This window comes from Beta vulgaris, chromosome 6, assembly GCF_026745355.1.
Source record: "Beta vulgaris subsp. vulgaris cultivar EL10 chromosome 6, EL10.2, whole genome shotgun sequence".
NCBI classification, from domain to species: domain Eukaryota; kingdom Viridiplantae; phylum Streptophyta; class Magnoliopsida; order Caryophyllales; family Amaranthaceae; genus Beta; species Beta vulgaris.
The window spans coordinates 38687600-38754379 of NC_079207.1; the positions used below are offsets into that span (position 1 = coordinate 38687600).

The 66780-nt window shown below is 35.8% G+C and overlaps 1 protein-coding gene and 1 long non-coding RNA gene across 5 annotated transcripts; one reads left to right on the plus strand and one right to left on the minus strand.

The window, feature by feature from the left end:
- Positions 1 to 940: 940 nt before the first annotated feature.
- On the plus strand, positions 941 to 3037 carry LOC130591947 (uncharacterized). Its single transcript, XR_008969932.1, has 3 exons — positions 941 to 1410; positions 1855 to 1911; positions 2810 to 3037. It is a non-coding gene; the product is annotated as an uncharacterized LOC130591947 (long non-coding RNA).
- Positions 3038 to 32774: 29737 nt separating this feature from the next.
- LOC104896875 (2-methoxy-6-polyprenyl-1,4-benzoquinol methylase, mitochondrial) lies at positions 32775 to 52214 on the minus strand. Of its 4 annotated transcripts, none has more exons than XM_010683664.4 (10): positions 51709 to 52214; positions 51468 to 51611; positions 50490 to 50616; positions 50092 to 50153; positions 48417 to 48566; positions 46190 to 46334; positions 45990 to 46061; positions 41786 to 41894; positions 37192 to 37293; positions 32775 to 32922 (listed from the first exon to the last, which is right to left on the minus strand). In XM_010683664.4, the coding sequence occupies exons 1-9, from the start codon at positions 51755 to 51757 to the stop codon at positions 37192 to 37194; spliced, it is 960 nt and encodes a 319-aa protein (XP_010681966.3). In that variant the 5' UTR covers positions 51758 to 52214; the 3' UTR covers positions 32775 to 32922. The 4 variants fall into 4 exon arrangements, with proteins under 4 accessions (XP_010681966.3, XP_010681965.3, XP_010681963.3 ...); XM_010683663.4 differs by lacking the exon at positions 32775 to 32922 and adding an exon at positions 36293 to 36752; XM_010683661.4 differs by lacking the exon at positions 32775 to 32922 and adding an exon at positions 36293 to 36791 and having other exon boundaries at positions 51709 to 52212.
- Positions 52215 to 66780: the final 14566 nt, after the last annotated feature.

Genomic DNA, 66780 nt, shown 5'->3' on the forward strand with positions numbered 1-66780 from the left:
AATTACGAAGTCGGGGAAAAAGTATTGCTTAAGGTGTCTCCAATGAAAGGAGTGATGCGATTCGGGAAAAAGGGGAAGCTAAGCCCTAAATTCATAGGACCATATGAGATTCTGGCGAGAGTAGGCAAAGTCGCTTATCGCCTAGATTTGCCCAATAACTTAGAAAGGGTCCATAATGTGTTTCACGTATCCCAACTCCGGAGATACGTACCGGATGAGTCACATGTACTTGAACCGGAAAATGTCGAAATAGACGAAACCTTATCCTATGAGGAGAAACCTGTCCAATCTAGACCGCAAAGTGCGTAGTACGAGGAATAAGGACATCAGAATTGTCAAAGTGTTGTGGAGAAATCAAAATACTGAAGAAGCAACCTGGGAAGCCGAAGATGCAATGCGTCTGAAGTACCCTGAGCTTTTTCAAGAGGTACGTGAGTTACGGGGACGTAACTTTTCTTTTAAGGGGGGAAGAATGCGATAGAATTTCGCGCTTTCACCCTAAAGTATGTTAATTATGATAGTTTTATTGTAGTATTGCTGATCTGTTGTGCGAACGTTAGAAAACGCTTATGAAATTTTGGGACTTAGAAGTGCAAAAGATCGTCGTTAAGACTGGCTACCTCCAAGTTTCGGGACGAAACTTCTTTTAAGGGGGAAAGCCTGTAATACTCCGTATTTTTGATAATTTATTCGTATTAATTAAGAAATACCAAGAAAATAATAAAAAGGTATTTTATTATTATTTACAGAATAATAAGAATATAATAATATTAATACGAGTCGGTTGTGTTAATTTCGGATTTATAAAGGCTAAACCGAGTTCACCCGATCTAGAGTTACCACTTTTAGAAGGCTATAAAAAGGAAAAGAAGAGGAGAAAATTTTGAGAAACCCGTCCGTCATTCTTCTTCTCCCTCAAACCCTTCTCCTCTCTGCTGGTCTTCTCTCTCGCGGGTCTCCTCTCTCTCTCTTGCTGACCTCTTTCGTTCTCCATCTCTCCTTTACCAAGAGGCTCGTCGAGAGTCGTGAGGGTGCTGGGCAAACCTTCGGCGAGGCTCGAGAGGGTCATTGCGCGAAGCTCGGGTGCCAGCGAGTGCGCGAGGTCGAGCGAGCGATTTTGTGAGATTGTGCGAAGGGAGTGTGAAGGGCGGACGCTGCGAGGTTCGAGTGCTGAGCGAGACGAGCAAAGGAGCGAGCAGGAGGGCGTTGTGCGACGAAGCTCGAAGTGCGAGTCGAGTGGTTCGAGTGTGTGAGCGAGGGACGACGAAGGCTTGTGCGAGGCTGCTGCTGTGCGAGCTGTGCGACGAAGCTCGAAGCGTGCGTTGCTGCTGCTGTGCGAGTGGTGCGACGAAGTTGTTGCACCGTGGCCGGAAATCGGTCGCCGGAACTTGATTTCCGGCGAGCTTAACGGTATAAAACATTTTTGTATATATTGAATATTATTATAAGTTTAATTATAAATTATGTTTTCATAATTATGTTAAATTATAATTAGTTAATTAATAATTCAAGATTAATGAGTTTATTTTATTATTCTGACTAAAGTTGCGGATCTAACTTTTGGACATAATACTGGATCGGACCTAAGACTTTTGGGACATAAGATTTGGACATAAAACATGGTTGGACTCATTTAATTGGTTTAGTAAAGATAGTGGACTAATATGAGTATGTTCACTAGCTTTGACTCCTTAAAAGACGTTAAACACTCTATAAGAGAAAAGTAACGAAAATTCATAAACAAGGGGTTTAGTTATCGCTTACTTCGAATTATTAAACCGTATAGTCTTAATTACGTAGTAGTTATTAACGTTACCAACGACGTAGCACTAAAGCTTTTATTTAACGATTTAGGTCCCAATTTCATAAGCGGAACGTTCGATTAAGACAGCGAAAATTCTCCGTTACAAGGTACGTACGCGTACCAAGTTTAATCCCAAGTATTAGTATCATGATTAGGTTGCAATCTATGTTATTGGAACCTAGAAGCATGATAGGGAATGTTTGATTGATTGAGATTGTCTGGTTAGACATTTGTAATTGAAATTGATATGTTGCATGGGAATGCGTAATTCTATCGTAGTATTTCAAAGAGCATTTTTAATCTATCCATAGTGTAACAAGGTTGTTACAAGAGATATGATTTGAGCATAAGAGGACAGGTAAATGATTCCTATGTATCCATAGTGTAACAAGGTTGTTACAAGAGATACGATTTGAGCATTTTAATGAAGAGAACAGGTAATTGATTCTATGTATCCATAGTGTAACAAGAGTGTTACAAGAGATACGATATGTGGTTATGAAATGAATAATGGTTAATATTAAAATGAATTATGGCAATATCTTGTAGCTGGACTCCCTACAAGTGATGAACAATGGGGGGAGTGTGGGACTTGTCCTACGCTCCTACGCAGGCCTACTGTGACGACAGTAGTGTCCTTATATTTTTGACACTCAAGTAGGCGGAAGGTTCCGTTCGATCTTGGGGGTATGCATACTAAGGTGATGGGTGTGAGACGGCTCGAAACCGTATTTGCATTTCATCTAACAGACCTAGTGTCTGTTAAGGATTCAGTAGCCCGTATGATTCTAGTAAGATGACGGTGCCCGTTCGATGCCAATTAAAGATTAAAGATTAAAGGTTAAAGGATGTAACATAGTGTAGCATCATGCTTAAGATTGTTCATGTGTGCATCATTTATGTTTACATGTATTCAATGGTTCATTACGTACTCAGCATAGCTGATTGTGTGTTATTATGTGTTTGATGAACTGCGATGAACCATTGTGCTACAATGGGGAGCAGACTAGGTGTGCTGGTGCTGCTGCATAAACTCGAGCATACGGGGACTAGGCTTGGGTATTTAAATTTAAAGCATTTTGAAATAAGTATTATTGGTTTTTCTAAGACTTATATATGGTTTGTGGTTTGAATGAAAGGGGTCATTGATGATTCCCGAGTTGTATTTATATTTTAATTCCGCTGCATTTTAGTTTTCAAGTTAATGTTTTAAGTTATCGTTAACCCTTATTATGCCTTGCGTTCCATCGCGGCGGTAACACGCCCGAGGTCGACGCGACGCAGCAGGGATGGGCGCGAGTGGATTTCGGGGGTGTTACAGTTGTGACCAAACTCATGACAACTGGTGCATCAAATAGTTGTGGACCTTTTGCCCTTTTCTTCCTCACCAATTTCCCTTCTCCCGTTTCTTGGCGGCCTACCTACACCCCTTCTAAATGTTAGTGGCAAATTCTCTAGCTGGTCAATCTCTGGCCAATTATCTTAATCTGGAATTGACTTAATGGTTTGACCATAAGTCTGTCTGTAGACTCCCCCATAGTACAGGTGTTAGTGTATATGTACGGATCTTCTTGAGCATATAATAATGCTCTTATTGCATGCTCACAAGGCAAGCCTGGTATTTGCCACAAACCACAAATGCAAGTTCTCTTGTTCAAACTCACTGGCAACATGGACTTCGCATCTCTGATCTCAAACTCCCTTGGAGCACTCTCATATGCTTTGCACATTCTTAAGTCTAACACTAACTTTTGGATTCTTCTACTATGTTAGGGGTTGGTTCATTATCATTCCAATTGGCACAAGCTTGTCTTCTTTTAGAAATTGTCACCATACACACCCTCTTAATACCTACACATAAAAACACAAAATTGTTATGCATAAAATAAAGACACACACAGACACACATAAATCAAGGTAAATAATTGAATACCACTACCTTCTAACAAAGTCAATGCAGGCCTTGCTCTATCAACTCCTAGAGTAGCATTAAAACTCTCCACGAAGTTGGTCTTGTTCTTTTCAGAGCATATATTGGGATCAAATTAAACTGGTGTCGAGATCACCTTGCTTGATCTCCAATTTTAGACAACCACACCAAAGCTAAGGGATTAGTGCTCTGTATTTCTTCCGTGGCTTTCTTGAAGGGAAATGGACTTGCTGCACTACAAGCCTTCCAAAACAGTGAGTACATGAGGGGCCCAGTGAATGCACCCTTCTAGTTCTTAGCAAGATGTTTACAACATTATCTCCTCCTTGTTGTAGGCCATAAAGCAGTAAGGGCATCATCAATTCCCTACATTGAACAATTGTTACAAGCAAAGGAAACATATTAGTGAAATAGAAATGCAATTGTTATGATCAAATGTCAAATTGATAGCAAAATAGCTAGAGTGAATACCTTTTATCTATCAGATATAATGCACCACTCATCCCCATCACCCCTGTTGCAAGATTGCAGCACTCTTTTCAAATGCCAAACAAAGAATCTCCAGTTCTCGTCATCTTCAGTAGCGCTGACTATGGCCCAAGCAAAAAGGAAAAGCTCATTATTGACATCAATGGCAACTGCAGATAACAAGACTCCCCCCAAGTTAACCTTCAAATGAGCTCTATCCACTCCAACCAAGCTCCTACGTCCGGTAGCTAATCCATCAATTGCTCCCTTGAAGCTAATGAATATACTGGAGAAGATTAGAGCCCTACGTGGTCCTTGACTAGTTTTCCATGCACAGTTGGCTATAGAACCAGGATTTGTGCTCCTAATCACCTCACAGTACTTGGGCAACGTTGCGTAAGACTCATCATAGCCACCATTAATTTCCCTCAAAGCCACAGTTCTCATCTTGTATAGTGTGCTAGTAGCCATTTGAACTCCATACCTCTGGAAAAGAAGCTCATTCAAAGTCCTCCCAAGAATGTCATTATTTGCCCTAATGTCATCCGTTAACTTCTCAGCTGCCCAAGCCACATTGACCAATGGATTCCTATCATCTAAGCCTCTACAAGTGTGCTCACAGTTCTTGATACTCTTGATGGCCCGAGTCTTGCCATTAGGGAGTATGCTACTATGCAGCCTCCAATAACAGTTGAAGTCCTAACAAGTTACAATCAATCTCCTAGGTGTTGACCTCTCAACAACCATCCCAAACCCACATTGAATGCAGTAGTCCCTTAATACCCCCTTAAAATGTTGTTTGTCACTAAACAACATCCAAGGTTTCAATACAATGCTGCCCCATTCTTCATCACCTCTGGAATACTCTCTATTATGTTAAATTCTCTTCAAGTACGACTCGTCATTGTCCACATCATTTTGCCATAATTCATCTTCATACGGATCATAGCTATCATCAATTCTCATATGTTCATCATCACCATAATCCTCATCATCATCTGTCTCTAGAGCGTCATGCTCATCATCACCTAAAGGGTCTCCCTTTCCTTTCTTCTTATTCCTGCCACCATCAGTCATCACCAAGGTATAATCATCATTATCTTTTTCCAAGTCTTCTAAACTTTTCGCTTCATCGGGTTATGTGAGGTGAAGAGTAGGTTGGATGACGATTCCCTTCCTAATAGCTGTCGTTTTAGGTATCTTTTTCAAAAAAAAAAGGTTGAAGTGTTGGACTTATTTGACTATGGAGGGATCATAGGTTGAAGGATAGGTGGCGCATTTGAGAAAGATGTTATTTGAGATATCACACGTGGTTCTGATTGACCAACAGTTTGTCTTGTACTGGTTTGCTTATTCCTCCAAGGTTGAAGTTTCTTTGGTTTTTTGCTCAAAGCTTTTTTCAGTTTAGGGTGTTCATCCAAGTAATTTTGGATACCTTCCCAAGTTTCATCAATGGCATGGTTTATCCTGTCCATATCATCATTGTTCACAATAGGTAAGGGATTAGAGGAAGGAATTGGATCAGGGGAAGGAACTGGATTACTATGATAAGTGTTTGTTGCCCCGAAGACATTCTTACCCTTTTCCTAACCCCTGATCAAACTTCAATTTCCTAGTAGCTTGAACACAATCACTTAGCTTATCTACGTAATCAACATATATTTATATATCACTTTACTTTTACTAAATCTCTGCAACATGGTCATCAAATCATTATCATTATGAACTCCATCTTGCTTATAATAGTAGTAAAAGGTAGGAAATTCAAGCATCTCATAGTTTTTCTTCCTAAACTCATCCTCATAGTCATTTATTAGATCAATCCACATCACTTTATCAATGTCGTCAATCATCAAATCAACAGTGTTACCCATACAACTGAATTTCAACACAATTTCATCCATTATGCGGAACACAATAGCAGCATTAGCAATAGCATGACTATTTTAATTGCATCAGAAATTAGTTTCAAAATCAGCAAATTTAATTTCCTCAAATTAGTTTTAAACTCGGCAAATTACTACTTTTGCCATAGTCAAACCTTAAAATCTGTGGACATTGATAGGTAAACACCAATAAACAACCTTTAACACCACCATACCCACCAAATTATGAATTTTTTTTACAAGTGTACAGTAGCATACTTCTATCATATTTCTATATCTTAATATACAAAGTGTACAGTAGCATGGAAGATACCATAAGTAAATTATCATAAGGCATATTAGAAGGCTTTGAGGGAAAGGAAGCATAAGGCAAATTCTGATTTTTTTTTTTTTACAAGTGTACTGTAGCACACTTCTTTGTATCATAATTTTGGGAGATGCATATACAGAAAAATGTCCACAATCACGCATTATGATAGTTTGATAGATTCCACCATACACACATAAAAATGATAGTTTTATCTCATCAAAATGTCCAAGTATCAAATCATACAATTTGATTCATTCATAATCAGTAAAGTACTTTAAGTATTAGGCCATGTCTATTGTTGTAATTAGTTGGGCTCATTAATATTTGTAGTTATGGGATTAATAGTCGAAGCCTAATGACAATGTATATATGCTTGTGCTAAGTAAACACAACGCAATATTAAACCTAAACATTTTGTCATTAAGGAAAAATCAGAGTTGTACATGACGTCTCTGGAAGCCATATAACATTAACAATTACAATATAATTTTCAAGCATCAACCACAAATTACAAGTTTCAAAGATGGCGTAAAACATTCAAGAAAAACTATAAAAGAGATCTTGAAAACTTAGGGCATTGAAAATCATTGAATCATAATCATTCATGAAATTACAACTTCAAAACATGGCGCAAAACGTTGAAAAAGCATTAGCAAATTTACGGCAGCAATGAATTTCAGATTGATATAGTAACAGACAACGATTTTACCTCAATTCACTTGGAACCTCGGATTGATAATAATGTTATAGAGTTTGCATCGAAAAAAAAGGAGAGAACAGAGGGACCAGAGCAGCCAGGGGAAGTTGAAGAAATTAAGATGATAAAAAAACACAAGGGATAAAAGGGTTTTGGGTTAGAAATTAGGATAATTAACTTAGGGATATATTAGTAAATCACCTTTGATTGGATGGTTAAACTAGGTTTTAAGTGGATTAGGGTTACTATGTATAATTGTTTAAAGTATGATGTCACTTTGTATAATTTTTTTTTTCGCTTGTCACCAAATAGAAAAACTCAAAGTAAGAGGCCGCCATATAGAATTTCGCTATTATTTTTCTTATCTTATTAAAAAAATGATACTAGTAGTATATTTGAATATTGGATGATGACTCCAGGAATTTCTTAACATTGTTTTCCTCTCTTCATATGGTCATCTGGTATGAATTTATTAAGATTTAACCTGATCTAGTCTGAATCTTTCTAATCTAGTATAGTCATCTGTTCTAACTGAAATTTTGACTATATTTTGACGTTAATTTATACTTCCTCCGTATAGAATTAAATGGAACAATTCTTTTGACACGGAATCCTAGGCAAAATTTCTTTGGGAAAATAATGCAAATTTTAGCATGTGGGTATGTTAATAAGGAGAGAGAAAGTGGGGCCAACAAAATCAAAAAGGAGGGGGAATGGGGCACTAGATTTGGGGGGGGGGGGGGACTGTGGGGACCGCAAAAATTGGTGAGAGTCCTTGTTGGCTCCAAATGCTATGCTCCAAAATTTCAGATTTTTGGAGCCAAAAGTTTGAAATTACAATTCATAGGTCTTACTTTATAAAAGCACCGCCTATATAACCATTTACAAACTAGAGAAATTTTTCTCTCTTCTCTTCTTCTCTTCTTCTCCTACCTTTGATTGTTCCATTGTTCACAAAAAAAAACACCACTTATACATGGCACTTGCAGACACACAACATCATACTAAATTAAGAGATACACATCTCTTTGCACAGCAAAAAAAAAACCAAAAAAAACATATTAGGGGACGTTGCAGTCAGCGTGGAGGATGGAGAAGTTGATGATCCTGGATTATTCTTCTCCATTGAGCAACTATTGTGGGAGATTTTCAGCTACAAGAAGACATAGAAATGAGGTAAAAGAAATAGTTGAGGAAGAAGCACAACTTGAAGCAATTATTACACGGTACAAAAGTAATCTAACACTAGCACAAAAAAGATTAATCGTAGAAAACCTACTTCTAAATGAGAATAATGGAGTAACGAAATGGGGGTTTTAAAACAAACTTGCAAGGAAAGTAGGTGTGCATAAGAGCACTATAAACAGAATCTACAAAGATGCAATGAAACAAAAAGCACAAGGTCATGCAATAGATGTTATGCACAAGAGATATGGTAGATGTGGGAGGAAACCAAAGCACTCTGTTGGGCGCTTTTTTATAATTTGTGCCCCTTCATCTTAGAACCACATTTAGGATCTTTGCATGAGCACTGAAAATCCCTCATTGCACTATTTACAGGTTGCTCAAAAAGGGTAAATTAAGGTCACACACATCAAGTACCCATCCAAGAGTGATAGAGACACACAATTTGACAATAATGAAGTGGATTTTAGGCCATATTTATCCTCCTACACCAACAACAAAACCAATCTTCATGGACATGAAAATGTGATACATACTGATAAAAAATGGTTCTATTCATTCCCTGAAATGAGGAGATTTTATCTCCTACCTTTTGAAGATAACCCATATAGGTATTGTCAATCAAAGCGATTTAGGATTTAAATCATGTTCATGGGAGTTATTGGGAGGCCAATTTATGACACCAATGGAATTGAAATCCATGATGGCAAGTATGGAATCTACCCTTTTGTTCATTATGTGAGAGCAAAGAAAAGAAGTTGCAACAGGGAAGTTGGGACTACAGAGACAAAGCCGGTTGAGTCAGTCACAAAAGAAGTCATTAGAAGAATGCTAATTGACAATGTCATACCAAGCATTATGCATGAGTAGCCTGCTCATTTACCAAGAAACATTCAAGTACAGCAAGATAATGCTAGACCGCACATATCAGATGATGATGTAGATTTCAAAGAAGTTCTAACACATAATGGGTTCAACATACAACTAGTAAATCAACTACCCCATTCCCCTGATCTCAACTTGTTGGATTTATGTTTATTTAGGGCTCTTTAATCACTTAAAATATCATGCATTTCCACATAATGTAGATGATCTTATAACAAGAGTTCACGATGCTTATGACTGCTATGATACACAAAAGATTTAGTTTGTATGGTTACAATTACAATATGTGATGACTGAGATTTGGAAAGACAAAGGGGTTAACAATTATAAGAATCCTCATCATGGGAAAGCACAACTACAGAGAATTGGGAAATTACCAGAGAACATTGAGTTGGAATAATCACTACTTGATGAGGAGGTTAAGTACCTTAATGAAAGGGAGGGTTCCTATATTTTCTAATGTGAAATACTTCAACGAAGTGGAGGAAGTGGATGCAGATTAGGTTAGAATGGTATACATGTTTTGGCATAGGTAACTTACCAATGCAATTGTCTTTTCACATTGATGCAAGTAATGATGACTGTTACACCTAACAAGAGACTAAGTATTAGGAGGAACATGATGACATTTTTTTTACTATAGACAACTTTTTGTGTCAAAGGATCATGAAGAAGTTCTGGTTATGTGTCTTTTGTGTAAATATCTAAGTGATGAGGCAGTCATGTAATGTAATGCATCTTTTTAAGTTAATGGTAATTAAGTTTCCTTGTTATGCTTATTTTAATTTTAAGTTTAAATGAGATCAGGGTAATGAGAACTCTCCAGACCAGTTGTATATGGCAGATAAAACATTCAAATATTAACTCAACATCATTTGACTTTTTTAATGTATCAGGGATTAACATAATCATCATCACATGACCCATGCTTGATTCCTCGACAAGATGAAGCACAAAGTGCATTCAAACTTGTAGCCCAGAGCATGGGTCATGTGATATGTTGAGTCCCTTCACTATTTACATTATTTGTGACTATTATCTCTTATATATGCTCATTGAGATGTAAAATAACTCATTTCAACATGGCAATAATTTCCAATAACAGACGGACAATTTTGGCCAACCAACCAAGAAACAAGCCGAAGTTGGGGAACTAACCTTGGAATCAACCAACACAATAGGCAAGCAACACCAACATAAATTAACCATGAATCCAATTTTGGGGAACCAACCGAGCAACCAACCAACACAAATTCCAACCAACACCAATACAAATTCTAAACAACACCAACACAAACCAACCATGAAACCAAATTTGAATTCCAACCAAGCAACCAACCAACAAAAATTCCAATTACACAAATCATCACAGTGAAACAAGAGTCCAATGAGGGGGAATGCAACAATTGTAGGGACTCAATGGGACTCATAACAATTTCATTACGCAGCATGACATGGAAGTCATAACAGAGCTGTGCACAAAACATCACCACAATTTAATGTTGACAAAATAGGCACAACTCATCATAGGCCACCAACACATCATAATCACAAAATATCATAACAATTCTATGTTGACAGAATATACAGAAATCATCAAAAGCCACCAACACATCATAATCACAGAGTGAATTAAAAGAGAAGAGAGAAGATGACAAAACTTTAGGAACTCTTTTGAGTTCCTTTGCGTAACAATAGGATTGCATGCTTAGTTGGATCCAAATCCTCCCCTTCATGATAGGGACTCATAGGGATTTCAAGACCTTTATCATTGAAGTCCTTCTCATAGTCCTCATAATCTTTAAAAGACACAGGGTCGCATCATCATCCTCCATGAACATATCATTGTAATCCCCCCCTCTGGCAAATCATTTTCCCTTACATACAACCCAACCCAATAGGCAGGCCCTGTTTTTCTTCCGAATAACTGTCAACCTCCATCTTCACCTCTTGAATCTTCTCTTTTCCTTTCCTTTGGGGTGCAGAACGTCCATTAAAACCCACCGCCATTAATGCGCAAACTATCGGTGGTCCGTTGATGGGGGTTGCCCTAATTTTCTCTCTATCCTTCTTAGAATTAGGATTAACAATTTTTACCCCCTTTCCCTTAGATCTTAGAATAACAACCCTAGATCTAGGTTTAGGGTTAGGGGACTTACCAGTGGGGTATTATAAAATAACGTTTTACTTGCCAATTTCTTTCCTCCTCTTACTCTGTCGTTTTCATCACCTTCTCCATCGCTTTGAGTCATTTTTGCTCAGACAAGTTGAAGCTTCGCTAGAGTAAAACATTTTCCATGCATAAGGACTTCCGTCGGAAATTGAATTCGCAAGATCTCTGCAAATAATCATCTCCTCTTTCGTTTTCGCAGCAAAGGCTGCTTTTGTTAGTGGTTGAGTGTTTACCATTGCTCAATTATGGTGAGAAGATGAGGAGAGAGAATATTTGTAAGAGAATGAAGAAGATGCACACACCGAGAGAAGAAGATGAGGAGAGAGAAGAGGAAGAATGAGATTCGGCCGATGATAATTGTGCATTATAATATATTTATATCCCCTTATTTCATTATAATATGTGTGTTTATATTATTATTTTAATGCATTTTATATACTTATGATACTATTAGATATAATTTGCTATGTTTTATTTATTTATTACTAATGTTAATTATTAGGGGTGAGCACAACCAGGTACATGTAGAATTTCATAGACCCGGACCCAGACCCGGACCTAGTTGGTACTAAAAACCTGAAATTTAAATTGAAATTGAAACTGGTCCAACCGGGTCCTAAATTTTTGGACCTAGACCCGAAATCGCTGGGTACTGATGGGTTTTAAAATATATACCGCAAGTGCACGGTGTCTGTTTAGCATAAACTGACAAATACGGGTCGATCTATAGGGAGAGGAGTTCTACAGATTTATACTCAATTATTTAACTACTTCAAGAAAAAAAATTGATTGAAGAATTAATAACCAAACTACAATAAACTAGAACACAAAAGATGGAAGTTTATCAAATAATTAAAAACCTAGGGAAATTGATCGGTCTACCATGCTTATATCAATTTCATCACTACAATATAGTTTAACAATACTTGGATTGAGGTTCGAATAAATAGAGTATTTCGTTAATTGTTGGTCAGGCATTAGCAACTCTTAGATTAACATATGCCAGTACGGTCGCTCAACATAATCAAACCTACCTATTGTAACAAGCCTCTAATGAATACGATCTTTCGATTCTAATTCTTATTAGCTAAACATAACTCATGATATTGCGCAATTACATGAATTAAACAAGAATAACAAATCAATAGGAATTATTCTAATTCAATCCAAATAACGAAGAACTTTAAACCACAACACAAAAAAAAAGGTATAAGCATGGCTTCCCTCTCTATGCCCTAGAAATAGACTACTCCCTCATGATAATAATAAACTCACTAAACATAAAGTAAAATAATTCATTAAATTAAACAAAGTAAAGAGGAATACCAAATGATTGAAGAACAATGGAAACAAAATCAACGATCTCTATAATCTTCAAAGGTAAAAGTTCATACAAAGCTATAGAGAGAAAAACTAAGTGTTTAGTCCTAAAAACGTAGAAAAATAAGATAGTATAATCGAAAATACTAAAACCCTATTTATACTTTTTACAAAACTAGCTAAATAGACAAATTAACCCGTCCCGAAAAACCGCCCAGTTAACCGGGCGACTCCGTCCGATCGGGCGCACAAGCGATTTTGGCTCCTTTCTTTCCTGGTTGACGGGCTAACATGTCTTGCATCCTGGTGAAAATTTCATTTTTCCCGGTCGGGCGAAACCGCCCGATCGACTAGGCGGGAAAACTGCGATTTTACGTCAGCTTGTGAAGGTTGTATCCCTCAAACCATAAGTCGTATTGGGGAGTGTGACCTATCATTGGAATTTCCTTGAAGTATAGTTTCCATCCCGACTTGAATTTCTTGATTATCAAGTTTCTATCAAAAGTTATGATCAAAATAGTGAACATGTTTCAGTTTTGACACTTCTTTTACTAACTCTTTGCTTCATTCTAACTCGAAATTGTCCCAAACGAATGCATTGTGATCCTTGTGCAAGATATATTCATCTTCAATGATTAATAGGCATGATCTTAGATAATCATAATTAATTTGCATCAAAATAACCTAAAAATCATCGAAACACGCAAACGGGGAGTAGTAGAGCACAAATTACGTAATTCACTAGTAGAATAATTACTTATTGTTGCGGTTTTCCCCATACGCAACAATATATCACATAAAAAAAATCATATTGCTGCGGTTTCGGCCGAAAACCGCAGCAATATAGTTTCAATAGAAATTTTTTGACTATTTGTCGAGATATATTGCAGCAATATATTAAAAAAATATAAAAAAAATTATATGAACCTATTGCTGCGGTTCCTCAGAAAATTACAGCAATAGACGTTTAAAATTAATAATAAAATGGTCCACATTTAGGGTTTCCTTGTTCAAGTTTCACTGTTCTCACTCTCTCTCCTCCTCTATCAATTTCACACCTCTCCTCCGTCCCCTCATCTTCTCTCTCTTTATCTCATCAGTGCCTCTCCTCCCTCATCTCCTCTCTCTCTCTCTTTTCCTCTCTTTTTTCCCTCCTCGTTTCCGCCCAGATTCCACTGGAAAAGCCGCAGCGTCTCGAGTTCTTCGTGGACTGTTCTTCGTCTGAAACCGTTGTTCTTTGTGGGCCGTTTTCAAGACTCGATCTGAAAACAGATCTGAAACTCGTTCTTCTTCGTCGGCTGTTTTATCGTTCTTCGTCGTCTCGTTTTGTCGTTGTTCATCGGTTGTTCGTCGGTTATTCTTCGTCGCTGTTCTTCGGCGTCTCGAGTTCTTTGTCTAAGATCGAAGACATGAAGATATAGTCTTGAAGATTAAAGACTCGAAGATCGGAGTCCTCTGAATTTTTTTTTATCTTTTCTGTTCTTTTTTTCATTTTGTTTCTTTTTCAGATTTATTTTTCCGTTTTTCAATTGGTACATATTTGTTTATTTTTTCGTTTTTTATTATTTCATATCTGTTTTTTTTTTTTTTTTTTTTTAATTATTTCAGATCTGTTTTTTTTTTCCTTTTTTTCTGATGTAGTATAAGTTTGTCTCTTTATTTTTTTGTTTATGTGTTAGAATCAATGTTAAGCTTTAATTATGATGTAATGTTAACTTTGTCTTCATTTTTTTTTTCAATTTTTATGTTTTGTAGTTAGATTTTGTTGAAAGTCTATATGAATTTTTGCTATTTTTTTGAATTTCGTTCATCTTTCGAATTTAATGGCAGAATAAAAAAAAAAAAAATTTTTGACCTACACCTCTACCTATTGCTGCGGTTTTGGCTAGGAACCGCAGCAATATGCTTATTATTTATTATAAAATAGAGTATATTGCTGCGATTTTCCTTAGAAACCGCAACAATATACTCAATTTTGCTAAAATAAAATAGGAAAAATTGATTTTATCAGTCCCAACTATGGGCGCCCTGATAAAAACAGTCCCAACTTCAATTTATTATTGTTCAGTCCCAACTTTTGGGGGTATTTTACAATAATGGTCCAGGTTAACCAGTAACCGGCTTAAGAGGTTACCTCCCCTTCCCCCTCCCTTGCCACCTCCCCTCCCCTCCCCTGCTCTAACCCCCCCTTCCCACCTCCCCTTCCCCCTCCCTTGCCACCTCCCCTCCCCTCCCCAGCTCTAACCCCCTCTCCCCTAACCCACCACCCACCAACCACCCCAGCCCAACACCCAGCCCCCCCCCCCTCCCGCCAGTCGCACCGCCCCCTCCCCTTCCACTCTAGTCGCGCAACCCCCCTCCCCTTCCCCGCTAGTCGCGCAAACCCCCTCCCCTTCCCGTCCCTTCGCGCACAGTCCTCATCGCCTCTTCTCGGTCGTCGGTCTTCATCTCCTCTCACTCAGCCCTCGTCGAGTCGTCACGCCTCCTCTCAGTGTTCGCCTCGTCGTCGCTTCGCCGCCTCGTCGCCGTTGCAGCGGCGTTTGCGGGGGAAGAGGAGGGGAGGTGGGTTGTGCGGCGGTTGCAGAAGAAGGGGAGGGGTGTTGCGGCAGTTGCAGGGGAAGGGGAGGGGCTGTGGGGGTGGGGAAAGGGGGAGGGGGCGCGGCAGTTGCAGGGGAGGGGTGGTGGCTGCGGGGAGGGAGCTGGTGGGCTGGTGTTGGTGATTTCAGGGGAGGGGCTGGGTGGCAGGGGAGGGGTTGGGTGGTAGGGGAGAGGAGGAGGAGGAGGGAGCAGTGAAGAGAGGAGGGAGGAAAGAGGAAGAAGAAGAGTTTACCTGCTACAGCAAGTTAGAAACCTGCTGGGACCGTTATTGTAAAATACCGCTAAAAGTTGGGACTGAACAATAATAAATTGAAGTTGGGACTGTTTTTATTAGGGCGCCCATAGTTGGGACTGATAAAATCAATTTTTCCAATAAAATAAATATATTGCTGCGGTTTTACCCAAAAATCGCAGTAATATGTTCACATTTTGCTGCGGTTTAAAACTGCAGCAATATATTTATTACCTATTGCTGCCTCCTTAATTTCTGCGCGGTCAAAACCGCTGCAATAGGCCACTCAATGACCGCAGCAATAAGCATTTATTCTACTAGTGATTCATGACATTATGTACCTAAATGCTCTAAAGGAGTCTAAATGCAATCAAAATGCATCAAAAAACTATAAATAACTGTGAGATATTAGATACCAGGTCCAGAACTGGGTACCCAGTTGTAAGTTTAACAACATACTAAGATGGGCCAATTGAGCTATAATCGTTTTTAAAAAAATTAAATGGGCCTAAAGGTCTACTAAGTACTAACTTTTTACTTAACAACTATTATCCTATTACAAGCATATTCTTATGCTATCAAATATCATTCATCTCCATTCTCGCTATTCAGCACCTCACTATTCAGATATGACAAAAACCCAATTCTAAGTATGGGTGCCCGGACCCAAACCTGCTTCCATCGGGTACCCAGATCCGGAACTGGTCAAACTAGGTACCCACCAGGTACCGGGTCGGACAAAATTCTACCAAGAATTAGAACCAGATGCAACCGAGTCCTTTTTTTTGGACCCAGATCCGGACCCATTTGGATTGGGTCCGGGTTTGGGTACCCGATATTTCAGCTGACCCCTATTAATTATAGTGCTTTTGTTCGATGAGAAACCTTGGTCCAAGAAATACAAGTCAAGCCCAAATACTTAGTCAAATCTCAGCTCAAGACTAGAAGACAAGCCCAAATACTTAGTCAAATATCAGCTCAAGACTAGAAGACAAGCCCATTCCCATGTGCGAATTCAGCCCACCCGTAATAAAGAAAAGAAAAAAAAAAGAGAAAGCAAAAAGAATGGAAAAAAACGTGGAGGAAAAGAATCAGGAAAGAAAGAAGAAATAATAGAAGATAAAAACGAAGAAGGAAAGAAGAAAGATAACACAACCTTCGACAAATCTTCTTCTCTTCACCACCACTCTCCTTCTTCCCCATCATATCCACCAAGGAGAAAACACCAGTTACAACAACTCGCACGTCACTCATCCAATCACAGCGAAAAACCGAATTCCAGCGCCACAATGGAGGATGTCGGTTTCAATTATGAAACTTGAAGCCCAATTCTTGTGTTTAATTGGCCGAAAATATCGCAGCTTGGGCGGCGCGAATTGGGTATAAATACCCAATTGAGGGTCACGAAAATACTACGCAAGCAAATTCCCACAAAATTTGAGAGAGAAAAATCAGAGAAATAACGCGAGGTTTCTGGGCTAATTTGAAGTGCTCGAGTTTGGCGGGAAGACAACCTTTGGTTGGTGTCCTAGCACGCAACCGAGGAAGGTGAGTTTCAAGCTCGGACATAGGTGCAAAATCCGAAACCTGAAGGCAAATCCCCGTTTGAATCATAAGTTCTTTTCTCTTTCTCTTGTACTTTCAAATTAGTTTCGATATTTCCCGATTATACTTTTGAATTTCATAGTTTGTTTGAAGATTTTATTGTTTGATGTTGTTTGGATTGTGTTGTTAAAATTTTAGTTGAATTCAAGATTGTTTGTTATTTGATACTCAAGTTATAGGAAAAATTATTTTAAATAAGTCAACCTTTGCACGGTCTTCCCATTTTAAGTCTACCTTTTGTATAGGTGGCAAACATGTCAAACAGGTCGGGTCAACTTTTTGTTCGGGTTACGTTTGGGTCGGGTCGGGTTCTTTCAGGTACGGGTTAATATCGGATCCATGAGATTTCGGGTCATGTCTGGTCGGGTTAGAACGGGTCGTGTTAGATCGGGTCGGGGTAAAACGGGTCGGGTTAGATCGCGTTTTCAATCTTGCAAATAAATAAAGCACATATAAGACTAATGAGAGTAAATTAAATAATTAATGGACTGTGGCTAAATTATATATAATATTTCATGACAATATTTTCCTTAAATTTGTTTAAAAAGTAATTAATAGGACAACTTTTCGGGTCGGGTTCGGGTTATTGTCATAATTATCGGGTCAATTCGGGTCGGGTAGATTCGGGTTTGGTAGGTTCGGGTCATATTCTGTTCAATTTTAATTCGGGTTAGGTCGGGTTATTTCGGGTTTCGGGTCATATTCGAATCGTTACTTTCGGGTGAAAAACGGGTTTCGGGTCGGGTCAACGGGTACGAGTCAATTTTGCCGGCTATAACCTTTTGATTATCCCTGATTCAGTTAAGCTTGTATGTCTGTTTTCTTTTATTGAGTTTTAATTTGTTTATGACTTATTTAGTAGGTTACTTATGATACGTGTTACAATGTCTCACCCCTACACTCGCCTGTTTTAGAAGAAGAGACATTGTAACACGCATCATAAGTAACCTACTAAACAAGTCACAAACATGTTAAAACTCAATAAAAGAAAATAGACATACAAGTTTAACTCAATCAAGTATAATCAAAAGGTAGACTTAAAATGGGAAGACCGCGCAAAGGTTGACTTATTTAAAAGAATGTTTCCCAAGTTATATTTGATTGCAATGTTCAAATTTTAATTTCATGCTTAATTTGCTATGTTATTAGGTGTAAAGATGAGATTTTTGCTAGTTATATAGTTTAGCCTAGTCTAGATTGTATAACAGCGAGTAGCAACCAGTTTAATTTAGGCCTACAAAGATGGTTTTAAGTTTAAACTAGAATGTAACTTAGACAAGTTATTAAGACATAAAGATATGATATGTTTAGATTAACTAGAGATTAATGATGTACTTCTAGTTCTATAATGCTTCTAGTTTAATTGTTGTAAGTTGCGAAATAGTTATGGTGATTAGATTAGTTTAGAATCGATATTTGACCAAGTTCAATAGATTAAAAGTATGGAAGTATAGGGCAGTTTGGCTACTTGAATTTCTACAATTAATCTAACTAATTAATCTTGAATTTATGAAATAATTGGAAATATAATCAAGGTTAGAAATTTATAAATCGCTAAAAGAATTATGAGCTTAAAATGGAATTGCTTGTCATCACTTATAAATCCTAGGTTAGACTTATCTTTAATAGTTTTTAAATTCATAAAAACATCTTGTAAAAACCCCCAAAACAATGTGAATATGTATATATTAGTAAATAACATGTATATGATAGTTAAGTACTCTTAATTAGTTGAACTTGGATTTTAGGAACATATAAACGTCTCCGTTGGATTGTCCCTTATTTATCATTGTACTAAACTTAAATAATACTAATGTGGATGCAATAAGGTTTTATTATTCAATGCTCGATTAAAGTTATTTCCTGATGAACTCCAATCTAGGTGGCTTGGTCCTTTTGTCATTAGTCACCTCTTTCCTCTTGGTGCAGTAAAGACAAAAAGTCTTGATACTCAACAATTACCCCAGGTTATGAGCATTGAAGAAATTAGGCTGGAAGAACCTTGATTAGTACATGGTTCCGACAAGCCAACGACGTAAACTCTTCTTTTAGTTTGCTTTTAATTTTAGTGTTTTTTTTCGATTTGTTTTTTTACATGGTTTGATTTTTGAGAATTTTCATGTTATATTCCACATTCCAAACGTTACATTGAGGACAATGTAAGATTTAAGTGTGGGGAGAGGTTATTGTTTGTTTTTACATAAAGTATGTGGAATTTGATTAGCTTTTTTTTTTTTAACTGAATTGCTATGGATGATGGACAATATGATAGTTGGAGTTGAAGGAAAAATTTGAGGAGAATTGTTGAAATTTGGTGCTGGAATATAATATGGATATGATATTGCTATGAAATAGGTTAAATTGGATACATGGATTTTTTTCATTTGTCCATATTATAGGGGAAATGCTGCCGAAATTTCTGTAGAAATTTATGAATTTGGACTAAGTCAATCTTTGGACTACTATTTGCATATAAGTTGATAAGCATGTACTCCCTCCGTTTCCTAAAGATCTTCCCACTTACTGTTACTACAGATACCAAGGAAAATCAAGTTGTGTGGGGCATGATGTGAGTAAAGTAGGAGAGAGAAAAGGGTTAAGATAAATAAACAAATAAAAAGGGGTTAAAGTAGGAGAGAGAAAGGGAGTAAATTGAACTAATAATGTAATGGTGGACCATATGATAGTGACATGAGAGGGTAAATAGGGAAATTTTTTTTGCCAAATAAGGAATAAAGCAAAAGAGGGAAGATCTTTTGGAAACACCCTTAAATGGAAAGAGGGAAGATCTTTAGGAAACGGAGGGAGTAGTTGTTAGGTGCATTTAGTAGGTGCATGTTATATTATGCATTAGTTTTTAGGAAATTATTTTAAGTAAAACCTACTTCTTAGTTCGTTTTTGTAAAAAAAATGAATAAATGAAGAAGTTCAACAAGAAACTCTAATCTAATAATGTTTTGAAATAAAATGTGTTTTCAGAAATAATTTTTTTGGGAAGTGTAAACTTTTATAGTTCAAGAATAGTAAAGTTTGAAAGATTCATAACATGATTAGATAAATGATCTCATGTTTATAGCTAGTTAGTGTAGTTATTTTCTTGGTGGTAACTATGACTAAATGGATAGACCAAAACTGCCTGTGAGATTCTGAGCCTGATAAGCTGAGATATACATATCAATCTCATATTTTTTCTTTTATGTGTGATGTTCTTCCATGGTAAATTCTCCCTAGAACTTGGATTGATACTTTTCAAGACTATATTGACTAATTTGGCATGAAGAAAAATATCTTTATTTTGTTATAAACTACATAGCCAAATAGCCACCTTACATTATATTACATCATTTTTGAAACCCTTTGAGCCTAAAAGAGTATTATTTTACTTAGCCTTCATTATAAACTATTATAAAAACATTAAATACATTCATGATCCAAAATTTTAAGCTAATGAAGCATGCCTTGTTGATGGAGTAAAAGCTGAGAGTGAGAGTGTTTCTATAAAAGGAGTGGTTATAGCAGTTGAAGAATTGATTGCGCATGTTGTATATATATATTGTAATCGTGATATACTATAGAAAAAATGAATGAGACAAAAAGTAAAAAAAGAAGAAGATGAAAAAAATGAATGAAAAAGTGAAAAGAAAAAAATGTGAAGAAAATGGAATCAAGTATGATAGTAACTACAAATAATGATGTAAATGGGCGTTTGTATATCAAAGTCAAAATACAAGAAATTGTGTTGATTCACAACGATAGAAGGTTGAAGTACTGTGTGAGAGTTGTTTTTGCTCCCTCTTGTCTGGAAAGGGAGGAGTTATTAAGTTTTTGCCCCACCTAGTTCAAAGTCATCTAGTCCACATATCTTTATAAAACTTTCTACCTTTTAACCATATCCCCAATATAACCTAAAAAGTTCTTTTGATTTATGTCTGACATGTTGTTTAATAATAGTGGAGAATCGAGAAAATATGCAAGCTTATGGCAGAATTTTGCCATCGAAATTGAACTTTGAGCGAAACATGTAAAATCCCCCAAAACAATGTGAATATATATATATAAAATAGTAAATAACATGGATATAATAGTTAAATACTCTTAATTAGCTGAACTTGGATTTTAGGAATATATAAACCTCTCCGTGGGATCGACCCTTATTTACCGCTATACTAAACTTAAATAATACTAATGTGGATGAAATAAAATTTTAATTTGTACGCATAATTTTATGATTCTGGGTTGAGGGCGGTTTTGGTTGAACATTTATGATCAGTTTCTATTTGCTCATAAATTGTGGTTGGTAGTTAAATGTTGAGGAGTGAGATGAGAAATTTGGTGAGAATCATTAACTAAGGCAAATATTTTAATCTGATTTTTAGTCCACATTAGTTCAACATAAGAAAGGTTAATTAGTTTTAGTAAGGGTATTTTAATAATTTCACACTCAAAATCTTTACCAAAATAAGAAAGAAAAGTGTTGCATTTAATTTGAAACATCCGTTTTTAAAAATTATTGCATTTAATTTGATAAGGAGGAAGTAAGAGAAAACATATATATATATATATATATATATATATATATTATATATATATATATATATATATATATATATATATATATATATATATATAGGTTCTTATTGCATCATGTCATCATATTTCTTTCAATAAATATCTAATTTTCATAATTTTCTAATACAAAATTGGATATTTGGAATCAAGTAAATGAAGATAAGAATGTCTAATCTGGACTTTTCTAGTCGAATCTTTTTCTGACAATAAAAATTAACAAGTTTGCAGAATACATTAAAAACTTGAAGAGAACAACCTAAACTTTCCCTACAACATACTTCTTCAAAAAAATAAAAATTTAAATGAAATTACGAAATTTTTTACTATCAATATATGTTTAATTATGTACATGTAATTAATAAAGAACCACATGAATAATGATAGAAAATGATGATAAAAAGGTCTACAAAATAAAATTTTCCCAACAAAAGCCAAGCCTCTCCTAAAGCCTATTTTCTTCATAATATATCATACAATAGAAGTATTAAATTATAGCTCGTTGTATTGAGTGTGTGTATATTAGTAGTAGTTTTAACCCGTGCAAACATGCATTGGAGGTTTTATGTAGATATGATTTGGACGTGTGCATAACGAACAAAAAATATTTTCTTTATTAAGTAGTTGGTTTTATTCCAAGTTTATTGAATCCATAATTATTAGAATCCATCATTTAAAGTGAAAAGATAATATAAAATGTTAAATTATATTTCATGATATATAAAAATTCTTTGTTAGAAAAAATTTAAAGCTTACAAATCTTATAATCGTGATATATAAATTTATAAATGCTTACATAAAACAAAAAAATCAAAATACACAGGAAGTTTTTGTTCTATAAATTAATGATTTTAGGATGTTTCTCTTAAAATCATGGTTTGAGTATTAGCTCCTAATATAAAATTTTTATAATCATATCATGCATTAAAAATATATTTTAAAATCACCTTGTGACTCATGGTTTGAATATAGATTAGTAGTAAATCCTTCCATATTATTAGCTCGATTTTTCCTAAATTGTCATAATGGTTCTAGGGCTTTAATTATCGGAGGTAGAATGATTGTCTCTTCCTTTTCTCTTTTTCATATATCTGTAAGTATAAGAAAAATTCTAAAGTGATCATAGTTGAAATATGATCACCAAAGATGTGGGGCTAAAATGCATGTGAGCCACAAGTTTGCAATGACCCGCTTTTTATTTTTTTTACTCAAACACATTTGGAACATTTATGAAAATACCTTAAATTGATTATTATTGAAAATACCAAAAATTCAAAAAAAAATTCAATAAAATAATAATCTCGAAAAGTTTTTTTTTTTCAGGATTTTCTCTCTCTTCTTCCGTCGACTTCCTACAGTTCCTTTTTCCCAATTGTTCATTCTCCTATCCCCCATAGAAAGGATTATCTTACCTTTGTGCCGAGGACGATGATTGTTACTCGCCCGGCAACGATGACTGATTTTCGTGGAAGTAGATTTCCGTGTGTTGTTTTTTTTTCTAGTCTGCCCTTACCCCTACTCTGATTCACATATCCTCATATGCCCCAATCAAATCCTTGCGCAGCAACTTGTTGTTTTATAAGCTTTATCATATTACGTCAGAAGAGTTAGATTGGTCTCCACCGCTCTAGGATTTGTGCAACAAATATTTTAGATGGTAACTCAAGATATGTTATCGACGTTAAATTGATTTAGTATGACCCAAATTTTATGTCATGCCAAATATTTTAGTGAAAACCCAACCCCTAGCACTTGTTTGATTTCTAGGACATGACCTAGCATTTTAGGCTTAGGGCATGCCCCAAACTTCATGTCATGCCAAATATATTAGATCATGACCCAACTATTTTGCATTGGTCGATTTCTTCGATTTTCTAGGACACTACCCATCATTTTAGGCTTAGGATATGACCAGCATTAGCCATTTAGGACATAACCGAAGACATGATTATTCAGGAACACAACAGTTCTTTGACACCACATGGTCCCGGAGAGACCTCTGTCTTATATATAATCAACTAAGTTACTATTTTTGTAGGCATTGAATAATAATCTTAACTCATGAAGAGAGAGAGACCAATAAAATATTGGTTACTTTAGGGACATTAGCTAAGAAGATTAGGACATAAACTAACACATGATTGTTTGGAAAATGTTTCAGTTGTAAATAGGTCATTATGGACAAGAACTAGCTAGACCATGACTATTTTACACCCTCTTACGGCTCAATATAGATGAAACGCCCGGACCATAGTGGCTTACCATGGGATAAGTCGATAAGGTATGAGGGATGACGTTATTGTATTTCTTGGAATGATTTCTATCTCTGATTGGCCAATTAATTCGGAGAGAACGATTGAGACGGATCATTAAATCCTCCCACACTTTATATCTTGGCCATGTATGGTCGACGAAACCCTCTAACCACTACTTTGAGTGAAATAATGTCCAAAAATCACCATTGGTGTCTCTTACAAATGAATATAAATTAAATTGGTCGAGTTAAGCATATGATCTAACATATTAGTCTTAGAATAATAACTCAATTAAATTAAATTACGTTTACAGGAGATAATAAATTATTTCATAAGGCTATTATCTGTAAAATCGGTGATTACAACGTGTCCTTTTATTAGCAAATACCTAATACGCGTATTAAATGTTTGTCCTTTTATTAGGTAATGATTGTATTGTGATTTATGAATTAAGTTAGGATGACAATTTGTGATTTAGAAATCATTATCTTGAATGATATACGATGTGCTTGATTGTGTTGTGATTTATGAATTAGATTAGGATGACAAATTGTGATTTAGAAATCATTATTTTGGATGATGTATGATGTGCTTGATTGTATTGTGATGACCTTTTCAATCAACTTGTTTAATCTCATTCAAATTCTTAATTTAGTTTTCAAAATGAAAAGGAAAAATACGAGGGACATTTCAAGTTTCTTTGCTAAAAGAAAGCCCACTAAAAATCCATCTCCTTCTCCAAACGTTTCACCACCTCAAGAAAACGAACAAAATCTTCCTCCTCCATCTCAATTAGATGAACAAGATCCTCCTTATCAAGAAAGCAAACAACATTCTTCTCCATCATACAATTCCTAAACCCATTTTGTTGGTGAAATATTGAGCGAATTTCGAGAAAGATTTATTTTTGAATGTTTGCAAGGATGATATTATAAATCGATATCAAAACATGAAACCCGTCGAGAACAATTTTAATATTTTTTAAGTACTATTTGGTTGTAATATGAATATTTATTGCTTTTGGAAACTTTTATGAAAAATTGGCTTAACTCCTCAGCAAGCAAATATATCAAGCGTTTCAAATTTCAAACCCCCCACCAAATGGAAAGTATCTTCTCACCAAGTTCCCCAACTAACCCAACTTTATTTAACATAACCAACCAGCTGCATTTTTAAAATTCTCCATATCTTTCATTTAAATTGACTATGATAAAAGAGTTCCATTTGTAACATAATGAGAAAAAATAAAGACATATATACTATAAACATTGCAAGACATTAGGCTATGTTTAGTTCACCTGAAATTTTCTGATCTGAACTTATCTGATATGATCTGATCTGAACTTATTTTTTTTGATATGATCTGGTCTGATCTGAACTGATCTGATCTGATTACAAGATCTTATCTTTTAGATTTTTCTCAATATATAAGAAAAAATATAGTCATGTGGAGTCTTGTTTGATTCATCCCAATGAGTAATTATTATTATTATAATTTTTACTAATATGCAATGAAAGATATTTAACAGTATAATGATTTTTAAATATAAGCATGATCTGATTTGAACTTATTTTTTCTGATCTGATCTGAACTTAATTTTTCTGATCTGATCTGATTAGATCTAAAATAAGTAAAAATAAGGTGAACTGAACATAGCCTTAGAGTTATCCTCTAGTTATCAGTCGAGACGTATAAAACATTCAAAAGCAAAAAATCAAAACAAAATTCAAGAAACTGTAAAATTCATAATCCCTAAAATCAGAAGGGTGGAGAAATTGCATATTGAAATTTTGACAACAATTGAAATTTGTAATCCTCAAAATCAGGAGAGAGAGTATTTGATTTATAACAATCTCTGACGACTGAGATACGAACAGAATAAGGAATTAATCACAAGGGTTTGGATTCTGGAAAATGAAAGTAGGCTTACACAACAACACTCCTCCCACTACTATTTCCTTGTTAATTCAATACTTAGACTTTCGAAGGTGGCTAGGGAGGGGGAGGGGTGGCAGTGAGGAAAGAGAGAGGGGAGAGAAAGAAGATGGAAAAACAAGAAAAGGAAATTAAAAAAATTAACCAGGTAAACTGGTCACCACTCAACTCGGACCATTATAAAACATACCTCAAGTTGGGACTACTAAGGATTAATCAAAAGTTGGGACTAAAAATGGTGGAACACCCATAGTTGTGACTATTCCTGTCAATATTTCCTATTTCTTATCAATCCAAAAGCCTTCAATTAGGAAGAAATTTCTCATTTTAAGACCCCTTTTAGAATCTAAACTCGGTATCACTAATTGAAGTGATTATCTTAATCTTAATGGATATCACTAATTAGAGTGATTATCTTAATCCTTATTTAATAACTAATTAGAGGATTATTTTGATCCTAATTTGGTGTCACTAATTGGAATGATTATCATACCCTTAATTGATATCACTAATTAGAGTGATTACCTTAACCTTCCTATTTAATCCCTAATTGGAGTGATTATATCAACCCACTTGATATCACTAATTGGAGAGATTGCCTTATTTTCCCTTCGTTTCTTTTCATCCCTAGTGGCATTTGTCATTTAGGTGAGACAAAAGATCGAACTACGACGGTTTTGATCCGTGCGTGGATTCGAATCCTGCAATTATTGGTATGTAGTGCAACTTCAATGCTCAAACCTACCATATACAAATGATATATTGACCCTCTTAAATAAAAGGGACTGATGTGTATATGTGTTAATTGTGTGGTTTTCTTCATTTTGAATAGTCATAATTACTCAAAATGGAAAATAATTTATTTAAAATATCTTCTTTAGAACAGAAGAGAAGACGAGTTCTAGACGTTCTCACTACTTAACCTAAATCCCGAACCGTTTCTCATGGTACAAAAGACCAACTTTAAAAAAAGCCTTATATCATACGACCTTTAAAACAGACTTTGGACATTCTTGGCGTCCATCCTCTTTAGAAAAAGTAGTTTCGATTATCAAAGTCGCTCGTTTGAGATCGCCTTGAAACCTGGGCCAAAAAATCATCGAATTAGTAATCATTTTGATAGTCTTTCGATATTCGTGTCTATAAAGGGCGCCTGGTGGCGTCCGTTTTTCAAAAAAAAAAAAATAGTTTTGAAGGTCAAAATCTCCCATTTAAGATCGTCTCTAAATTCGTGTTCAAAAATTACCGTATTGGTTGTCGAAATTCGTATCCATAAAGGATGGTTGGTGGCGTTCGTTTTTTCAAAGAAGGTTAAAATCGCTCATTTAATATCGTCTCAAATTCGTGCCCAATAATTAACGAACTTAGATTACACAATTAACAAACATTTAACAAAAATCACTAAGCGTACATAATTAACATATATAATAAATGGGGATTACTAAAGAATAAAGTTAAAAGTTGAAAGCAAAGAGAATTTCATTTCAACATAAAAATAGTACCAATATATAGTCACGAATTGATCTCTATTACATAAGGGAATGGGGGAGCAACGGTGTCCTCTTTTGAACTGACTATTTTACCCCCTTCCCTTTCTAAATTACAAAAGGAATCTCAATACCAAAATGGGGATCAAACAAAGCCACCGGAAATGAATTTTCAACAATCACTCAGAAATCACTTATATGAGGAAACTTTATAAATCACTTATTGAATTGAAAAATCACATTCTAAAAATCACACAAACCACTCAAATGATCAGGAAACTTTACAAAAACTAAAAATTATATTTTGAAAAACAAAACAATATCAAACCTTTTTGCGAACAGCTTTTGCAAAAATCCATTTTCAGAAAAAAAAATTACATTAATTTGCGAAAATCATTTCATGCGAAATCAGATAGTGTATGCAAGGTTTGAAATTTCATTTCACCTATAATTGAAACTCAAAGTGTTCAAATTTAGAAAAGGAGAAAAAATAAAATGACCATTTCATGCGAAATCAGATTTATGTATGAAAAACTTAAAATTCCTTTCAAATATAATTGAAATTCAAAGTGTGAACATTTAGAAAAGGAGAAAAATTAAAATGATGAAAATTCCTAAATATCAATTTGTGAAATCAAAATTTAGAAGTTAGACAAGGGAAAAAAAAAATGAAATTGTATTATACTTTTCGGTTACAATTTTGGGATCATAAAGAAATTACTGAAATCCATATCAAAAATATTATAAATTACAGAAATGAATAAAACCAAAAAAAAAAAAAGAACATGACGATATTTAGTAAAGAACATCATACTTATTATAAAAGAATATGCGCATATAAGAGTTGAGAAACAAAAAACTATTCAAAATCACAAAAATGAATGACAACATAAAAAGAACATGGACTAATCTTATTCACAAAATAGAGGTGAACTTAAATACTAACTTGCATTTTCAATTTGTTTACGACTTAGTATTAAGCCTAAAAATATTATCGCACGCATCACGTGCACAAAAGGCTAGTACTTACTAAACTCCGCTAACTAGACGCTAAGACTTTCCCTGCATACAACACTGTTATTATTCTACCTTTTTTTTTTATACTATTATTCTACCTTTTTCTCAAGTAATTTTTTCCAGTCTTTTCAAAACAGATAAGTTGCGTCATACGTTCATCCTTTTCTAGTTTTTGATACTATGGACTGTGGTATAAAAATGAATAAAGTACGCCGCCCTGGACATTCTTTCATCATAATCATCATTAGTGAGTCATTTCCACATGTCAAATTTTTTTTATGGAGTATAGGCTTATAGCTTCTTTTTCCCAAGTGGGCTACCGTCAACGTTATATTATCCACATATGCTTCTTGAGTTAGTGTACAATAGAGGTAGCAACAGGTGCGGGCTGGGTGGGCTGGTCTGTAAGCCGTAGTGGGCTGGACTGAAATTTTACGGCTCAGGTTTAAATCGTGAAATTCACGGTTTGGTGGGCTGGTCTACGGACTGAAAAATTTTAACCCACACCGGTTTTCACAGTTCGAGAAGCGGTTATGGCAGTTCGTGGGCCTGGCAGGATAGCCGGCCAATTTTATGAAAGTATTAATATTTTATATTTTGGATTTTATGTGCAATTAGTTGAGCGGTATTTGGTAAATTAGAAAACTAAAGTCGGTTCCACATTTTATTTCTTCTCGGTTTAAATATCCTGACTTAAAATGCATTTTTTTTAATAAAAAAAAGGATAAGTAATAGAGCTGTCAAGAGTCTCGAAACTTCTTCCCCAATTCGCCCCCCTCAAAATTTCAGCATCTAGGTCGTCGGCGATCTACCATATACGTACAGAGTCTTTTAGCCTAATTTGGTGTGCAATATAGTCTTTCATGTTGCGTGTCTCGTCTCGAACGGTGAGCGTCGAAATCTTCCCGGCGGTGTCCGATCGGTACTTAGTGTCAGTTTAGGAGTCTTCTACCATAGATTGGTTTTCGTTTATCAGCATACCTAGATCTCAGGTGCTCTCTTTCTAAATCTTGTGTTCCTTTTTACAACTTGTTGGGGTCTCTCTGTTAATTGGGTTTTGATTTTCATTTCTGGTTTTTAGATATGTTTTCTTTAGAAGGTTGTGAGAGGTTGAAGCGAGAGCTCCATGAGCTTCTCAATAAGGACAATGAATTATGTCCAGATAATAATAGTTATGTTTCTAATTTAGACAGTCCCAAGACATCATTGGAGCTAGTTAAGTCATGGAAGGAAGAAGGAAACTCCCTTTTCAGTCAGGGAGATACTTTTATGCATTAGAACATTATGGTTTTGTGAACTATCTTACTGCATCTTGCTGAATCTAGCTGCATGTTTACTGAAAAAGAATGAATTTAATCAAGTTGGTCTTCTTTGTTATGTTGTTCTAAGCTTTGACCCATGCAATGTGAAGGCCTTATTTAGAAGAGCTAAAGCATTGGAAGGGATAGGAAGGTGTGATTTAGCTTATTGGGATTTAGTGCAAGCCTCTAATATTGACCCATTAAATAAAGAGATTGTAAAGAAATTACATGAAGTTAAGAGTTTGTTTGAGCAGAAGAAGGATCGTCCACTTGGATTAGGGGTGGTGTCGCTGCCACCAAGAAAAAAGATGAAGGAGCATCATCAAGAAGAAGGGGAATGTTCTTCTAAGGTGATGGAAGGGGCAACTAGAGAGGATTTAAACTTGTTACAGGTTAAAGGAGATAAGGGTCAAGCTGTTGGTGAAGATCATGATATTGAAATGAAGTGTGTTAAGGAAAGTGATTCCAAATATGAAAAACCAAATCAGGCGGAGCCAAGATATCGGTTTACTAACCAAAGAAGGTCGGGCTCCTGATTACAATTGTCCAATAATATTATTAAATCACTGAGGCAAGGGAAATCATGCAATTGTATAATCCAACATCAGGATCATACATGGTAGTTCGTATTCGAGTTGCTAATTTCACAAAGGAGGGCACCAAGGGGAAAACCATAGTCCAAGGCGAACCTATGAGTGAGCATAGTCGCCCTAATAGAGAGGGTGAAGTCGATAATCCTATCTTAGCTCTCCAGGATAGTGAAGATTTCTTTATTGAAAGCGAGGTGGCCAAGTCTACAGGTATTATTGGAAAGGAGATAGCAGCTAGTGGGTCCCAGCTGGCCTAGACGAGCCCAGTTATTTCATCCAGTCTTCCAGCTAGTGGGTATCTTTCATTAGCCTCCAAGGAATCTCAAGGATGAGAAAAGCGTAGCAAAGCCCAATCATTGTTTGGGAACTCCAGGAGAACCCTGAAGACTAGTCGTAAGATAAGGTCCAATTTTCTTCCTAAGTTTGATGTTATTGGCAAGTTGCGTGCAAGAATGAAGAGGAAACATGGGTTCCTTGATGATCCTTCCCAAAGATCAAGGAAAAAACTAGCTTCAAGCTCTTGTGTTTCTAACAACAACTCAGATGTTCATAATGCGTCAAGTCCTTGTCTGAAATTGGATGTTCTTAGTAAGTCAAATGTTAGTAATGTGGTAAGTCCTAGTCTGATGTCGTCTAGTAGTGGGTGTAAGGATGAACTTGCTAGTCTATGTATTGCGAGTCCGCGAATAACCAAAGTCCACAACCTAGTCATAGAAGCTAGGCAGATGGGCTCACTTGTATTTTAATATTTTTATCAATGTACAGATTGAGTTGATCAAAAACCCAAAACCCATTTCACTTTCTCTCGCCGGAAAACCCCCAACCCATCACTCCTTCTCTCTCCCCGTATTCCCTCTCAAACCACATCCCATATATTTCTCTTTGCTCCCCAGCTTCGCTTGCCTCCTCTATCGTCCGTCAGTCGTCGGAGCCACGCCTAAAACTCATGGTACGTTATGCTTCTCTTCATTGATGTGTGTGCGGTGCTGCTCGCATGCTGCCGCATTGCTGTTCTTGTTTCGTGGATGTTGCTTTGTGCGATTATGTTGCCGGTGATACATCGTCGATGTTGCTCTTCTCTCTCTCCTCTATCGCGCGCTGTTGTGTTACGGTCTTGCCGATGCCGAGCACCATTCTGATGTTGTTCATGCCCTTCGCTGTTGTCGTGTCTTCTTTTCCCCCTCTGTCCGCCTGCCAACGTTGGGTGTGGTGAGGTGTTATTGTTGTTGTGACCTATCTTAAAGGTACTAACCCCTTCTCCCCTTGTTTCCTTGTTCTTTTTATTCTTGCATTCAGTTTTAAATGATTAAAGTTAATAATACTTGATTATTGTTAAGTGTGAATTGTTATTTTCAATTGATTGTGTTTGTGTTGGGTGATTGCGTAAGTGTTAAATTATTGGATTGTTAATTGTTGTTGGTAAACTTAAATTTGAATGGCTTATCAAATTAAGTGATAAATTAAGTTGGAGTGTTATTAGTGTTGGAAAAAGATTTGTTATTATAAGTTCTGAAATTAGTTTAGTAAAATGTGTTGGTTTAGTTTGATTAATGAAAGCTTTAATTTAGCTATTTTGAATAGTAAGTAATCCATTGGAATTAATTCCTGGATTAGAGATTGTCACTTAGATCAATAGAATGGTTCATATTAAGAATACGAGAAATGTTTATTGATATTACTTCTATTAATTTATTTAATTAGATGTTTACTGAGAAATGATAATGGGTATTAATTGATATCATTTTGTTGAGATCATAAGATCCAGTTATGCAATACAAGAATTATTTGGAGAGAAATGATTATCCTTAGAAGGTTATTAATATAGAATTGAATATGTTAGTTTTATTGTCTTTGAATCAAAGAGTTGTGAGTAGACTCATAAGGAATTCTTATTTAAGAAAAGTAATTTAGTTTTATATAATTAAGCTAGATGAGAAATACTTTAGTATTAGTTAACAATTAAAGAATTAGAATGTTATGAGTTAATAAGAGACAATCTATCTTTCTTGATTCTAATGTTAATAAAAAGTTGTTAATCCTTAAATAGTATTCACATTACCAAGTATATTAGTAGTTTGAGTTCATTGTTAATTAGAGCATACACAATGGTTGATCCATAATTTTGGATCATCAAATCTTTGAATAGTTCATCTCTCTTCCACCTCATTCATGATTTACAATTAATTTTTATGATCCTTTTACTCCCAATGGATGATCTACAATTTTAGATCTTTATATTCTTTTTCCTACTTTTTACCATACCCCACCATATATTCTCTCTCCTCACTTTCCTTTTCATCTTATTTTTTAATTTATTATGAACTATTTAATAATCAATTAATGATGATTGACGGTAGAATATTCATGTTTTTGTAATTAAATAATATCAACAAAATTTAATGTTAATAATGTACTTAATCACTTAATATGATGATTAAGCTAATACTATTGATGGGTGAAAGTAACTCAATATTGGTGTTTATTGATAGACAAAAAAAATGTAACTAGGTGAAACAATTTTTTTTAAAAAAAAAGTATTTAGCACATAAATATTACGAAAACAAAGGTTACAAAAATTTGATGTAAATGTGACCATTGAATGTGGATGCTGCAATTTCAAACATGCGGGGCCCGCGGAAGATTTTGCCTTCAATCTCCTGCTGACATGTGTCCATTGCTGCAACATTTTCATTAATGAACCAAGCATTATTGTTGGGATCGTTGGTATGATCTGATCATCTTCCTTCTCTCCTTTCTTTTTTCTCTTTCCTATTTTTTTTATTATATTTTTCCTTCTCTCTCCTCATGATCTACAACATAGATTATCCAATGGGTATCCTCTTATAAGCGAGGAGTATTGAAATTAAGTAGTTATAATAATATAAGTTTGTTAATGGGGGATTATTTATCTGCACCCTAATAATGAATTGATTTTGTCAGTTTACTTAGCTAAAGTAATGGAGGAGATTAGTTCATTAGCAAGGTTCATCTGCGAACATATATAAGTTAACATGATAAGGGAATATCCTATGAACGACTTAATATAGTAAAGTTAGAATACTATCTATAACTTACTAAAAGAGAATTAAGATGTTCATTTCTTTTAATAATACTTACTAAATAAAGCTAGTAGTTTAGTAAACCACTCCTATGTTGGTTATAAAGGAAGATATTATCCACTTCTTGATTAAATGATTAGGAGTTGAGTTAATCAAACCTCACTTGTGGAGGATGAAGTTGGTTTGAACGCTAAAATGAAGGATGTGATTGGGTTGGATCTGGAAGTTGTTTTAAAAACGATTGAGTAATCATTGTCAATAATATGCACCAGGGACTAACACATTGAGGTCGTGGTAAAAAGATATTTCAGTTTAAGATAAATGGAGATATATTAGCTGATTAATGCCACAAAAGTAAGTTAGTGCCAGAGTTTAAATACGTAAGTAAACATGAGCTTGTGCATTGCCTTAAAGATGGCTCGAGTAGTTATTAGCGCAATGTTCTAGTAGAAATGAGCTCAACTCGTTCTATGTAATCATAATTTTGGTTCTTTAATGGTTAGTTTCTTATTGTGTTAATTGAAATTCAACTGATGGTATGACATGAACCTTAATTAGTTGTTTTCATTAATCAATATTTGATTAATGAACATGGAGTGTGTTATGGAAGTTAACTCTCCTTAGTTAATTCTAAGAGTGAGACATATGGTAATTGTTGTTTGTGCTTGATAAAAGTTATCATTGTTGAGATAAATGTCGATTAATAATCATGAACTATAAAAGAGTATAAATTATTTATATACAGGAGTATGAGTTAGTACATAAGTGGTTTAATAACTCTCGTTGGTTAATCCTAATTGAGAGACTTTTGTCATTGTAATGGATTTATTATTGAATATGATTGTGGATTAATTGTACTAAAGTTTTATGACTGAAATTGGATTGAACAATGCCTAAATATATTGAACTCAAAACACATATGAAGGCACTATGATAAATGTGTATAGTTCTCTAAAGTGAGGTCTTCTAGTGTTGTTGCCCGTTCAAAAGATGTTAAGAATTTTACTAGTATTATTTGATGAGTTCAAAGAATGATGATTGTACTATGAATGATAATCGAAAGTGATCTGAAGAGATTGTTTCTAAAAGAATACTCCATTGAAATCATCAAACCTTTTGCTTTAAAAGGTCTCAACTCATAGCAATACCATCTTTGGGATTCTCTTCCTAAAATGATCCTTCAACTTAATTAATTTGCTAAATCAATTAATCAAAACACATAACACTCAAAGTAACTAAAGCCAGCCAATGAAAGAATTTAATGCATCATAATTATTTAGTAATTTAATTAAGCTAAAGGACGATTATGGAATATTGAACCCCAAAGTAAGTTGATATGAGATCATAAAAAATTAAAACAGTTTAAAGTGAACCGAAGCATAATTAAGACTGATAGTGTCAATTTTTCCTAAAAGATTTACAATACATCAATTCTACCATTATCATGCTTCTGACCTCCTAAATCAGAGAAATTTGGATCCATCCTAACAAAAATATAACATTATGACGAGGGTAAATTAGAATGACAAACTAGGATTATCATTAGTATAATATTGATAGTTCGGATTATTTATTTGAATTTTTTCTTAATAGAGAGAAGTTAAAATCATCTACATAGATAGAATTTTAATCTCACTAATACGCGCGTATATATTGTAATTTGATATGCTTAATTTCTTTATATTAATCATATTGTTCAAGAAACAAAGTTGTTACTTAATATCAAGTTCTTATATTACCTCATATTCTTTTGTAATTGCAACATTTTAACTTTACACTATTTATATGCTAACTATATGTTATCATATAATATGTTATTAAAGGGAGCCAACATATATATTTTTAAATTATCAACTTTTCACAATTTTTACTAATTAAATATCATAAATATAAAATGACAAATTCATTAATGAGGAACAAATAAAGCATATTACGTTTTGAAGCCAAACATCGGTCCGACATTACCTTACATTACCTAATTTAGATAGGTGTATGCATTCACTTTGTCCAGTCCAAACACAGGAACTGAATAGAACGAAGTAGCATCCTCATAGCACTAACGAAAAGAATTAGCAGCTTGAACCATCATTTGTTGGCAGGGATAAGTTGTCTCAAGGGAAAGTTCAACATAGTAAACCATGCTCTACCAAAATCCAACTAGACTTTAGTTTATCATCATTTACAATTGTGGTTGATTCAAGTCTTAAACAAACCACATCCAAGCAAAAAACTATATTCAATATACTGGGTGTAATTCATTGAATAGGGCAAGTAAAGATTCTTAGTCTTACTCGTACGAACTCACATTTCATCTAGGAACTTGAATTGAAGAATCATCCCCAACAGAATAAACTATCAATATACCAGCACACCTCACATGGCTACCCGCATCAAATATTACTCGCTTGCAAAGGATCGTGTAAATAATACGCCCACATGTATTTAGAAATAGGTACACCAGAAAGGCAGAAAGAAAGAACAAAACGAGAGATGCAGCCAACATAAGGTTTATATCTATTAAACGCCCAAATGTAGTTTTACTCCTACATTCTCTCCACTTGAAAATCAAATATTCAGGGATGATTAAGTTCAAGCAGACATAAATATAAGGTAAAATTAGGGTTAATCACATCTAATAAGTTCCAAGTAACGCGAACCCAACCCTTAGTGACTTAGTGTTTTACAAAGTACACACATCATAAATATTACTTTGCCTATACCTAAATCTTACTATACAGTAGTACTGTACTAATAGCCAGGCTTCCACCTTGACTTTCAAAAGTAAAACTCCACCTTGACTTTCAAAAGTAAAACAAAGCAAGCGCACGGAGAGAGAAATATGAGTTCTAATAATAAGAGAAAAAGGGAGGGAGAAAAAGGGAGGGAGAGATCTCATACTGCCTCGTTATTTTTTAAATGCAACATTTGATTATTCTAATCCAACTACCAAAAAGGTCAATATTGCAGCTAAAAAAAAGAGGTCATGTATGATGTGAAGGACTTGAAAGTCATGTTGACTAATATTTAGTATTACAACTTACATTATATGAGCAATATAGCACACAGATTATGCAATAATATCATCACTTTATTTTATTTAATTAAGGTTGGTAAGACGTCATCTTTTATTTTTATTTTTTGAGGGTTAGCAAGTCGTCATCATTGTAGGATCCATTAACTTAAGCTCAAACAGAAGAACAATCAGCTACTGTGCTTGAAAAAGGGTTCAAATTCTGATAAAAAAAAAGATAGAACTTTGGCAACTGCAACATTATTAAGCAGACTGGTCTCGTAGTCAATTTTCTAATGAGCTCCATTGCGGTAATTTTTCTGTCTCACCTTGATGCTCCTTCCACCTGGTATGTTTAACAGAAGCTCTGAAGCATGGCTTCGGGCCTCTGGCCTTCAAGTATAGTATTTAGTGCAATTTTGGGTTCTGGATTCTCTACTACGCGCCAAAGTTATTTCGAACTGCATTGTTACCAGCCTACCAAAAGGTTTCAGTATAATTATACACAAGTTCTTGACTTTTGCTTTATACTACCTCTGTTTCTATATACATGCAGTGTTTCCCTATTTAGTAAAGTTTCATAATATAATAGTACTAATAAGTAATATATAATACTACCCCCTCCTTAAACTACATAATATTATGGGTAAGATATGCAATTACAACACTCTCTCTTCTCACCCTTGGTTCTTGTGCCAAAAACAAATGGTGCATGTATTTAGAAATGAAGGTAGTATGACTAATATGAGGTAATTGTGATTTATGACAGCTGAGACAAGAAGAAATACTTCCATATGCCAACTCGGAAACATATATATTATGACTCCTTTTAGCTGAACTAAAACTCAAGTAATTGATGTAAAGGCAAATGAAATACCTAGATTTTCATCCCTGAATGGATGGCAACCACTCCGCCAACTAAATTCTCATATTCTACCTTCTGAAAACCTGCTTCTGCTATCATTGATGCAAATTTGTCCTGCAATGTGTGTTCAAAGGAGACTTTAGAAATAAAAATGTGTAGTAGCATTTTGCAAATATAGAACTGACAGCTGTATAACAGGCATGGCCATAATGGTAGTTAAGAATTGATCAGGTTACTTTTCTCGAGGGATTTACATTATACCAAGTATGCCAGCAGTCCATCACGAAATTTTTCTGCAGGTGTATGATTCATAATTTCATGACCTTGCAGAGTGTAGCTTCCTGCTAATAAAATAAACTTGTCCAGATGCTTAAGATATTATATATATGACAGTGAATGAAGTAAACAGAGAGATGTTGGAAATTGAGCTATTAACTAATCCAGGGCTTGGGTGTCTGAGCACCTAACAATGCAAATATGGACTTCTAAGGTCTTAGAGACCCCAAACCCAACAAAGAGTGGGACTGAGAACTTCAACTTGCGTTTTTAGGGGGTATAAATGATAAACTTATCATGGCAGAAGAGTGGCAAGCAGGTAAAGAATCTTCAGTATTGTGGCGTATAATTGTGCTGAACACCCTATCTTAAGCTCTGAATAAAGACGGGTTAGAAGAATTGCGTATAAAGTATATATTATACTTATACTCCATTCCAAATCATAGGCCACATTGGCTTACGTAACACCTATTTATAAGAGCAATAGAGATGCACGACACTGCTCAAATCATTGAGAGATAAAGCTTACAAGTCATACCAAGAAATTGTGTGAGAAAGTGAAAGAGCATATATTCAAGAAATGTACAGATATCAGTTCTCATAATCATCAACCAAAGAAGCCACCAATCTTATAAGTAATGAAGTGATTTTTCTAACACGGAGAGGGCTTATAGCAGGGCATCAAGAGACATTCTTTGGTGGGTAATGAAAAGAATGATATACCGCATAAGAATATTACCCTAGGCAAGCATATGTACCTGTGGACATGCCGAGGTATCACGATTAGACTAGATGTCATCATCAAGTCAATTCTTCTTCACAAGTGTCTCGAATGAACCAACAGGGTGCAACCAGGACATGATACCATGGTGTAATTTGTTTACAGACAATATTATATTGGTAGATCAGACTAGAGCTAGGCTAATGTGAAGTTCAGGTAAGGGGGACAAAAGCTAAAATATTGAGAGTTTAGACTTTAGATCAAGCAATGAATGGAAACCAGTCGTTTAAAAAAAAACTTGTTGCTCAGATTTCAAGCCAACAGAAGTTGTATCCAAGTAGGAAGAACATCAAAATTGAGCCAATTGTTTTAAAAAAACTTGTTGCTCACATTGGAAAGTTTGTGAGGGTGGATCGAGCAACTGCAAAACGAGATAATTTACAGTATGTGAGAGTTTTATTGGAGGTGAAGGTGGATCTAGAGTTCCGTAACCAGATCATGTTTGTCAATGAGAAGGGTCTGGGCTCTAGAATTATGGATGGAATCTTTTGATGTGCATTATGAATGGAAACCAGTTGTTTGTGCAGTTTGTAAGCAATTGGGTCATCGTTAGAAGGCTGAGGGTAGGAAAGAATGGAGAGTTAAGCCTGAGGAGGTTGCTAGACCCAGTCCTTCTCAAGCAGAGGTGATGGTTGCATAGGATGGTTTTCAGGCTGCCAAGTATAAGGCTAGGCAGATAAGAATCATAAGATCTCCTATGAAGACTATGACGGCTGAAAACTCTTTAGCAGCATTGGATATGAGTAAATCCTGAAGAGGTTATTGTGGGTCAAGTGGTGTGTGAATATGTGGATGAAGTTGCGGTTAGGAGAGGGGAATCTCCTACTGGCAATGGATAGCTTTTTGTGCTGGAACATTCAAGGGATTAGTTGTCCTAAGAAGCAAAAAGAGGTGAAGAAGCTTCTTAACATTAAATCCGTTGGACTAGTTAAGTCTCGTGGAGACTAATGTTAAGGCTAGTAAAATGGGGATTATGTATCAAAACATTTTATCGGGTTGGCGTTTTTGCTCTAATGCTAGTCATCACCCTGGATGTAGGATTGTAGTTGCTTGGAACCCTTTGAGTTTTCATTTTACTGTTATCTTAGTTACAATGCACATGATTCACTGCTATGTGGAGTCTGTTGGTGGTAAGCTTGATTTATTTTGCTTGTTTGTGTATGTGTTTATAAGAGAGTTATTGTGGAAGGATGCTGGTTTGTTGTGTGATAAGATTGATGAGCCTTGGGTAATCTTGGGTGATTTCTAAATAAGGAGGAAAGGGTTGGAGCAGCTGTTAGAGATTATGAGATGGTTCCTATGATTCTATCGATTGGTATGATTGCATATTAGCGAAGTCATTAGCACTCCAGAGAGGTTATTGGTATTATAAACGGCGCATATTTCCTTTGAGCGTTATAGCTTACATATTTGAGGATAGGGATCTATCTTTGTATTGATTCATGCTAGTGGTAATACAAAACTAAAAAAAATTATTATTCGATTTCTTATTTGTTATTTTAGTCTTAGATATAATCCCTCGTATCTATTTCTTCTTCAGTCTTGTCACTATTATAAAGTCTATCTTAAAATAACCTTCTCTTAGTGGGATCGACCCTGGATTATCCTACTACATTATTATGAGTATTAGTTGGGTTATTCATTTTTGTCGGGTATGAGAAAAACCTATCCGTTCTCCACATATAACCCTTCAAGTTACAATATTTCCTCGTCGCTTCTTGCAAAATCAAATATCCATAGCCATTTTCATAACCTTTAGCTTGAAGCCTTGAATTAATGGTCTCAAGGAATATCCACTAGTCCAGAGGCAGCATGGTATTTTCAACAGTTGTAAACATCAAAAGAGCATTCATTATGTGATAATCTCTTTTTTTTTACACAAAAGGAATGCAGAAAGCAAACATAGCAATGTACTAAGTGATCACTGTTTAATCACTCATTGACGCATATTACCAGCTTGTCTTTTTGCGTGAATAACAGATTACAAGTTTACAACCTATAAATAGGATGGACAAAGGCCATCTTCTAGAAAGGATCACAACTACGACAGCTCCTGAGCAAAATTTGTATGACACTATCACTGCTTCTAGTTTTCTTAGATACTTCCCCCGTTTCTTATAAGTCCAACATAGAGAAGTGGCACACAGATCAAGGCATCTAGAGAGAGAAAGTTGGAACCACACTTAAATGAGTAATTAGGCAACCTAATAAAATAAAATATCTACACTAATTGCCCAACAACTTTAGACTAACACCCAACACCCTCCACATCCCATCGACCACAACACCGCCACCAACACCGGAAAACTTCTTTCTCTCTTCCCCCGGCCTGCGCACCGAAACCCCAATCCCCATTTCCCCTCCCCCACCCCTGAAACTAACACCTTACCCTTCCCCAGCCCAACCACCAACCACAAACAAGAATCACCAACCACAGTTTCCACTGCAAAAATGCTTCAACCACAACCACCGGCATCCTCTGTCTTTCCCCACTACCACCATAGCAGCAACACACCACTACCAGCACTATTCCACCACCAGCCAAAACCACACCACTGTTGAAAAATCACGATTTCCTAAACTCAACACCATTTCCAAGATTCACCACCATTGGATCTGGGGAAGGCGATACCAAAATTCACCAACATTTGCCATTTTAGAAACGTACCAACCACCATTTCCAAAATTCACCTCCACTGTAGATATAAAAACCCTTGTATTTCCCATTTCCAAAACGCATCAACCACTAACAGATCTGGAGGAGTTGGAGGAAAAGAAGAAAAGAAAGATTTAACACGACATCAGATCTGGAGAAAGGCGAGAGGAGGGAGGAGAGAGGAGAGGACATTGGCGGTACTGGTGGGTGGTGGTGGAATTGCACTGGTAGTGGTGTGAGATTGGTGGTGCTAGAGGTGGTGTCCAGTTGGCGCTGGAGGTGGTGTCCGGTTGGCGTTGGTGGTGTCCGGTTGGCGTTGGTGGTGTCCGGTTGGCGCTGGTGGTGTTGGGTTGGTGGGTAGGGTTGAGAAGAAGGGGTTGGATGGTTTGAGTTGAGGAGAGAGTGGTGGGTTTAGAGGGGGGGTTGGTTGAGATGAGTGAGGGAGTTGGGGGTTGATTATTAGTTTTGTTTAGGTTGGCAGATGATGAGCTAATTACGTTGTTACATAATTAAGTAATGGCATTTCTGTAAATAAAAAGAAAAAACTTTCCATTTTAAGCTATGTTGCACTTATTATGACATTTCCTAAAATAGGAAATGTTGCACTTATTTTGAAACGGAGGAAGTATTTTTTAGCACTCGCATCAAGTCTATTGTGTCGATACTGTTTATATTTCTTCTTCTTTTTCAATTTTTTGTATGTTGGCTAAGAGTATTATGACTATATTGTACATCATTTTCCACGCTATACTATTTCTCATTCTAGTTAGATAGCTATTCTTACCATCTTGCATAGATCCCAAATGATAGACAGTTACTTATAAAAAAAGGCTGGAAAAACATTTCAATACTCCTCCCTAAAACTGAAATTGCTAGATATAAGACGCTCTCACCTGGGAAGGGAAGCGACGAATACTTTCAACCAGATATTTGTAAGACTCTCTATCTCCTGTAACTAGCTCTCCAACAGATGGAATGACGGAAAATGAGTAGTGATCGTACCTGCATAATAAATGCAATCTTTAACAATCATAACTGCATAGTGAATGCCACAACAAAACACAATGATTAGAAAAAGATATGAACACAAAACACAAGCATTATCTACGATACTCAGTAATGATTATCTTTATTCCCAATCCCTTTCTACAAGGCTCATGCTCACTGAGTAATAGATCCCTTTTTCTTCCGTGAAATTATTCATGCTTACCGAGTATATTGACCTTTGTCCTAACATTGAGCTCTAAATCAATACTTTATGCAATTCCTTGTGGCTCCTGGACTACTTATATATATATAGAGGCAAGATCACATGAGAATGCTCCTTGCATGAGAAATGAGAATGAATCTCAACCACACGATTGGTTTAGAGTTACAACACTTACTCATTAGAGTTATATCCCTCTAAAAAAATTTGAAATTCAAAAAAAAAATTGTTTTTTTTTGAATTTTTTTTCAAATATTTTGTTTTTGGAGTTACATCACTTTCTCATTAGAATTACATCATTTATTCATAAGAGTTATAGCGTGTAAAATTCATTCTCATTTCTCATATAAGTATGCATTCTCATATGAACTCACTTCTATATATATATATATAAACATTTTTTTTAAGGTAAGGAGAAGACACCCTAACCGGACCGGAACCTCCCCCAGGTCAACTCGGCCCGGGTTTGCAGGCAACGCCCCTTGGGAGTAGGGGGGAGCGGTAAGGGGAAATCCCCACCCTCAAAGTGCCTCTAGTGGGGTTTGAACCCACAACCTCAAGGTTGTGAGATACAAACCAAACCATTACACCAAGTACTACTTGGTATATAGCATAGGAACTGTCAGCCGGACTAGTGAAGCTCAAGGGTAGGTACTCTCTAATCTCAAAAAGGATCCTTTTTATGTAAACAACAATACAAACTGAATTAATCACCATACTGCACTGACTTCAGCACTAAGGCCGTGCTCTTTCAAAAGCTAACAATAAAATCAGCAAAATACATTTCAATCAATTTTTCAAATAGCAAAAATCAATTTAGATTAGTAAAAACCATATTTAATCAGAATAAATGAGTATTCATCAGTAAAAATTAGTTTTGATAAGTAAATTCTCCATGTTCTCTAGTACTTCCAAGGTCTACCATACATATACTTTGTTTTTTTAGAAATACTTCTACCATTCTTCCTGGTAGATTTAGGCCCCAATAATGTACCTTCTGCCTCTTACTTTATTCAATACTTCTGCTACTTCTCTGTTACTAGATACTTCTACCATTCCTTCTGGCAAGTTTAGACCCATTAATGTACCTTCACTTTATTCAATACTTCTGCTACTTATCTATCACGTCAACCAATAATTCTACCATCTCTCTCTTACTGTTAGCACATCACATGGATTCAAGGTAATCATACTTTTTCTGTTTATAACTCAAACTCATGCCATTTAAAAAAGTGAAAGTATTAAAAAGACAGAGAATATCAGTGTTGATGGGCAAAGATTAGTTTTGACAACAAAATTACAATCCAGCAAAAATCAATGCTCCATAATTAATCTTATTATTAACATGTGCAACAATAACAATATGTCAAAACCTTAATCCCATAGATTGAGATTGATTGCACGAGTTAAGATTTGATCTCCCATGGTCATTTACATGGATCTTCTGCCTCCATTCTCTTCTATCAAGTGCTACATGCTCCTCCAAACCTAATAATCATATCGTTTCTAACACCCTTCATCCAAGCATCTTCAGCCTCCCTCGACTTCTTCTAACAATTCCCGTATTTCAACCTTCCACTAACCTCAGTACCTCACTGATGCATCCTCTATCCGAAGCCTCACATTTTGGTTTGACACGAAGATTAAAAATAAATGTCAACATAAGTAAAGCAATTTTGATGGTAGATAGAGTTAAAAGTGTTAGAATGCTAAGAAAAAGAGGTTAATGTGATGGAGTGGAAAGTAAAAATTACCAGATATAAAAGTGTAAATCTTATTTCGAAGACATCGAAATACGAAAAGTATGAGACTTATTGAGAAAGTACATAATTGAATTTGTATATCATCCAAAGAATGAAATAAATGAAAAACCATATTTATAATAATATTGAAATTAAATAGGAATCCTCTTATTTTAGATGTTATTAAAATACTCTGCCAAGAAAGAACTGAACTCTTGTTGGGACATATATTTTAATGTGATAAGGTGTAGTGTGGTTATCAAATATTTTTTTTATTTAAAGAGTAGATGTGATAGGAGTTGGTGGGAGTATGTTTTATTAGAGGAGAGAGAAAGTTGGGTAACTTTTTATTGATAAAAGGTAGAGCGTGGGCTAAAGGACTGTAAAAAAAAAATACATTAATAGTGGGACCATGCCAAAAATGAAAGTGTTCAAACTAATGTGGGACAAACATAAAAGGAAAGTGTTCAGACTACTGGGAGGGAGTAGTTTTTATACTTTTAGAAGACGGTAAGTAGTTTTATGGATCAAAGTGACGATTTCTATGACGATTCATGTTAGCCGACCCCAAATCATATTGGGACTAAGGCTTTGTTGAGAGTTTGAGACGACAGTAAGTAGTTGCAAAATTTATTACGCCATTCGTCCTCAACTTATTGTCTTGTTAGGTTTGGGCATATATTTAGAGCAAATGGTAGAGGAGTGTCGACTTTTTTAGTAGATTAAATAAAGTATAAAAAAATTTCCTTTGAAGAAAAGTGCAGAATATTGATCGAGTAAGAGAGAGAGAAAGAGAGACGATTAGCGTTGGCCACAGATCACATGAATATAAAGAGAGTGTGAGAGAGAGATAGTGGAGGGACCCACATCACATGGATTGAGTGGGATATATTTCCCATTTAAGGTACCAGGACAATTATTTATGAATTAACCAATGCAGTATACAAGACACCTATAAAAGCACGGAGGGAGTATGTGTTTATCTTACATATACATATAATAATTTTTAGTAGTAATAGTGATGATGACCCTATAAAAATAGAACCAACAAAAAAGACTGTGAGAGAGAGATAATGGAGGGACCCACATCACATGGACTGAGTGGGGTACATTTTCCATTTAAGGTACCGGGACAATTATTTATGAATTAACCAATAGAGTATACAGGAAACCTATAAAAGCGCGGAGGGAGTATGTGTTTATCTCTAGGATGCTCGGACTCGGGTACGGGTCCGAGGGTCGGACACGGGAAATTCTAAACTTAAGGACTCGCGGACTCGTTTGTTAAGTGTCCAAATTTTGAATATGGACTCGAGGACACGACAAGTGAAAAAATATTGAATTAATTATTTGTATCTGAAATATATTTTTAGTTTTTTATAATTATTTTTCAGTAATTAATTTCTTAAAAAAAGCATAAAGTATTAAATACGTTGTATATTCTACAAATCACATAACAAGGATGTATATGGTGAGGTGAAATAATGAATGTACTGTATGACAGCTTGAATCATTAAAGTATAGACAGGAAAGAAAGAGAAAAAAGTATTAAAGTATTGAAAGCTTCAACCATTAAAGTATTGAAGTCTTGACAGTTCCTAGAAGAACAAAAGTCATGCACTTTTCTCTCTCCTCTCTCTCTTTTCTCTCTGCAAAAGCATCGGTAGCCCCAAAAATTTTCAAGCCAAGTTTTTGAAACCCTAAAGTGCCGAGTCCACTTTCTCCCCCCAAAGGTCCAACCCGAATTTCGTGTCCGCACCCGTGTCGTGTCGACACTGATGCGGCGGGGCCGCGGGGGTGGTGGCCGAGTCCGAGCTTCCCAGGTTTATCTTACATATATATATAATAATTTTAGTAGTAGTAGTGATGATGACCCTAAAAAAATAGAACCAACAAAAAAGTTGATTATAAAATTTATAGCAATGAAGTTAGCAAAAAGAAGACAATAAACAACAGAAAAAAGAACAATATTAACAACAACAAAGAGGAGAAGAACAAGAGCAAATCCTGATAAATGAACAGACGATAAATCATCACATCCAGAAAAAACACAGCAATAAAACAGCAAAAGAGTGTAAAATCATGACAGCACAAATTCTATTTATTGCCCTTAGGCAGATACGATGTCGAAAGGTGAAAGATACTCACAATTGCTTGAAAAAAGGAGCTTCTACGTGGCTCAATTCAAGACAAAGAAATCGCCCTCCACGTTTGAGTACCCTGATATAAAGAAATGATAGAAAAGCTAAATAGCTGTAATTTCCAGATTTATTTTTAATACAGGTGAAAAGAACAAAGATTAAAAGTTGTACTTACATCCATAGGCTTTAATATAAGAGCAGACTTACCTATATGCTTCTGCTAGAGTTTTCTCTATGTGGGTGACATTTCTGATCCCAAATGCAATAGTGTATCCGTCCATTGAATTATCTTCAAACTTCAATGCTTCTGCATCTCCTTCCACCCATACTAGAGACCTATCTTCTTTAAGACCTTTAGTATTCGCAAAGATTACGTCATTAAAACTCACAATAAAAAGAAAGGGGCAGACAGGAAAGATTAGTGAGTAACAAGCGTAGGTCAAAGTGGAATAGTAGACTTGTCAAACATGAGCCTTACTACAGCTTGTATATGTTAGTTTATTCAGAATTTAAGCTCACCTTGAACCATTAATTAAGTTTCTTTGACGGATAAGCTGAGCATAAAGAATACGAGCTCGATTATATTATTAAAAGAGTAAGACTCAAAATACGAGCTGAAACATATATTTTGAAAAAAAAGACACATGAACGAGCTTTACTAGTCAACAAGCCATTATTCCTTCATGAGGTATACACTATGCCAGTTTCACTTCAAAAATAGACTTAAAAGGAAGTTGGAGTCATACTTGACATGAAGACATGAAAACAAAAGCAAGTGTAACTTGAAGAACATTCGTCAAGGTAACTTTTAAACTCAGCTAAAGCCTAGTTCACTAAGATAAGCTTCACCTATCACCATGGTGTCAAAACAAGGCCGCATCGTATCGTATAGCCCTTGTCATAGAGGTTTTCAAATCTAACGTACCGATATTACCCGCATCGTGAAGGTGTAAAAAAACCGAAATTTAGACAGGTTTTAGGGATATTTCATGGTTTAAGCCAATATTCAGCGATACGACTACCAAATCATCCCCGTTCCCGCATCATCGTGACCGTTACCGCGACCGTGACCGAAACCGTATTTTCGAACTATGCCTATCACTCGGTGAAACCAAATTTGACATCTTCAATGATAAGAAATATGAAAGACAATTCAATAATTTAGGCAGTTTGTAGAAGATCATGTACAACGGAAAAAGAGAAGATACAATTGGAAATTTACTGATTAATTTTAGGAAAAATTGTCAAAATAAATCCTGATCAGGTATTTTCTCATATTAATCGCAACTTTGATTTATTTAAAATTGATGCCAAGTTCAGGGGTTACCTTCCCAAATCGGCCCTAATGTAAAGTTAATCGGTTAAACAAGTACAATAGGCCACATGGCACGTTTCATTTGCCAAAATATGTAAAAAGAATTTAACACATTCTTTCTTTTCTTTCTGTCAACCAGCACCATAGCCTCTATCCCTCTACCTTAGTCAAATCACCATACTACCACCACCATAGCTTTGCAACAACCTCTCTGCCAATTTCTCATTTTCTGCAAAAACTCATGCCCTTTCCCATGCTATGTTCTCTAACCCCCAGCAAGGCCTACCAACTATGTCCACCAAAACCATTGTAGCTACCTGCTGATTATAGTTTTTTACTAATCGATTTTGACAAAAGGAGTGAACCAGCCCCTTTTCTTCACATGTAAAAGAACAAGCCTAAAAAAGAAGAAGATATCTCCATTAGAGGTCTTATTGTTTTCTGTACACAACTTCTATATATGGCCGTGTCTTCCACTCTCAACCTCTTTATGTGGTTGTTTCTTCCAATTTAGTTGAGTTGTCTAATGCAGATTTTAAAATCAAAGTTTTTTCCTATAATTCACAAAGACATGATTCTTGTGATTTTGGTTTAAGGTTTTGGTGAAATTGAGTTGGTTGAGTGGAATATATGAATATGTTTATGGTGTGGCAGTCTTAATAAAGAATGAAGAAAGGGAGGAGAGATAAGGAGTCCTTGGGAAGCTATAATGGCGGACTGGCAGTGGTAAGAATGGAGTGGGTTTCAGAATGGTCGTGATCATTGGTACTGGAAATTGTTGGGTTTGAGCGAAGAGAGAGGAGAAAAGTGATGCAGGACAATAGGCACGGAAGGGGGAGGATAGAGAAATGAGACCGGTTAAACAAGTTGCAGATACAGGGCTCAATTATGGAAGATGACCCCAAAACTTGGGATTATTTATAGATAATTGAAAGGTGGAATTGATATAGGAAGCCACTTCAAACTTCGGATTTAATTAGACAATTTTTCCAATTATTACACAAGGCTCAAAATATTTTTTATAAATAAATGAAAGATGGAATTAATATGGGAAGACAACTCAAACTTAGGATTTATTTGACAAGTTTTCCAATTATTATAGAAAGTTCATAATTTCACCTCTTTCCAAAGCCCTCTTTTTACCAACATCTAACATATTTGGGTTGATATCACAAACATATATATTAGTTTCTTCCTGTAGATAATCTTCAGATACACCTTGCAATGATCTGCGCTTAATTGATTCCAGAACCCTGAAAGCAACATCACCTGCCATATTAACAAAATGCCACTGCGTTTCAGACAGATATCAACAGAAATCAAAATATATTTTTAGGACCAGAAACACATTTACTGAACCAAATTACTACAAATTAGGTGCCACACCCTGCCTTCCCTCTTGATACTTGGGATCCACTAGTCATGAATATTGCTCTTAGTTGATGGTGAAAGTATCCATATTTCTTAATAGAAAACGGTTCACCTCAGGTAATTCCTAAGGTGCAAATTCATAAAATTGAGATGTGAAGCTAAAGAAAGAAAAAAAAAGTTGTTCTCCTAGAGACCTTAGCAGAAAAAGATCATTACACATTTGATCCTAATGCACATGTTCATTACATACCCAGTCCAGCCCAAATTTACAAACCACCTCAGCCAGAGAGCTATAGCCACCTTATAGTACAAAGGGCTTATTCAGTCTCAAGGCCACATTGAGCCTTTTAGACACATTGCCAATTTTTGGGGCCTTCAACAGTTCAACTTCATAATATAGGTGCTTATTTAAGTTATCATGTTTCTTTTTGATAAAAGATGCTATTGATGTTTTCCCCACATAGGCACAAAAACATGTAAACACTGCATAAGAAAAGACTAAAACATAGTAAACAAAAAGTAAATTCTTTACAACTTATGATTACACCTTTCAGTTCAAAAATCAGAAAAGCTTAGTCTGACAAATATATTTAGTTCATAAAGCTGAAATTTTCAGCTTTTTAATCAAAATTAATATCATTAGTTACTAATTAATTAATACTTCCTCCGTTATTTAATAAGTGACACGTTTTCCTTTTAAGGAATTATCATAATAAGTGACACATAGCTCAAAGTAGTAAAAAAGACTTCTCCTTAATTACACCTTTGCCATCATTTAATTGTTTCACCTACTCACTTTATCCAATACTCAAATTTGATTGGTTACATAAGTGGTCCCAACTTTCACTCTCTAAGTTCCTTGGTATTCCTCCACTTTCTCTCTATGTCACTTATTAAAAAATTGAGCAAGTATATAAAACTAGAACAACACTTTCTGAGATTAAAATATTAGTGATATAATCACAGCAATAATGGTAACAATAATCAGTGATCTAGACATTTCAGATCAATAAAATGGACACAACCTAGAGCTCAAGCTAATGCTAATTAGTGACATGTTATGCATAGAGCAATATATTCTGTGATTTCTAAATGAAAACCAAAATGTCTAATGAAAAATTACAATAGAACAGATTGGTGAAACAAAATTCAATTGTCCAATGTTATGATTTCAACATATACTAGATTGGAAGTGCTGATATTATGAATCATCCCACAAAAATCAGTCGAGATGTCAACAACACAAGAATTAATTTGTAACAGATTCTAATTCCACACAACAGAAGCATGTACAATTCCTTTATCTGACTTGATCTTGATCTTGCTATGCAAATGTCACCATAATTTCACATGGCTTATACAACAACTGCATTTAGTTACGGTTTATAATAACAGCTCAAATGGTCAGAACATGAGAACTGACCTGTCCCACCAGCCACATCAAGATGCTTCATTCCAGGGAATGGATTCAATTCTTCTACCAATCTGACAGGACAAATACAGGCTTGTGATCTATGTGAAAGAAGAGAAACCATGAACGCTAAAAATGCATTTGTTATGCAATCATAGAGGGAAGGTGAGGGAGGGAAAGAGTGAACATGCATTTTCCTTACAATTTATTCTAACATTAGAAGAAGATAAACAAATAACCGATTCATTTAAAGTGGATAAAATAATGGATCCCTTCCCTTTCCTCACCCCATTCAATATCCAATCAACGGAAAATGGGGGCCTTAATCTTCTTCCTTCCTATTCCCTAACCCAATCGCACTGTATACATAAGCAAATTCAGTGACTAGTCCACTAAGAACAGAAACGAACCTATCCTTCCATAACCGATGTAGGCCAGCACTCATTAAGTCATTCATTAAATCATAGTTTGATGCAACACTTGTAAAGACATTTCCAACCATCTGACTTTTCTCCTCCTCAGGCACCTCCTTGAAACCTGAAAGAGAAATTGCGGATCAATCTACTAAACTGAATACAGGATTGCCCAGATGAATGTTGTACATAGTAGACAACAGTTATAGATAGCCAATGCAAGAGGCCCTCACTATAGAGGGCCATGGTACTACAATCACCAAAACCCCAAAAAAGAAACACACCAGACACCCAGTTGCTTCACAATTATTATAAAGGGGGAGAGATCAGTGAGACAATTGTATTGGTTTTACAACTACAACAAAAATGTGTCAATTAAAGATGCACAAAATAAGAGAGGATGCACCACGAAACATCATACGGCCTCATATACTTTTGATATATCAAATAATGTTGTGCATCTAGTGATGTTAAAAAACCACAATGAATGATCATCCCGTAAGAAATAGCTGATACACACAAAACAGATCTGTTTGCACATTCATTCTTGCTTCTTGTTCCAATATATCTTATGGAATAGAAATCTACGAATATCAAACCAATCAACGACAAAAGAAATAATTAAAGCAGAAATAAATATATCTAATCACTCTCTTTAACATAACTTCTACTGGAAAAATAAAGCACAATCAATAAAGACAGTATCACTTGCAGAAAACACAGTTCTCTAGACATATACTTAAAAGTATGGTTTGCGGAATATTCAATGCCATTTACTAGAAGCTGAAAACAGTATGACGGCATTACACCACAACCAATGATGGCAGCATAAGAGCAAAAATTGCTTACCAGTTTCAGTACAACCTGCTGATTCCAAATTATTATCACTAAAATTCATTTTATTCATCCAAAGACCAATATTACCAATGAACCTGAAACATACCAGAGAGGAAGGGAGGAAAAGGGAAAACGTACCGAAGCTAGTAGCATGAGAATGCAGACGAGAAGTGGAAGAGAGCAGAGGCAAAAGCCTAGAGCGCGTATTCCTAGCAAATGTCCGCAACGCCATTGATAGTGTCGGCTCGAATGTGAGCGAAGTAGCATACGCTAAAATCAATTCTTGAATAATGAAACCAACCAATTAGGTGCTAATATGCCGGCCAGGATACAATTAAACCAACCAATGAAACCACATTATAATTACAAAAAATATCACCTTCTTCCTTGCTCCATCTCCAGTTACAAACACTAACTTTTTCTTGCATGGAGAAAATTCCAGATTTTTCTTGCAAAAGTTGTGTTTATGCGAAATTTTTTGGGGTTGTTTGAGGTGAGTGAACACGAACAAAAAAGAATTGAAGGTGCTTTCGGTGTCGGGTCTGCTTCAAAGCTTCTCGATGTCTTTGGCGTTGGTGGCGGTAGCGAAGGTGTTGGTTGTGGTGGTGGTTGCGGCAGCCGTGTCAGCCATTGATGGGCTGCTTCTTACTTTCATTTTGGTTGTTTATGCTGGTGCTATAGAATTTATCGCTTTAGTCGGAAATTGGAATTTACAAGTTCATCAGCCTTGAATTGAGCTGATTTAAGATTTAGAAAATTGTAGGGAACATTTTGCTTGGAAATTGCAGTTAAACTTACTGCGTTCTGCTCTGAATTTCTGGAGTTTATTGCTCTGGGACTACGGAGGAATGACTGTGTGGTTTAGTGATTGATTCAGTGGGTTCTAGAGCTTACTCGTAGAAGTGGGCTTTTATGTTGTAGTATTAGATTAGTAATAATAGTTCTTTATTGCGTTGATCTTCTATATGAATTTGGTTTATTAGAGCACCTCCATTCATGGGGCACCCCATTTTTTCTCTCTCCTCACCTTATTTGTCCACCTCATTTTCCACCACCTCCCCATTTTACCTTACTCAAATTTGAAACACATACCTCCACTCATCTACCTCCCCATTTATCTTCTCTCTCTTATTTCCTATACTCCACCACCTTTTCTCTCTCCTACTTTCCCATACCCCACCAATATTTTATCTATTTATTATATACCCCACCACCTTTTCTTCATTTGGGCACCTCCCCTAAAACTTCAGCATCCTCATTAAATGGGGAACCAACCCCACTCATGTGGAGCCCCATTTGAGGAGAGAGAGTCCATATGGGGAGGGTTTTTTTTGCCATTGGAGGTGCTCTTAGTACTCGTATTTCAAAGCTTTGCTTGGTTAGTTGTAGAATGATTGAGAAACATAGGTGGAGTTAATCTGAATGGATTTAATTTTGGTGAGTGGTGTGACGGCATGCCTAATGGGGATGAACAAATTTTTTTTTCCTTAGGTAGATAGGCATAGATGAATTTGACATTAATGACGTGTAATTTAGAAATGATATATATAGGACAATGAAATAAATTTACGTAAAAGATTTACCCAAAAGAGAAATGATGGATGTATAGAGAAACATCCATAAAAGAAATATGTTGCATCAATTGAGAAACACGGGAAGTATGAAGTGTATCTATTTGAATGTCATCTTTAAGAGTTCCAAAATTCAACTAAATTTTATAAATTATTAAAAAAGTAATGCATTGCGTTCACGATATAAACATTGAATTTAACCATAAAATAATTAATCATGTTATTGAACTTAATATTATAATTAAATAATATGTCATTTTTATCTTATATAGTCTCTACAGCTACTTTTATCAAACACTTATATTTTCAATAGCTACTTTCACAGCTAAAAGCTGACAGCTACTAGCAGACAGCTAAAAGCTACTCGAACAGCTAACAGCTACTTTTGCCGAACATGCCCCATGAGTCCATGACATGTACAACAACAAAAAGAATCATCCCCTCTCTCTACCGATTTCTCTCTCATCATCCCAAAAAGTCACAGCTCATGACCAAATTTACAAAATTATCCTACTCATCACATTAAAAAAAAAATTCTCCTACTTTTTACTTCAACATCAATTTTTTTTAGGGGAACAAAATATATAATCTCTATTATATAAGGCAACTCCTAAGGACTTTGGCGTCTAGCTGAATTGCCGAAATTACCCTCACAACATAACAAAATTATAGTTGCTACCACAATTTAAATTCAAAAGGGAAAAGTAAAATAAGAAAAAAAAAAAGAGGGAAAAATCGATCACTAAAAACTGCACAACAATTAATATTCCACAGTAAAACAGAAATAAAAATAATACACTACACTTCAAAGCAAGGCACAAATTTTCCTAAAGTTTTTAGTTTCATCTTCTTCCTCTTCTAAGTTCCCACCCTTCTTCTATCGCAAATTTCTCCATTCAATTACATGCAAAACACAACACAAACAGCAACCTAAAACCAGCAGTGTATGTGATTATTGTTTAGAGAAGCAGTACTCAAAAACTGAGACCAAGATCAGGTAATTCCAAATTATAAAAAAACAGTGATTTGTTCATAATCCTTATACAACATTCATTTTCCGGTGTGAATTCTATTCAGGTTACTTTACACATACGTTTAATTTGCACAAAAATCCAAGAGCCAAGAGAAGCAAAAAAGGGAACCAAGTTCAACTAACAAAACACTGAAAAGGAATTTCTTACTTTGAAGTCCTTATGTTACAAACCATGTATTACCTAAATTCACAAAACGAAAATCAATTACAAAGCGTGTACATGAACAATCTAAATTAGCAATTACACAATCTAAATTAGCAATTACACTATTACACAATCTAAATTAGCAATTACACTATTGCACAATTACACTATCTAAATTAGCTATTACACTATTATTATCTAAAACAATCAAATGCGCATATTGTTAAAAAAGAGAAAAAAATAATGAAAATGAAAAATACGAAACCTTTATTGATGAAGCATTGAAGATATACAAACCGGACTTATTACTATTTACTAATGCATGCAAAATCATCAAGATATTAAATTTTTTATCGGACTTAACACTAATGTATGCAAAATCATCAACACAATAATAAAGTTATAAAGATCTTAAATATCTCTACCTGTTCAAGGAATGGTGAAGCATTCGTTGGTTGTGGCCAGCTGTGGTGATGTGTGGTCGTCGGTGGTCGGAGAGGAGGGGTGAGAAGAACGAGAAGGGGCGTGTGAGTTGATATTGATGTACTGTCGCAAAATGCAGCGTTGTCATCGGTGACTCGGTGCTAGTGGTGGTCGGCGGTGGTGTTTGCGTTTTTTTAGAAATAGAAATTGGGAATAAAAGAAAAAGGCGATGAGTTGAGAATTGATATTGATGCACCATCAATTAGCTTAGCATTTAGAACATGATTGCTAAATGCAACTTTCATAGCAACTTTCATTTACCATATACAACCCACCTAAATATTAAAAATGCCCTTATTCATTCATAGCTCATTTTACCCTTTTCCTCTTCTATCCTCTCTCATCTCCCTCTTCCTCTTCGTGTTTCATCTCCTCATTTCTAGTTCAGAATCGCAAAAATTCGTCCACCATTATACTTTGCAATCTCTTTAATCTTTATAAAATGCTGGAAAATTGATAAATTGCTAGATTTTTTACACATTTCGAACTCAATTTCAAATGAAGAAGTTATTGGAATTTCGTCCAACTATCTTTCAGAATTTCCAAAGAAATTTCGTAATTTTAAGGTTAGTTCTCTCCCCAATTTTGTGTTTTCCTAGTGTAATTTTAGATTTGTGCAAAATTCCAACCTATTTCGTACTATTATTTTACCAATTTTTGATTTTGAGAATTAGGTTCGATTTGTGCCGATTTGCATGAATTTTGGTCGATTTTTGCGAAATTATTTTTAAGGATTAAGTTAGATTTATTCAATTCAATAATATATTATGCCTTGGTTTGATTTGTCCCTAACTTTTGTGTAGATCAATTTTTTCATTTTCACATTATCCGGTAGTGTTGGTTACAATTCCATATAGATTTAATGAACTTCATGTTTACTGAACAAAATAGTTGCCTCTGTTTCATATAACTGGTATGAAGTTATTGTTGGAGTTTATAAAGGTTTTTGAAAGAAACTCAAGAGTTGCTTCAGAAGAACGTGAAAATTCCCACATTGAAATAATAATAGGGAGTGTAAGGGGTTTATAACCATTACACTTCCTATACCCATTGAGTTGTGTAGCAAAAGGACTTTTAGTGGCCATGTGGTGAGTGGAGTCACCACACACGCGCGCCCACCCGGTCCGGGCCAGGGCCATGGGCCTTGGGCTTTGGGGAATTAACTTAACTAAAGTTTTGGGTCAAAATTCTGTCAGTTTTATGACCGTTTTAAGCCAGTATTAAGTTAACGGTTTTTCCCTTTAATTTCTCCCTTAATGTGTTGTTACTCCTAATTTTGTGCCATAACTGTTGCCATTTCTCTTCCCACTAAAGGACAGTTGGTACCCACGTTTTTGGCCTGGCTCTGGTTTTCTTTTCTCTATAAATACCGAGGTTTATTCTTGAGTTAAACACAGAAAAATCCGAAAACACTTTCTTCTTCTGTACTGTCTTTCTATTAAAAAATTCTAGGCAATATTCAAGGTCGTTCTCAATCTCTTTTTCAATCAACACTGGAAACACAAAACCGTGTACCCCTGGAGGTTGATTGCTATGAGGCCGTGTGTTGTTGCGGGGCAAATTCAACTTTAGGGCAGTGATTTCTTCACGCCACGGTTATCAGATAAGTTTAATTAATGTGTTAGCAGTATTCGTTCTTACATTCTAAAGTTGAATTTTCCGAATTTTTATTTCTATTTTTCAGAACTATGGCTGCTGAAATTCCTGATGAAAATGTGCGTGTCTTAAATGCTGTCCCTATAACCAATCACTTTGTTCCCGATATGTCTAAGTTAGAATCGTTTGATTGGGAAGAATTATTGGATGTGGTATGATAAAATGGGATTTTTCTTGGGTCAGATTGGTGTTGATTATTGTTTGGCTGTTGATGTTGCTCCTGAAAATTCTGTTAGGGATTTTGTGAAAGATAATAAGACCTGTCGTGGGATGTTACTGCATTATATGACTGCTTCCCTTTATCTGATTTATAGTAAGTCAAAAAATGCTAAGGAGATTTGGGATGGTTTGAATGCTAAGTATATGGAACTGATGATTTTGGGACTAAGAAATATGCATGTAGTCGTTGGTTGAAGTTTTCGATGAATGATGATAAACCTGTACTTGATCAAGTTCATGAGTATGAACATTTATGTGCTGATATTGTCGCTGAGGGTATGGCTATTCCTGATCTTTTCCAAGCCAATTGCCTACTAGAAAAATTGCCTTCTTCTTGGGAGAATTTTGTTCATTCCTTGAAACATAGGCAGAAAGATTTTACCCTTATTATGCAACTTAATTAATGACTAATTTACTCAAATTACAAATTAATTAATTTACAACTTAAATTAATAGAAAAACAGAATATACAATATTAAAACTAATATACTATTATATTATACATATTAGGTTTTTATACCACTTACTCTCGTCGGCAACCGAACTCTGGCGACCAACATCCGGCAGCGACGCACCACGATACCTCACCTACTCGCGCGACCACAATTTCGCACAACCGAAGCCCTCGCGCACGCGAACAAAACAGCAGCAACAACTGTCGCACTGTAATCCCCCACAATTTTAAAGAATTTTCATAAATATATTAAAGTATTTATGTAGTTATATTTAAATCCAAATGAGTTTGGAAAATGATTTAACTTTTAAAAAGGGTTGACTATTTTAAAAGTCAACTAAAAATATTTTTCATAGCTTAATAAAAATTGTAATGTTTTAATTAAGCATGTTTTAATAAGAGTTTTGATTACTAAAAGTATATTTGAAAAGGAAGCGTAATGGAATCGAAAGCCCAAAAGTGATAAAAAGGGAAAGGGTTATTTGATGACTAAAGTCCTAATGAGCCCATCTTATTAGTCATCAAAGTTTCATTTATTAAAATCTCTTTTCCTAAGCCCAAAAGGAAAAGCCTCTATTTAAATATCCTAAAAACCCAAATTTTACCCTACACACTTTATTTCTCTCTCCTCTTTCCACGTGATTCTCTCCTCTCTCTCACCCGGCGCTTCTTTCCTTCTCTCTCCTCCTTGTGCGCCATTCTTGATTTTCTCTCAAAAATTGTTTCTTCTTCTTCTTCAAGTAACGTTTCTTGTTCAACAAGAAACGTCACAAATCTTTGATTGAGCCGAAAATTCCTGCTGCCGCGCTGCTGCCGTGCTGCTGTGCTGTCCGACCTTCCTTCCTCCATTGTTGTGGTTGTTTTTCTTTTCTTCCTCTTCAAGATTCCATTAAAGTACTAGTTTTTATATTATTTTATTATTAATTAGCATGTTTATGATTTAAATTACTGTTTTATATGCCTAAAAATATTTCGGCCATTATGTTTATTAGTATAATAAATTCCAGATTTTATATGTTAAGTTTATTTCAGTTTTTATCATGAAATTTATAGTTTTTAGGGTTTTTAATCACTAGAAACTATATTTATAAAGTATAAATCATGAGATTTGGTTAGTATATAATTTTATATGTATTAAATATATTTTCAGAAGATTTATTAAATATGATAAGTGTTGTAATTTAAGAAAATAAGTGTTTTAAGAGTTTTAAATGATTTTTAATCACTAGAATAGTTGTACTATACTAGGGATTAAAAATAACGAAAGTTTGGTATGTAAAAACGATTTTAAAACACGTTTAAGGGGGTTTTGATCGTTATAAAGTTGCTGTAAATTTTAGTTCGAGATATTTATTTTCATTATTTTATTTTCTAGGCGGAGATTTCGTAGTAGGAGACTTTTAGCGAGTAAAAGTGGCCTACAGATTTGTTTATACAAGGTACGTACATTGTCTACGTGCTATATGATTTAGAAGCATGCTCTAAGAATTTTTTATTTATTAGTATCATGTATAGGACTCTATTTGTTCATATATATGATTACTGGAATTGTTTTTACATGTTATTTGTCTGTGTGCTACATGTAAACTAGAAGTGATTATGATTATAAATTTTGTATGGAAGATTGATGCAAGCAGGATAAGTCAAGTTTATTTATTAATTCGTGAGTGAATTAATATAAGTTAGAGTGAATCATGTCTTACATATATTCTTTGAGTATTTATTATCTTATAAGGACCGTGGACCTTATTTGGTAAGTTACAAGTTCTACCTATATAAAGGTAAAATTTATTGTTGGCTAGGTTCAACAAGTAAGTTAGTAAAGTATAAAAAGGAGTTAAAGGAGTCTTGATTGATGAGTTGTGATCACTTGTTAATCCAAAGATGAAAAGGAATTCTGTTATGGTTGTGTGATTATTAGTTATGTGTTATTTGCTTGGTTGGTGTCAACACAAGTAATAAAATATATTCAACGTAAAGTAAAACGAGAATAGGTTATAGACTTTAGACTGGTGCACGTCTAGAGTTGGACACTAAGGGTTGGAGTACATGGTGGTAGCCCATGGCTTTTCTAGGATTGGATTGATCACCATTCCTCATTAGTTCAAAGGTTCCTCGATATCGCAGGTCATTTTGGAATATGTGGTAGCTCCCGTATTTCCTATTTTCAGGTTGAGACAACTCGTCCAATAACTATTCCATTAAAGAAGAAATAAAGTTTAGAGTCTAGTTCAGTAAGAGTTGTCTGCAGATTATTATATGTTTTATTATTGTTTATTCCTGCATGTTATTTTGTAGTATCATGTTTAGGATTATGTATGTCTGATATGTAATACTCAGCTTTGCTGATTACGTGCTTGTTATGTTTGTGATCATGGCTTTGCCTATTGATCCTATGGTGATCCTTCGGGGGAGCAGAGTTGAGACGGCATTGACATTACAGGTTCGAAGATGCATCTCATTGGGAATCTGGAATGGAGAGACTCTTGTATTATTAGTTTCATTTAAGTTGTTTTCATAGGAGCTTACGTTTTCAGACTTAGTTCGTTTTAAGTTGGTGTGTTTAGTTTCTGACAATTGTTATTGATTTCATAAGTTTTAATAAAGTTGATTTTTAATAAGTTATTTTCCGCTGCAAAATTCTGAGTAAGCCGAAACGTTATCACACGGGCAATAATGCCTGGGTAATTCTCTAAGGTTTATTATAAAAGTATTTTCTACAAAAGAGAATTATCGGGGGGGGGGGGTGTGCAGCAGGGGGCGGGGGTGCAGCAGGGGGTGCAGGGGGGTGCAGTAGGGGGCAGGGGGGTGCAGCAGGGGGTGTGCACGGGGAGGGAAAAGGCCAAATAGGCCAAATAGGCCGGAAATGGCCTTTTCGTTCCCGAAATGCAACCAACAACAAATTAAAGCCTAAAAATCTACATACTAGTTACATTATACATCATATAATCATGTTCAAAGAAAATTTGGGTTTAAGTCACTCGATAAGTACGATTTGGGAGCGAAAAGGCCAAAATAGGCCAAAATAGGCCGGAAATGGCCTTTTCGTTCCCGAAATGCAACCAACAACAAATTGAAGCCTAAAAATCTACATACTAGTTACATTATACATCATATAATCATGTTCAAAGAAAATTTGGGGTTAAATCACTCGATAAGTACGATTTGGGAGCGAAAAGGCCAAAATAGGCCGGAAATGGCCTTTTCGTTCCCGAAATGCAACCAACAACAAATTAAAGCCTAAAAATCTACATACTAGTTACATTATACATCATATAATCATGTTCAAAGAAAATTTGGGGTTAAATCACTCGATAAGTACCATTTGGGAGCGAAAAGGCCAAAATAGGCCGGAAATGGCCTTTTCGTTCCCGAAATGCAACCAACAACAAATTAAAGCCTAAAAATCTACATACTAGTTACATTATACATCATATAATCATGTTCAAAGAAAATTTGGGGTTAAATCACTCGATAAGTACGATTTGGGAGCGAAAAGGCCAAAATAGGCCGGAAATGGCCTTTTCGTTCCCGAAATGCAACCAACAACAAATTAAAGCCTAAACATCTACATACTAGTTACATTATACATCATATAATCATGTTCAAAGTAAAATTGGGGTTAAATCACTCGATAAGTACGATTTGGGAGCGAAACGGCCAAAATAGGCCAGAAATGGCCTTTTCGTTCCCGAAATGCAACCAACAACAAATTAAAGCCTAAAAATCTACATAATAGTTACATTATACATCATATAATCATGTTCAAAGAAAATTTGGGGTTAAATCACTCGATAAGTACGATTTGGGAGCGAAAAGGCCAAAATAGGCCGGAAATGGCCTTTTCGTTCCCGAAATGCAACCAACAACAAATTAAAGCCTAAAAATCTACATACTAGTTACATTATACATCATATAATCATGGCCAAAGAAAATTTGGGATTAAATCACTCGATAAGTACGATTTGGTAGCGAAAAGGCCAAAATAGGCCGGAAATGGAGAAATTACACACCTGAGTTTATGTCTCATGATTTATTGACCTTCCGCCGTTTCACAGGATCCTCAAGTACATGTATCCCTTCCGTGTGATCTACACGCATATAGTTCTCCGACATATTTACATCATCTTCCACACAAATTTCAGGATAGGTAAAAGAGGGGAGGTCCTCAAATGCATCATATTCTTCCTCATTATCAATATCACCAATACCGTGGATACTCCTTTTACCAGGTACAACAATTGACCACTTATGATCAGCAGGATCAGTTACAAAAAATACTTGCTTGACTTGTGATGCAACTACAAATGGCTCCTCAGTTTCACGTAGACGACTAAGGTCAACTAGAGTGAAACCGCAAGGATCATCGTTTCTTACACAACGTCGATTATTGTCAACCCACGTGCAACACAAGAGGCAAATATTAAAAGTACAGTAGTCCAGCTCCCATATTTCTTGTATTCGCCCATAATAGTTGCTTTCAGCATGTACAGGCGACTTATCTTTCGAGCTTGCATATTGTGTAGACGACGCCACAAGTGAAACACCATTATTTTGTTGCGATCTGACTTCAGATCTTGACGTTCAGTCCAAAACGTATACCCATTAATATCATAACTCTCATAAGAGCGTACAGCTTCACGAGGACCAAATGCTAACCACTTGACTGTTTCAGGAACACTTTAATCCAAATCATTGAGTACTCGTTTATGAAACCAATCAATGAAAGTCTTGTTATGCATTTGCGTTAATGCCCTCACTCCTCAGGATTGCTAACACGTAATTCCTCCATATGTTCACTTAAATAAGGATGGACATCTGGTACGTGATGCAATACAAATAAGTGAGCTTGTTTACGCTTTTCTACGGAAGGTGTGATCAATTTTGAACCAATTGTACCCTTGCCCTCAAGTCTGCCCTCGTGTCGGGATGTCGGAAGTCCAACAGGATCAACACTAGCAAAATACTCAGCCACAAAATTTCTGATCTCTTCACCCACAATCCCTTGAATTATACTACCTTCTGGTTGTGCAGGATTCCGAACTTTATCCTTCAAAGTTCCCATATATCTCTCAAAAGGATAGCACCACCTCAAAAACACTGGACCACAAACTTAATTTCTTGAACTAGACGGACAATGAGATGGACCATAATGTCAAAGAATGGGGGGGGGGGGGGAATACATCTCAAATTTGGATAGAGTTTCAACTACTCTGGACTGCAAGGAATCGAGGGTCGACGGGTCTAGGACTTTGCTGCAGATTGAATGAAAAAATGAACACAGTTCTGTAATGGTGTGCCTCACATGCTTTGGAAGTATCCCACGAATTGCAATCGGTAAGAATACTTGCATCATGACATGACAATCGTGCGATTTCATACTCGATAACTTCAACTCACCTTTAAGGTAACAAAGCGCTTCATATTCGATGAGTAGCCAGTAGGGACCTTAATGCCATACAATGACTCGCAAAAAATCCGTTTCTCTGCACGCGACATCGTGTAGCAAGCTGGTGGCAAACAATTCTTCTCCGAATCCTCCACCTTTTTACTTTTCTGAGTTTCATCATCAACCCTTTCCCCCCCTCTTTTCTTCTTCCTTCCGTCCCTTTTCTGAGCCCACAACTCTGGTCGAATCCCCTCTTTTTCCAAGTAAAGTCGTGACGCCTTAACATCTTTTGTCTTGCCCGGAATATTCATAAGTGTCGCGATAATAGCTTCACAAACATTCTTCTCTATGTGCATGACATCCAAACAATGTCTGACCTTTAGATCTTTCCAATATGGGAGTTTCCAAAAAATGGACTGTTTTTTCCATAATCATGTAGGTCGATCAACTTCACTAGCAGGTTTACCAAAGACTGTTTCAATGCCCTTCACCTGATTATAAACTTCAGTACCAGTTAATGGTCTATGATCAACTTCTTCTTCAACCGTCCCATCGAATGCCTTCTTCTTAAACCGATAGGGATGGTCGCGGCTGAGGAGCCTTCGTTTGCGCATATACACATGTTTGCAGCCCTTAAGGTGTGTAGATTTCATGTCATCTAAACAAATCGGGCAAGGTTGTTTTCCTTTAGTCTTATACCCAGATAAGTTCCCATAAGCTGGATAATCGTTCATAGTACAAAAAAGCATGGCACACAGAGTGAACATCTCATTAGCATACGCATCAAATACTAACACTCCTTCGTTCCACATCTTCTGCAAATCTTCAACAAGCGGCTGAAGGTATACATCTATGTCATTTCCAGGTTGTTTGGGCCCCGATATAAGAAGCGACAGCATCATGTACTTGCGTTTCATGCACAACCAAGGAGGCAAGTTGTAAACCACTAAAACTACTGGCCATGTACTATGTTGCGAGCTGAGATTGCCAAAAGGGTTCATGCCATCCGTACATAATCCAAGCCTCAGATTCCTATCCTCATTACCAAATGACTTATGCACCCTGTCGATAGTTTTCCACTCAGGCGAATCAGCCGGATGCTTGAGCAGACCGTCTTTCTTCCTACGATCTGCATGCCACCTCAAATTCTTCGCATCTCCTTTAATTGAGAACATGCGCTTAAATCTAGGTATTATGGGTAGATACCACAACACCTTTGCTGGTGGTCCTTCACTACCTCCAGCTCCTTCACGCTTGTACCTCGACAATCCACAACGTGGACACTCATGTAAATGCTCATACTCATTACGATAAAGCACACAATCGTTAGGACAAGCATGTATCCGCTCGTACTCTAAACCCAAAGGACACATCAGCTTCTTCGCATAATAGTACGACTTTGGCAGTTCATTTCCATCAGGGAGCATCTCAGCTAAAACTTCCAACAACGATGTGAAACTAGAGTCCGTCCAACCAGCGTTCGACTTAATGTTGAATAGTGTTACCACCGCGGAAAGTTTGGTGTACTTTGTACAACCTGGATACAACGGCTTTTCAGCAGCCTGAGACATAGACTCAAAAATACGAGGTCGTCTACACGACTGATCTTCAACCTCGTGTATCATCTCGTCTACCCGATCCCTATCATCATCTCCAAATTCATCATCTAAATTCTCATCCCCTAACTCATCATCATCCTTCTTTTTTTGTTCACATACATCATTCTTTACTCCAGAGCTTCCCATATACCTCCCCTGCTCACCATGCCAAACGCATACGTGGTATTGAGGCCTAAACCCACGCCGAAAGACATGCTCCCTAACCATATGTATACTACTAACCTTGCTCACATTTCTACAATCCAAGCAAGGACAATAAAAGTCGACTGCTCCAGAGGATGTTTGATATTCTAATGCACTTCTACAGAATTCCGAGACCCCATTCACAAACTCAATCGATTCACGACTACCATACATCCAAGTACGATCCATCTCATTCAAGAAGACCACCTCTAATAATTAAACACAACATTCATTATAATATTCAATCATTATTAAAGTACATACACTCACACACTAGTAGAATAAATGCTATTTGCTGCGGTGGTATTGCTGCGGTTTTACCCATACGCAGCAATATATCACGTAAAAATAAAGATAAAATATAAAATAAAGATATTGCTGCGGTTTCGGCGTAAAACCGCAGCAATATAATATCAAAAGAAAAAATTTAGAAAAAAATTGAATATTTAACTAGATATATTGCTGCGGTTTTGGACAAAAACCGCAGCAATATATTAAAATAATATTAAAAAATAACATTATAATATATTGCTGCGGTTTTTGCCAAAAACCGCAGCAATATTTTTAAAAAATAATATAAAACCCATCAGTTAGGGTTTTTTCCTCACTTTCCCTCTCTCACCTCACACGCCGTCTACCTCTCATCCTCTCATCTCTCTCAACATCTCATCCTCTTATCTCTCTCAATCTTCGTCGTTCTTCACCAACGACCGTTCTTCTTCGTCGGCCCACCGCCTTCCGTCAACCTTCGTCGTTCTTCACCAGACCGCCAACGACCGTTCTTATTCGTCGGCCCACCGCCTTCCGTCAACCTTCGGACGAAGGTACGCAAACCATTACCAAGCGAACGGAACCTTCGTCAACCAAGCGACGAAGCTACGCAAACCATCACCGCCTTCCGTCAACCTTCGGACGAAGCTACGCGAACCATCACCGACCATCAGCGACCATCTTTTAGTGTAATTTGGATTTTTTGTCACGAAATTCTGTATCCAGATCTTCATTTTTTTGTCATTTTGGTTGAGATTTTGTATTTTGCGATTTGAATTCTGTATTTTTTTTTTCGTTTTTTTTTGTTTTTTTAGATCTGAATTTTGTTTCGTGTAATTTCATTTTCGCCAGATTTTTTTTTTAGTTTTTTTTTTTAGTTTCTCTTTTATTTCTGTTTTTTTTAATTTTCTGGTAATTTCACCAGATTTAGAAATTTTTTGTTATTTCATATTCTTTCTTTTCATCTTTTAGTTATTTTTTTATGATAAGTTATCGACTCTTGATTATGAGATGTCGTCTTGGATAGTGAATGGATTAATTGTCAAGTTTTAATATCTCAAATTTGATAGTAAAATACAAAAAAAAAAAAATTTTTTTTTTTTTGCTGAGTAGTATTGCTGCGGTTTTTAGGCAACAACCGCAGCAATATGCATATTTTTCATTTTTAAATATAACTTTCCCTGCGGTTTAAATGCAGCAATATGCATATTTGTACAAAAAAGTAATATTGCTGCGGTTCCGGGCTCAAAAACCGCAGCAATATTACCTGTCAGCAACCACATATTTCACCACAGATTTTAATATTGCTGCGGTTTGGCCTTTAAAACCGCAGCAATATTTGTATATATTGCTGCGGTTTAAAACCGCAGCAATATTAATAATACCTATTGCTGCGCCCTTAATTGCTGCGCGCCCAAAACCGCAGCAATAGGGCACTTTTTAACCGCAGCAAGTAGCATTTATTCTACTAGTGACATATTCAAATCACACACGTATACATCAAGCTAAGATAGTGACATGTTCAATTGTATGCATGCAGTCGAAGGTCCTTATCACTCCAACCTAACCCATCCTTGGACGTCTAATCTCACTAGTGAATATATGCCAACTTTTCAATTCTAAGGAAAATCCGGCAGCATTTCCCTACAGTTCTCCAAGTACACAATGTAGATAATTGCTTATCTACATATGTACACAGAGAGCAATGTAGAGAAACGATAAGCCAAGATTTTCCTCAGAATTGAAAAGAAGACACACATTCACCACCTAAGTGAGATCAAACGTCCAAGAACAATCCCAAACCGGGTACTATTCAAGACTTACTCCTAATGAGTAAGTCTTGAACGGGTATCTAGGCATATATGATGATGATTCAAACAACTTGTAGATTTCATATATAGCTAAATCACATTGCGTTATTTTAGAGAAGTCTTTCACAAACCTCCTATAGTAACCGGCTAAACCCAAGAAACTCCTTATATCCGTGACATTCTTTGGGGTAGGCCATTCACTCACAGCTTTGATCTTTGTAGGATCTACTGATACACCCTCCTTGAAGACGAAATGACCCAAAAATGACACTCTTTCCAACCAAAATTCACACTTCAATAATTTTGCATATAGTTGGTTCCCCCGAAGTGCCAGTAAAATAACCCTCAGATGACCCTCATGTTCCTCCTTGCTCCTAGAATAGATCATTATATCGTCTATGAACACAACGACAAATTTATCGTGGTAGGGTCGAAAAATCCTATTCATGAGGTCCACGAAAACAGCAGGTGCATTAGTTAACCCAAGAGGCATGACTGTATACTCATAGTGACCATATCTAGTCCTAAAGGCAGTCTTAGGTATGTCGTGATCAGCAATCCTCAATTGATGGTAACCTGACCTTAAGTTTATTTTGGAGAACATCACTGCACCCTGAA

Coding starts and splice junctions, on each gene's coding strand:
- LOC104896875 (XM_010683664.4), bottom strand. CDS start 51,757: ATGCAAGAAAAAGTTAGTGTTTGTAACTGGAGATGGAGCAAGGAAGAA. Junction 51,612..51,708: donor GAGATGGAGCAAGGAAGAAG/GTGATATTTTTT, acceptor TCATTATTCAAG/AATTGATTTTAGCGTATGCT. Junction 41,895..45,989: donor GCTCCTTTTTTCAAGCAATT/GTGAGTATCTTT, acceptor TTTATTATGCAG/GTACGATCACTACTCATTTT.